The 72,089-nt window shown below is 36.3% G+C and overlaps 1 protein-coding gene across 2 annotated transcripts; it reads left to right on the forward strand.

Annotated features, from left to right (window-relative positions):
- The first annotated feature begins 99 nt into the window (after window positions 1–99).
- On the forward strand, window positions 100–57,619 carry LOC306652551 (uncharacterized protein). 2 transcript variants are annotated; one of them, XM_079125384.1, is made up of 6 exons: window positions 100–314; window positions 12,453–12,567; window positions 12,726–12,899; window positions 44,049–44,155; window positions 45,273–45,410; window positions 57,453–57,619. In XM_079125384.1, exons 2-6 carry the CDS (start codon window positions 12,493–12,495, stop codon window positions 57,454–57,456), a joined length of 498 nt encoding a protein of 165 aa, XP_078981510.1. In that variant the 5' UTR covers window positions 100–314; window positions 12,453–12,492; the 3' UTR covers window positions 57,457–57,619. The 2 variants fall into 2 exon arrangements, 1 of the variants encoding a protein (XP_078981510.1); XR_013761450.1 differs by lacking the exons at window positions 100–314; window positions 12,453–12,567; window positions 57,453–57,619 and adding exons at window positions 1,385–1,420; window positions 43,151–43,287; window positions 46,532–46,596.
- Window positions 57,620–72,089: the final 14,470 nt, after the last annotated feature.

A 72,089-nucleotide genomic window follows, 5' to 3' on the forward strand; every position in this document is an offset into this window, starting at 1 on the left:
AAATTGCAAAGAAAGTGCAGAGATTTCCCAAGTAGCCTCATCCTCGTTTTTCTTTTGATATGATTTATGTGCACTGTCTCAGATGTAACCCATCCTAGGAAAGGTGTCATGAAGAACAAACACCAGTGTGCTATCACTAAGTGCAGTTGCATTTCCTTTGGATTCTCAGTTCTGCCTCTTCCTGTTCCAGGACCCCATCTAGGATCCCAAATGCTATTCAGTTCCTGTCCCTATAGACTTCTCTTTGTGGGTGAACAGTTTCTGAGACCTTCCTTGTTCTGATGACCTTAACAAGGTTGAGAAGGGCCTTTCAGGTACTTTTTACATTGTTCTCTATTGGGGTTTGCTTTATATCTTCATATTTATCCTGGGGCTGTGGGTCTGGGGGAGGCAGGTCACAGAGGTGGACAGCATTTCTGTGTTCTCAGGCCCCAAAAGGGGAATATCCTGTTAGTACTGACTGTGTTCACCTGGCTGAGGCAGGGCCTTTCAGGTTTCTCATTGGGAAGTTTCTGTCTCTGTGTGTCCACATTGTCTGTGATCGTCTGAAGGAAGTCACCCTGCAAGGCCTGCACATAAGGAACAGGGAGTTAGCTCCACCCCCTTGATGACTGAGTGTGTGCCCCAATTATCTGAAATTCTTCTGCACAAGTGTTTTCAGTCAACCCATTTATTTATCTATTCAGTTACTTATTTGTATCACTGTGGACATTGGGTAGTTACCTTATGCTGTTATTTATTTTCCAATTCTGTAGATCCTCATTCCTTAATTCATTCATGCTTTAACCTTTGGGGTCTTTCTACTAGGATCTTTTTTCCATTATCTCCTATTGTCCTTTAGCATATTTTCTTGCTTTGTCCCCAAATTCTTTCTGATACTTAAATGTTACCCTGACTTTATACTTACTCTCTTGGTTCTAGTATCTGCCACTTCTTCAAAGAGCCCTGACTCCCTGGATTAGAGAATGATATCAAAATCTTAATTTCTGACTGGGTATGGTGGCACACACCTGTAATCCCAATGGCTTGGGAGGTTGAGGCAGAAGGCTTATAATTTCAAAGTGAGGCTGTAAGCAATTAGACCCTATCTCTAAAAAAAGTAGCAAAAAGAGCTGGGGTGTGGCTTAGTGGTTAAGCATCCCTGGGTTTAATCCCTGGTACCAAAGTAAATTAATTAATTAATCATTTTTTTAATATACAAATTTCTATTAAAAAACTTTCATCTGGCTATTAAGTGTGCCCATTGCATTTTTTAGAATGATGTTTTATATATATATGTATATATATATTTATACATATATATTTTAGCTGTCTTATTTATTTATTTATTTTCAGCTGCAGACAAACACGATTCCCTTATTTTCATTTATTTATTTTCCTGTGGTGGTGAGGATCAAACTCAGTGTATCACAGGATCCAGGTGAGTTTCTGCCACTGATCTACACCCCCAGCTCCTGCCCATTGCATCTGGTTTTTTTTTTTTTTTTTTTTTTTTTTTGGTTTCATCTCCTGGTTTTATTAACTAGCATGATGCCACCAAGATGAGGGAGGTAGTCTCATTCCTCTGATATTTTAGCTTAAAAGGTATGATTGCCATAACCTAGCTTAAGCACCAACTACATATTTAAATGTATTCCTTCCCAAAAATCTCTGTTCTTTGGGTACCTGAAGTATAACATCAACAGGATTACAATTACCTATAGATTTTGAGATCAGGACCTGCTTTTCCTTCCAAGCCACGTCCAATCACTGTCAATACACATATGGTAAAACCAGTTTGCTTTTACAAGAGCATTTCCCTTTCATAACCAGTCACAGCACTGTCAATATCCTGGTTTAGTATTAGTTATGTAAAACAATGCCACTTAAGGAAACTGGGTAAAGAGTGTACAAAATGTATTATTTTACCAACTTCCTGGGAGGCTGTAATTATTTTAAAATAGTGTTTTACTTCATTTTGTGGTGATGGCATTTGACCCCAGAGCATCCCTCACACTGCCAGTGCTCCACCACTAAGCAACATCCCCAGCCCTTTTTGAGACTTGTCATTAAGCTGCCCAGGCGGGTTTCCCAAACATGTGATCCTCCTGCCTTAACCTCCCAGAGTAGCTCATATTAGAGGTGTGTACCACCACACCTGGCTCAAAATGTTTTAAAAATCTAAATGAAAATGTTCCTCATAGAAAAGAACAAGAGGAGGAAAACACAGAATTAAAAAAGAAAATAGGAATGGACTTAGAAGAGAGTGTGGGAGTCACCTGACCAATGGAGAACATCTATCAAGGGGATTGTGTCACCCGGTGAAAAAGGATGAAGGGTTTGATATAATAGCAGCCCTGTGACCTTTAAGATTAAGGTAATATACATACTCTAGCATTTAAAGCTAATTTATAGCACCTCTGTGCCCCTTAACATTAATGAAATATTAATGCTATTAGTGCTATTGCATGTTAAACTAATATAATAGCTGTCCCATGGCCTTTAATATTGAAGTAATCTCCACACTGTAACATCTTATACATATATATTTGCTGTCTTTCATATAAATATGAAAGATATAAGTATAAAAGACATAAATATAAAAGACAAAAATATAAATTGTGGCCTTTTATATAAATATGATATCTGTTGTGTGTCATCTAAACCTAATATAATAGCTGCCTGTGGCATTTCACACTGATATAATATGCATACTATAACAGCTAATGCTCATGTAATATTTGTCCAGTGGACTTTAGTACTAATATAATCTCCATAGTAGAGCACTTACACTTGATAAAATAGCCGCCCCATGGCCTTTCGGAGTAATATAATATCTATAATACATAATCTTAAACTAATGTAATAGCATCTTAAACTATTCTAACAACTGGTATATGGAGTTTAATAATAATGTACTGTCCATGCTAGAGCATCTAAATTCAGTATAATACCTGACTTTTGGTTTAGTGCTAATATAATGTCCATAGTGTAGCATCTAAAATTAATAAAATAACTTCCATGTGGCCTATGATAAGCATATGATATCCATACCATAGCATCTAAAACTAGTATAATAACTTCCCTGAGGCCTTTAACTTTAATATAATATCAATACTGTGTTCCCAGAAACTAATATAATAGTTGTCTTGTAGCCTTCAATGGTAATATAATATCAATACTACAGCATCAAAAACTGCTGTTATAGCTGCTATGTGGCCTTTCATACTAATATAGTATGCATATTGTGACCTCTAAAACTAGTATGATAGCTTCCATATGACCTTCAATACTAATTGAGATGCACTGTGGTACCGAAATATTATAATGGATGCTCTGTGATCTTTAATACTAATGATATCCATTCTCTAAAATCTAAAGCTAATAGAATAGGTATTATATTCTTTGGTCTTTAATACTAAAGATGTCCATCCTGTGCCATTTAAAACTAATGTAATAGTTGTCCTGTGGCTTTAAAAGTATTATAATATTCATTCCATAGTATCAAAGATTAATATAAGAGCTGTGTTGTGGCATTTATATGAACTAAATATCCATACTATAGGATCCAATACTAATATAATAGCTGCTTTACTATCTTTTATAGTAGTATTATATACGTAATGTACCATTTCAGTCTAAGGTCCTATGGACCTTAAAACTAATGTACTATACAAGCTGTCTCATCTCATCTCATCTAATAGATGCCCCTGTGTCCTTTACTACTAATGTAATGTCCATCGATAGCACCGACCTCCAATGTATTTGCCTCTAATACTAATATGATGTCCATACTGAAGTGTCTAATGTGAATATAATAACTACCCTGCAACCCTTAAGACTTATGTGCTATCCATTACATAGCCTCTATAACTAAACTGATGTAATAGCTGACCAGTGACCCTTGATATTGCTGTAATAGCCAGACTACAGACTCTCATACTAATATATTAGCTGCCTGTGACCTTTAAATAGGCTATGTATCCTACAGCTTCTCAAGTTAGCATAATAGATGCCATGTGTTCTTTAATATTAACTAAATATCCATATGATAGCATGTCTACCTAATATAATAGGTGCCCTGTGGACTTAAACATTAATATAATATATGATCTAAAACTAGTATAAGGGATGACTTGTGGCCTTTAATGATAATATGATAAACGTATTACATTCTTTAAAATTAATACTGTACCTGTCCTGCGGCCTTTGATATTTATGTAATATCCATAATATAGCTTCTAAAATTAATATAATAGCTGTCCTGTGACTATTAGTATTCATATAATACCCATGCTGTAAAATCCAAAACAAATGTAATAACTGACCTGTATCCTTTTGTAGAAAAATAATATCCATACTCTAACATCTCAAGCAAATAGAATAGCTGCCCTGTGGCTATTCATAGTAATGTAATATCTGTATAACAGCATCTTAAACTAATACAGTGGATACCTTGGGCCTTTGATATTAATGTACTATCCATGCTATAGAATCAAAACCTAACATAAAATGTGATATGTAGTCTTTATTTAATGTAATATCTCTTCTTCAACAGTTTAAACTAATGTAATATATGTCCTGTAACCTTATATACTAATATGATATCCATATTATTGCATCCAAGGCTAACATAATAGCTGATGTTTGAACTTTAATATTAATTTAACATGTTTACTATACAGTGTAAAAGTAACATAATAGCTGTCCTGTGGCTTTTATTATTAATTAAAAGCCATACCTCGGCATCTGAAACTAATAGCTTCCCTGTGGCCTTTAATGCTAATGTAATGTTCATATTATAGCATGCAAAACTAATGTAATAACTTCTCTGTGCCTTTTAATATTAATATAATCTTCATAAAATAGCTTCTGAAACTAATATTATTGCTGCTGGACTCCAATGTTATTCAAATATCTATTCTCTGGCCTCTAAAGCTAATATAGTAACTTCCCTGTGGCCCTTATTCTTGATATGATATCCATATTACATCATGGAAAACTGATAGCTGCTCTGTGGCCTTTAACATTAATACATGCAGATTGTCACATCTAACACTAATAAAATAGCTGTGTTGTGACCTTCAATACTATTATAATGCCCATACTATAACATCTTAAATAAACCTAACAACTGCCCTGCAGCTTCTCATATGGATATAACATACATATTGTAGCCTCTTACATTAATATTTATCCTGTGGCCTTTAATAGTAGTATGATAACCAGACATTAGTACGTCAAACTGATGAAATAGCTGACTTTGACCTTCAACATCAATGTAATACCCATACTTTGCTATCTAAAATAAATATAATAGCTGCCATGTATCTTTTTATACTAATATTGTACACAGAGAATAAGATTGAAAATTAATATAATGGCTGACTTCGGCCCTTTGTGTTAAAGTAGTATTGATGCAATAACATAGCTCATATAGTTGTTGAACTTTGGCCTTTAGTATTAATATAACATGTATACTACAGCATCTTATACTAATATATTAGCTGTCCTTTGGCCTTTAATATTAATATAAAATCCATATATAGCCATTTGATCTAATATTTGCTCTGTGGCCTTAAGTAATATGTAATATACTTCTTAAACTAATGTGATAACTGTCATATGGACTTCAGTATTAATGTAACATTCATACTATAGCATCATGGTTGCACGGTGATTTTTAATATTAACATAACCATCTATAATAAAGAATGGTTTTCCTTTGTTCATTTTTGGTTTTTGTTACCAGGAATTGAACCCCCGAAGCACATTTTTTGCTCTTTTTTTCTTTTATTCTTTTTTTTTTGAGACAGGGTCTTGCTAAGTTACTTAGGACTTAGCTAAGTTGCTGAGGCTGTTTGAAGTTGTGATCCTCCTGCCTTAGCCTCCTGAGCCACTGTGGTTATAGACCTGTGCCAGTGCATCCAGCTCTGCTGTATGCTTTTAAAACTAACAAAGCCACACTCTGACCTATAATACTAGTATAATATACAAACTGTACCATCTGATAGGACATGATAGCTGCCCTAGAGTCTTTAATAGTAATATTATATTTATACCCTTATATCTACCATTAATATAATAGGTACCCAGGGCCTTATACTAGCTTGATATCAGTACTATATCATCGAATATTAGTATAAATACTAACATAATATCCACATTGTAGCATTTTAAACAACCATAATAGGTGAATGTAGGACTTTAATACTAATGAAATATGTGTACTATGGCACCTTAAAATACTGTAAGAGATGTCCTGTGGCATTTAATATTAGTATGTATACATATTGTGACCTAAAAAGCTGAAGAAATAGCTGCCTTGTGGCCTTTTAATACTACATAATATCTATACAGTCACATCTAAAACTCAAAATAGCAGTCCTGTGGCCTTTATGACTAGTGCAATATCCATAAGGTAGCCTATAATATAATAGCTATCATGTGGCATTTAATATTAATATATCCACAATGTGACCTCTAAAACTAATATTATAGTTGTTCTGGGCCTTTAATATTAATAACATATCAAAACTTGCCCCCAAACATGAAATAGTAGCTGCCCTATGATCTTTAAATACTGTACTATATAGTACATCCATTCTATAGCAATTAGAGTTAATATAATAGCTTGCCTATGACCATATTAATATGATAGCCAATCTAAAATAATGTAATTGCTCCCTCGTGACCTGTAATACTTACATGATATGCAAACTATGGCATCTACAACTAATAAAATAGCAGTCTACTGGCTCTTAATACTTAGGTAATGTATATACTCTTAAGTAATATAGTAACGGCATTGTTGTCTTTAATACTAATATATTATTCATTGTATATAGCTGCCCTGCAACTTTATTATTAAACAACTATCCATACTGTAGCATCTAAGACAGACGTAAGAGCTAACTGTGGCTGATAATAATGAGGTAATATCCACAACATAGCATGTAAAGCAAATAACTGCCCTGTGGTTTTACTATTATTAAGAAATCCATAGCATAGCATGTAAAATTAATATACTAGATTTCCTGTAGCCTTTAATATTAATATAATATACGTGTCATAGCATCCAAAACTAATATAATAGCTACCCGGCAGCCTTTCACACTAAAATGATAATCCATGTTTCATGTGTACTGTGCTTAATTATTAATGCCATATTCATACTATAAGATAAGAAACTAATAAAATATATGACCTGTGGCTTTTAATGCTAATAAGATACCCATAGTAACCACCTAATGCTAATGTAATAGCTGCCATGTACCATAATAAAATATCCATAGTTTAGCAAGTAAAATTAATATAACTTATTCTGGTTATAATACTATCTTGGTACTACCATGTAGCATGTAAAATTAATATCATTGCTTCCCTGTGTCCTTTTATGTTATTATGCTATCCATACTATAACATCCAAATCTAATGTAAAGGCTGCCTTGTGCATTTGTAGAAAATAATCCATTTTACATGCCTGTGGCCTCATTGGGAACATGATGTCCATATTATAGTATCAAAACTTGATAAAAATTGCTGCCTGGTGACCTTGCATATTAAGATGTTTTCCATTTCGTAGCATGTAAAAATGATAAAATAGATGACCTGTGGACTTCAGTACTCATTTGAAATCCACCTTGTAGCATTGAAAACTGATAAGGAAACTGCCTTGTGGCCCTCAATACTGACATGGTATCCATATTATAGCTTTAAAAACTGATAATGGGGCATACCCTGTGGTCTTTTGTATTAATGTTATATCCATAACACAGCATCACATAATAATATATATAAATTGTGGCCTTTAATTTTAATATGATAAAGTTAAAAAATATCATTTATTATTAATATGATTGCTCCCTGTATCTTTTAATAATATAATATCCGCATATATCATTAACACTGATAAAATAACTGCACTGTGGCATTAATACTAATGTATTATCTGTATTTTAAACCTATATGATATTTCAGCTCTTCTGTGGGTCTTAATATTAATAAATTCTCCATATGATAATATAAAAGTGATATAACATGGTGTGGTGAATCCTTGTGGTGCCCATTACTGCTGGCCATCAGATTCCACTGCTGGCAGTTGTTTTTATGGGGTTGCTTGGCAACGGCTATTCCACCATTGACAGTAACTGCACAGTTAGGGGAGTTGGCAGTGATTCCTTCTGTTCAGGAGGATTAAGTCAGAGACTGAGGAAGCCCCCAGGGGAAGGGGTATACAAGGCTTCCTGATGAAGTCAGCCCAGAAGAAATTGGCTAACTTATACTTGGAGGGCATGATTCACAGATTGCACAAGGCTGTGAAGATTGGTGATTTAGTTGCAGTAAAAAGTTGTTTTTTTTTTTTATCTAAGGGAGGTAATGTTGATGAACCTGATAAAAGACAGGTATGGGGGTGTCTATGAGGTCAGGGACTGAAGGGCAAGGGGCCAGTTGGGGGAAGAGGGACTGATGGGGCTGCACCACTTAGGCTCTGCTCTTGGGGCAGAGCAGAAGGGAGACCAGCTCTCCTTTCACCAGGAGATGACTTTTAGACTCCCATGGAGGCCTCTGTACTGGAGACCTACAAACCTTGGAGGTCTAGCACCCAGGCCCACTTAATGAGCAGTAAAACAAAAGCAAAATTTCAACTGGTTTCCTTGTAGACTGTTTAACAGTTAAGTACACACAGCAATTTAATGTTAATGTACATACTTTAAAATGTATATTATATACATTGTAGAAAACTGCATAATGAGAAAAATATTGCTCATAATCTAGCAACATGTGGGCTAAAAAAGAGTTCTTCAGATATAATTCACTATGTGTTGTCTACTGAGAGAACTTACAAGAATTCTTTGAATGGAGACCATGGCTCCACTGTTTTTTCTTCTTTTGTTTATAACATTGCTGTGAAAGTTACAAAAGAAGAAGAAAAAAACTTACTTCTCACAGGCTTGACTCACTAGTTAATCAAATTCTGAAGGATAACTTGGTGTCCTCTTCACCAGCCAGCTGTATTCAGAGCAAGACTTGTGGAAGAGCCCTGAGTTTTCTGCAAAGACTTCATTGTTACTTTTCAAGAGAGGAGACAATAAAGTTCACTGGCAGATTGCCCACTTTCCAAAACACCAAATTTGATGCTTTTCCAATTTTGTCACCATTTTGACAGACTACACTTAAAAATAATCTGCCAAAAGCTTTGTGCACAACATTGCTGGTTCCTGTGTTCCAATACAGTTTCCTGTAGTTGTACCTTACTGTTTTTCTGTTTTTGTAAGCAGGGAGAACAGAGCATTGGTACACAGCATCCAGGAAGTGCAGGCTTTCAGTCACCAGGGCCAAGGGAGCAGCATACATAAGGTTCCCAGTCTGCAAAGGCTGCCTGCTGCTCTCCTAATGTCCCTTGCCTTGCCTTGTTCCCAAGGGATAAGGATATCTACATGGACCTGGGCCCTGGTGGTGGTTTTGTGGAAGGGAATACTTCTTGTCTCCAAAATGTGAGCTCTTTTTATGGTTATCAATATTGCAAAAATTTTAAAAATCATAAAATACCAAAGTTATAACATTTTGAAGTCCCACATGCATGGAGTATTTTAAGGTCTTAATAACACTGAAAATGTTTGTAATGAACAAAGACTTGCCATGTGGGTATCAAAAAACATTATAAAGTTTCACAAATTACTTGTTTGCCAACAGCCAAAAGACTAGTGCCTAGAACAGGATAAAATACAAAGTATGCAAATATATGGAAAAATATTTAGTATACTAGAATGGTGGGTAGGGATGTATACATTTTTAAATGTTTCACAGAACTTACCATCAAAACATCTATTTGAGGCATGTTTTGCAGCTTAACTTTAAGCAGCAGAGTCTAAGTACAACTCCTCTTGCTGAGAAATGTATTTCATTTAATGTTAGAATTAAATTTCTTCTCTTACTAGGGGCACAAATATTTTTTCCTATATCCATAAATCACTTGAGCATCTGCAAAAGTGTACTTTGTCTTTTTTAAGTCAGTTTGACTTAGCAAGCTAAAGGGCATGCATCCAATCACCAGCAACAAATAAAAGTTTTTAAAGAGGTAGAAATAAAGGAAGTCTTCTTTTCACTTCATTCTTTCTTAGGACAGTCCTTGCCAACACAAAATGTATAAAGAGGAATTTGTGTTTTCTTGTACATTTCTATGCAGAAGTGAAAGAAAACTTTTCATCTGTGTTTTTAGATATTACACATAAATTTTTATATATAGGGCTTGTTACATATATGTAATTGTATGTTAATTCTGCTTTAGTGGTATGCTGACAAAAAAGAGAGCAATTGTAAAAGATTATTACTACTGCCAATGTATTGCTTTACTTCATAAGTTTTGCTTAAAAAATGAACTCAAGCATACTTAAATGTTCTTTTATTATACTCATTTATACCCATATACTGAATACCTAGTATATCATTTAATGTCTCTTAAAACTCTTCCCTATAAGCTTTATGTTTACTTGATCAGAAATTTAAAACTGGAGATAGGACTTGATTTCAAGTAAACCCTTTCCTCATGTAGAAACACTTCAGGAGGTAGGAAACTATAAACTGCCTGTTTTAAAAGTTAGGGCAGTATTAAATATTGAACATTGGAAACCTGATTTACATGTATCCTATAAATCTAACTATTGAATAAAGTGAACCATGGTAGTTCATTTGGGTCCTACATTTCCTATCACTCTAAGTTACTTGAAAAAAAAGAAAGAGAAGCAAGGGTTATTATATTTAAATTTTGTCTTTTATTGTTGTTTTATTATCTCTCTTTACTTATAATAATTTTAAGAATTAATATTAAATTAAATGCCACGCATATGACTAGAACCACTATAGACCTCTTGTTTGCTTTACATTTCACTCAAGGTATGGCACTGTGGATTATGTGGTGGTTCTTTATTTCACGTAAGAATAAAAAATTGAATATTTCCAATTATACTTTTAATGCAGCCTAAATTTTAGTGGCATCCCAAAGTCAGTGATATTAAAATCATAGAGAAAAGAGCATTTAAGACTGACTGAAATACATAGTCCTTAAAAGATATCTCTAAAATCACTATGATGGTACTATTTTATTAATTGAAATACTCTGTTGATTCATAGTAATAGTAATGATTACAATACCCAACAAGGCAACAACTATTGAACTAGTTCTAGAAACTATTCAGATTTTTGCATAGATTCCCATTTAAGCATCACCGTAGTATCCTGGGAGGTAACTACTAACTTTAATCCTTATTTTATTGGTGATAAAATTGAGGGATAGGAGGGATAACTAGTGAGTCATAGAGGTTTAAGTAGAATTCCAGCCAATGTTGAACTAGATTAAAGGGCCATGCTCTTTATAGGCAAGTGGGATGCTCTGAGCTTAGAATGTGGTTCAGTGGTAAAGCTCTTACCTATGAGACTCCAGGCTCAGGGGTCCATCTCCAGCACCCCAAAAACAGAATAAACAAAAATAAAAAATCAGTGGGACCAGGCACAGTAGCTCATGCCTATAATTCTAGTGATTTGGGAGACAGAGGGAGAAGCATTACAAGTTCAATGCCAGCCTGGGCAACTTAGAGAGACCCTGCCTCAAAATTAAAAGTAATAATAATAAAAAGTTCTAAGGATATGGCTTTTGGGTCGAGTGCCCCAGGGTTCGAACCCTAAAAATACCAAAAAAAGAAAGACAAAAGAAAAAAGAGAATAGGCTGACAATTCATTAATTCAGTATGTAATAACAGCTGGTAAATATTGTGCTTTCCTCAGAAGATTGTAGAGGAATTGCCTGTTATTTAATGTTTATAATTTCATTAATAATTGTAGATTTTTGAGAGGGTATTTTTGAGGTCCTAAAAAAGTCACTTACTTTCATAGTGTAGGACCCCCCAAAAGGAAGACCCTTACTCGAGTCTCAGGATGGCGCGCTCCAGGAAGCATGAGAGACCTGCTTGATGCAAAAGCATGAGGCACTTTAATAACGGAGCTCCGGGCCAACACGTATCTCATGCAGGAGATACAGGAGTTGACCACAAGGCTCAGAAATCAGGGGTTTATATAGGAAAAGTTAGGGAGTTTGGCGCGGGTACACATTATTGGCTGATTCAAACATAAGTGGGCACATGACTACATTGATTACATCAGCAAGTAGTACGTGCAAATTGACATTCCAGCAATGTGGTAGGGCAGTTTATTTTGGTTAGCAGGGGTCAAGTTAACCTTAAAGAAAAGGGAAGAAGGGGGAAAGTGGGTGACACCAGATGGTCCACGGCCTTGTGGAGATTGTTTATCCTCCATGGCCAGTTAGTTTTTGATGATTTGGCAGTCTTATTTTAGGCTTGTTTAGGTATGTTCAGGCCTCAAGCCTGTCCCTCTTTGTTTCTTTTCCTAAGTTCATTTGCTAGACTACAGATTCTGTGCTTTAATTATGGGCACTTAAATTTTAACTCCTTCAATAGGACTGTTCTACATTATGCCTGTGCCTTTGGCAAAGCAGAAATGGTGGTTTTTGTAATAAAGAAGAATTGTAAGATCGACCTCAGTGATCTTGATGGCAACACACCATTGATGAAGGTAGAGGCAGCCACGGGTTTCTGTAGGATAAAATTTGACTGAAATGCTTAGGAGAAAAATTCATTAATTTAATTTAAATGTGGCTAATTAGTAAAACGTGAAATGTTTTTCTTTGATTCTCAAAATTTATAGTTTATTTCATGGTATAAAACCAACAGGCACTACAGTTCATGGAAGAGTGGTGTGCAAATATCCTATTAGAACATGGTGCCAATCCACATGCTCACAACATCAGGAATGAAACAACTCTCCACCTGGCTGTTGCTTTTAAGTCACCATCTTTAGTGGAAAAACTGATTTCACTAATTGTGAATTTAGAAGCCAAAACCAAGGTATACACCAGACACCATTATTTCCAAAATACTTAAACTGTGTTTATTTTGACTGTGACATTGTTCAACAAACGTGGATTTTTACGCAGGCTTTTTTTGTTTGTTTGTTTGTTTTTTAAAAATTAGAATGCAAACAGTTGTTGAAAGGTCTCTTCCTTTTTTTCATTTTTTTAAACTCATGAATATGTTTACCTCTAAAAGTTGTCCATATTTAAAATTAAGGAGACTCATTCAGAAATTCTGAAATTCAAGCTTCTCTTAAGAACTAATGTGCCCCTCTGAGCCCCATTACTGTGTGGTGAGGGTGTGTAGTGTGTGCCTCCTGCATAGCATGGAGGAGTGTTCTGTTTGCTGCTGTCAAAATGTAGCATTCATTCAGATGACCTACTTTTCCTCAAATAAGTATACAATTCCTGTTTTAGAGTATATTCTTATACATATTTCATGGTTCTCTTGATAGGTTCTATTGATTTATAAGAATCTGGCCTATACAATAAATTATAAATCTCTTTGAAATGAATTCAAGTTTAGCATTTACTTTATTTTAAATTATTATGATAGTTTTATAGTTATACATGGGACTTGGTTTCATCCTGACAAACAGATGTGAATGGGAATTAATTTCAGTTCTGACCCCCTTGGCCTCCCTCTTTGCCTCTCATGATCCCTCCCCTGCCTCAATCTCCTTCCTCTCCCCTGCTGGATAACTTTTTGCTCCAATGAGTTTGCATTTGATTGGTCATTCATGTTATCTTTCCCTCCCCCCCTTGCTTTATTTTACTCTAACTTCTATTTTTGAGAGAAAATGTTTGACTTTTGAGTTTCTGAGTTTGGCTAATTTTACATGGCAGGATATTCTCTATTTCCACCCGTTTACCAACAAATAAAATAATTTTATTCATTTTATATGTAGAATGTGTATATCATTTATATAATATGTAGTATATATTAATTTATATATTTTTATATATAATACATATTATATAACAAATATGCAGTACAATATATAGTACATATCATATATACATATGCATATACATGTACACATATGTGTGCATATACATCTACATCTGTCTATATATATATATATATAACATACATGGATATACCTGGATCAATTACATAATATAGCTATTATGAATTTGTTACTGTAAATATTGTTGTGGCACTGTTGCCATAGTATGGTAATTTTAGATCTTTCAGGAGAATAGGAAGAGTGAAATAGTTGGATTATATTGTGGTCATATGCCTAGTTTTGGTTGTTCTTAGCTATCATGACAGTAGAATATATTTTCACATATCATTCATTCATAGCCTATCTCTTCCTATATTTGTGGTTTTACATGATGTGGAGTTAGACTGGTTGTGATTTCATATATGAACATAGGAAAATTGGGTGTGATTCACTCTATAGTGATTCCTACCCCTATTCTCCCTCCTATCCCTCACTCCACACAGTCCAATCCAGTGAACCTCCTCTCCTCCCTCGCTCTGCCTCTCATGAGTCAGCATCCAATATTACAGCATATAGCCTTAGGATTTTTGGGATTGGCTTATTTCACTTAGCAAAATAAGTCTCCAGTTCTATGCATTTACTGGCAAATGCCATAATTTGTTTCTTTCTTTTGACTGAAAAATAGTCCATTGTATATATTTGCCACATTTTCTTTATCAATGCATCTATTGAAAGGCATCTAGGTTGGTTTCATAGCTTAGGTATTAAGAATTGAACTGCTGTAAAATTGATGTGGCCATATCACTGTAGTAGGCCAATTTTATGTCTTCTGGGTATATGCTAAGAGTGGGATAAATGTGTCAAATGGTGGATCCATTCCTAGTTTTCTGAGGAATTTCCATACTGCTAATGGGCTACACCAATTTTCAGACCCACCAGTAATGTATGAGTGTAACTTTTCCCCCACATCCTTATAACATTTATTATTACTGTAGGCTTTATAATTTCTATTCTGACTACAGTGAGAAGAAATCTCAGTGTAGTATTAATTTCATTTCTCTAATTGCTAGTGATATTGGATATTTTTTCATATATTTACTGATCACATTTCTTCTGTGACATGTCTGTTCAGTTATGAGGCCCATTTACCAATTGGGTTATTTGGGGTTGTTTGGTATTAAGTGTTTTGAGTTCTTTGTATATCCTGGAGATTAATGCTCTATCTGAGAGTAGGTGTCAAAGATTTCCTCCCATTCTGTGGGCTGTCTCTTCATGTTCTTGATTGTTTCTTTTGCTGTAAAGCAGATTTTCAGTTTGTTACCATCCCGTTTATTGATTCATGATTTTATTTCCTACACTTTAGGAGTCTTGTTGAGGAAATTGGTTCCTAATCTGACATGATGGAGAGTTTGTTCTACATTTTCCTCTAGTAGATGCAATGTTTCTGGTCTAATGCCAGTTTGAGTTTTATTTTGTTCAGAGTGAGATATAGGAGTTAAATTTCACTCTACTTCATATGGATTTCCTGTTTTCCAGCACCATTTGTTGAAAATGCTATCTTTTCTTCAGTGTGTATTTATGGTGTCTTTTTCTTGTATGAGATAACTGTATATATGTGGGTTTGTCTATACATCTTCTCTTCTGTACCATTTGTCTTCCTATCTGTTTTGGTGCCAATATGATGTCTTTTTTGTTACTGTTGCTCTGGAGTGTAATTTAAGTTCTGGTATTGGAATGCCTCCTGCTTCACATTTCTCATGGAGGAATGGTTTGGTTATTCCCAGCTTCTTCATTTTCCAAATGAAATTTCATGACTGATGTATTTATTTTTATGAAGAACACAAGTAGAACCTTAAAAGGTATTGAATTAAATCTGTACAGCATTTTTGGTAGTCTGTTATTTTTAAAATACCCATTAAAGGGTTTCAAGATGGCGGCCTAGAGAGTGGCTGCATTTCATGTTGCGCCAGGACTCAGGATTCAAAAGAGGAGATATTGAGACACTTGGGACCAACTCAAAGGAGCCAGGTGACTCTCACCTGTTGGGAAGGCGTCCCGGATGGGACAGTGGTCCCAGAATGCAGGAAACTTTGTGAAGTAGAGCTGCCGGTGAGACACCCCTCCCCCGGCTGGAGCAGTGAACTCGGACAACTGGGAGCCCCGTAAAGGAGGCCGCTCGGCACAGCGCTGGGACTCGGAGCAACCACTGGGGCTCCAGCAGCTGCCCAGGGGAGGAGTGTCGAGGAGAGCTGTGTGGACTCAGGACACTGGGGCCTGCCCTGAGGAGGAGGAGGAGGAACGTGGCCGCTTGGATTCGGAGTGACTGCACCAGAGCTACAGGCAGTTGGCAGAGAAGCCGCGCACGAGCTGTTTGGACTCAGAACGACTGCTTCTGAACACCGGGGCCAGCCCGAAGGATGAGGAGGAGGAAGAGGAGCGTGGCCGCTTGGGTTCAGAGTGACTACACCAGAGCTAAAGGCAGTTGCCAGAGAAGGGGCTGCGTGGCGAGCTATTTGGACTCAGACCACTTCTGAACACCGGGGCCTGCCCGGAGGACTAGGAGGAGGAGGAGGAGGAGCACGGCCACTTGGATTCGGAGTGACTACACCAGAGCTACAGGCGGTTGCCAGAGGAGGGGCTGCGTGGCGAGCTGTTTGGACTCAGAACACTTCTGAACCCCGGGGCCTGCCTGGAGGAGTAGGAGGAGGAGGAGGAGGAGCGCGGCGGGTCGTTTGGACTCACAGTGACTGCATTAGCACTCCACGCGGCTGCTCAGAGGAGAAGGCGAGTGGTGAGTTGTTTGGACTTAAAGTGACAGCTCCTGAACACAGGGGGGTTACCTGGAGGAGAAGCGTGGTGGGTCGCTGGGTCTTGAGTGGCTGCACCAGAGCTCCGGGCGGTTGCCCAGAGGACAACAGTGGGTCACATGGATTCAGAGCCACTCAGAGCAACCGCTCCTGAACACTCGGGGGGTTATCTGGAGAAGGAGGAGGAACGAGGAGGGTCACTTCGACTCGGAGTGATTGATTGCCCAGGGCTACGGGTGGTTGGTGGGAGGTGGAGGCACGCAGTGAGTTTCTTGGACTCCTAGTGACCGCACCAGAATACTGGGCAGCTGTCTGGAGGAAGAGGCATGTGGCGGGTCTCTGTGATTCAGAGTGATTGTACGGGGCCCCAGGTGGCTGCTCAGAGGAGGGGCCGCATAGCCAGGCGATTAGGTGCAGAGCAGAGCCCCAGGATCTAGGAGGCTTCTTGGTGGAAGAGCCGCACAGAGACAGGCTTAGGGCGGAGCGAAGGTTCCAGACCTGCGGGCAGATTCTCTGAGGAGGGGCAGCCTAAGGAGATTCATCTGCGAATGGTGAGGCTCCCAGGCCCAGGAGGTAGGGCCGGGCCCCAGGGAAATTTGCAGAGGAAGGCAGCCCAGACCAGGTGGTAGCTGTAAATTGAGGGGAACCTCTAGGAGGGAACTGACCAGGGAGACCTGCCCATGGGGTGAGTCCTCCCTGCCGGGTGAGGTTTCCCCACAAGGACGGTAAAACCAGAGACTCAGGCCCAAACAGGCCTTGCCTCAGCCCGCAGCCTAGGTCCCCTTTGGATGACCATTGGTCAACAAGTGGAGGCACCTCTGCCCACTAGCAGGGATTATACCCCACCTGAAGGCCACCACTCCTAGAGAGGCAGCTTCCTTGTGGAGCACCGCATTATCAATTTCCTCCAAGACTTCAGGCTACTGAAGGCTAAGGGGGGATATATATAGAAATCTTCAGGGACATTGTAAGTCAATAGAGGAAATCTGCAATATCTCAGCGGTCCACTGATACCTGAACAATATGAGAAAACAAGGAAAGAAAATGCTGCAAACAAATCTAGATGTTACATCAATAAAACCCAATGACAGCATGGCAGAAGAAATGACAGAAAAGGAGTTCAGAATGTACATAATTAAAATGACCAGAGAAGCAAACGATGAGATGAAAGAGCAAATGCATGCACTGAAAGATGAGATGAAAGAGCAAATGCAAGCATTGAATGATTGCACCAATCGACAGTTAAAAGAGCAAATACAGGAAGCAAAAGATCATTTCAATAAAGAGTTAGAGATATTGAAAAAAAAACCAAACAGAAATCCTTGACATGAAGGAAACAATAAACCAAATTAAGAACTCCATAGAAAGCATATCCAATAGGATAGAACACCTGGAAGACAGAACCTCAGACATTGAAGACAAAATATTTAACCTTGAAAACAAAGTTGAACAAACAGAGAAGATGCTAAGAAATCATGAACAGAATCTACAAGAACTATGGGATATCATGAAAAGGCCAAATTTAAGAATTATTGGGATTGAGGAAGGCCTAGAGAAACAATCCAAAGGAATGAACAACCTATTCAATGAAATAATATCAGAAAATTTCCCAAATCTGAAGAATGAAATGGAAAATCAAGTTCAAGAGGCTTATAGGACTCCAAATACACAAAATTACAACAGACCCACACCAAGGCACATTATAATGAAAATACCTAACATACAAAATAAAGACAGAATTTCAAAGGCTGTGAAAGAAAAGAACCAAATTACATTCAGGGGGAAATCAATACGGATATCAGCAGATTTTTCAATCCAGACCCTAAAAGCTAGAAGGGCCTGAAACAACATTTTTCAAGCCCTGAAAGAAAATGGATGCCAACCAAGAATCTCATACCCAGCAAAACTTACCTTCAAATTTGATGATGAAATAAAATCCTTCCATGATAAACAAAAGCTAAAAGAATTTACAAAAACAAAGCCAGCATTACAGAACATTCTCAGCAAAATATTCCATGAGTTGAAAAATAAAGAAGGAAATCAGCAAAGGGAGGAATTATCCTAAAGGAATTGTCAAATAAAGGAGGAAACAAGTTGTGTCAAACAAATAAATAAATAAAATTTAAAAAATGAACCAAATGACCAGGAAACCAAATCATATCTCTATAATAACCCTGAATGTTAATGGCCTGAATTCATCAATCAAAAGACATAGACTGGCAGATTGGATTAAAAAGAAAGATCCAACAATATGTTGCCTGCAAGAGACTCACCTCATAGAAAAAGATACCCATAGACTAAAGGTGAAAGGATGGGCAAAAACATACGATGCACATGGACTCAGCAATAAAGCTGGAGTATCCATTCTCATTTCCGATAATGTGGACTTCAAGCCAAAGTTAGTCAGAAGGGATAAAGAAGGTCATTTCATACTGCTTAAGGGAAGCATAAATCAGCAAGGTATAACAATCATAAACATCTATGCCCTAAACAGTGGCTCATCCATGTATGTCAAACAAATCCTTCTCAATTTCAGAAACCAAATAGACCATAACACAATAATACTAGGTGATTTTAACACGCCTCTCTCACCACTGGACAGATCTTCCAGACAAAAATTGAACAAAGAAACCATGGATCTCAATAACACAATCAATAATTTAGACTTAACAGACATTTATAGAATATACCATCCAACCAAGAGCGAATACACTTTCTTCTCAGTAGCACATGGATCCTTCTCTAAAATAGACCATATATTATGCCACAAAGCTAATGTTAGCAAATACAAGAAGATAGAGACACTACCTTGTATTCTATCAGATCATAATGGATTGAAGTTAGAAATAAACGAAAGAGTAAAAAACAGAAACTACTCCAATACCTGGAGATTAAACAATATGCTATTATATGATGAATGGATAACAGAAGATATTAGGAAGGAATTTAAAAAATTCTTAGAGGTAAATGAGAACAAAGAAACATCATATCAAAATCTCTGGGACACTATGAAAGCAGTACTTAGAGGGAAATTTATTTCATGGAGCGCATTTAATAAAAGAAGTAAAACTCAACAAGTAAACGACCTAACACTACAGCTCAAAGCCCTAGAAAAAGAAGAACAGACCAGCACCAAAAGTAGTAGAAGACAGGAAATAGTTAAACTCAGAGCTGAAATCAATGAAATTGAAACAAAAGAAACAATACAAAAAATTGACAAAATAAATACTTGGTTCTTTGAAAAAATAAACAAAATTGATAAACCTTTAGCCACACTAACAAAGAGAAGACGAGAGAAAACCCAAACCACTAAAATTCGGAATGAACAAGGAAATATCACAACAGACAGGATTGAAATACAAAACATAATTAGAAGTTATTTTGAAAATCTATACTCCAACAAAATAGAAAATTTTGAAGACATCAACAGGTTTCTAGAGACATATGAATTGCCTAAACTGAACGAGGAGGACATACACAACTTAAATAAATCAATTTCAACATTGGGGTAGTGGGATCATTCCTTAACATTGTGAAGGCCATCTATGCTAAGCCCATGGCCAATATCATTCTAAATGGTGAAAAACTGAAAGCATTCCCCCTGAAAACTGGAACAAGGCAGGGATGCCCTCTTTCACCACTTCTATTCAACATCGTTCTTGAGACTCTAGCCAGAGCAATTAGACAAACCAAAGAAATTAAAGGGATACAAATTGGAAAAGAAGAACTCAAACTATCCCTGTTCGCTGATGACATGATTATATATTTAGAGGAACCTGGAAATTCCACCAGAAAACTCTTAGAACTCATAAGTGAATTCAGTAAAATAGCAGGTTACAAGATCAATGCCCATAAATCCAACACATTTTTATACATAAGTGATGAATCTTCAGAAAGAGAAATTAGGAAAACTACCCCATTCACAATAACCTCGAAAAAAATAAAATACTTGGGAATCAATCTCACAAAAGAGGTGAAAGACCTCTACAATGAGAACTATACAACACTAAAGAAAGAAATTAAAGAACACCTTAGAAGATGGAAAGATCTTCCATGTTCTTGGATAGGAAGAATTAATATTGTCAACATGGCCATACTACCTAAAGTGCTATACAAATTCAATGCAATTCCAATTAAAATCCCAATGATGTACCTTACAGAAATAGAGCAAGCAATTATGAAATTCATCTGGAAGAATAAGAAACCCAGAATAGCTAAAGCAATCCTCAGTAGAAAGAGTGAAGCAGGGGATATTGCAATACCAGATCTTCAACTCTACTACAAAGCAATAGTAACAAAAACGGCATGGTATTGGTACCAAAATAGAAAGGTAGATCAATGGTATAGAATAGAGGACACGGACACAAACCCAAATAAATACAATTTTCTCATACTAGACAAAGGTGCCAAAAATATGCAATGGAGAAAAGATAGCCTCTTCAACAAATGGTGCTGGGTGAATTGGAAATCCATATGCAACAGAATGAAACTAAACCCATATCTCTCACCATGCACGAAACTAAACTCAAAATGGATTAAGGACCTCGGAATCAGACCAGAGACCCTGCAGATTATAGAAGAAAAAGTAGGTCCAAATCTTCACCTTGTTTGTCTAGGATCAGACTTCCTTAACAGGAGTCCCATAGCACAAGAAATAAAAGCTAGAATCAACCACTGGGATAGATTCAAACTAAAAAGCTTTCTCTCAGCAAAGGAAACTATCAGCAATGCGAAGAAAGAGCCTACAGAGTGGGAGAATATCTTTGCCAATCATACCTCAGATAGAGCACTAATCTCCAGAATCTATAACGAACTCAAAAAACTCTACTCCAAGAATTCAAATAATCCAGTCGACAAATGGGCTAAGGAAATGAATAGACACTTCACAGAAGAAGATCTACAAGCAATCAACAAACATATGGAAAAATGTTCAACATCTCTAGTAATAAGAGAAATGTAAATCAAAACCACCCTAAGATTCCATCTCACCCCAATTAGAATGGCGATTATCAAGAATACGAGCAACAACAGGTGTTGGCGAGGATGTGGGGAGAAAGATACACTCATACATTGCTGGTGGGGCTGCAAATTAGTGCAGCCACTCTGGAAAGCAGTGTGGAGATTCCTTAGAAAACTTAGAATGGACCCTCCATTTGACCCAGCTATCCCACTCCTTGGCCTATACCCAAAGGACTTAAAATCAGCATACTACAGAGATACAGCCACATCAATGTTCATAGCTGCTCAATTCACAATAGCCAGACTGTGGAACCAACCTAGATGCCCTTCAATTGATGAGTGGATAAAGAAACTGTGGTATATATATACAATGGAATATTACTCAGCCATAAAGAATGATAAAATTATGGCATTTGTAGGGCAAATGGATGAAATTGGAGAATATCATGCTAAGTGAGATAAGCCAATCTCAAAAAGCCAAAGGACGAATGATATTGCTAATAAGTGGAGGATGACACATAATGGGGGGGGAGGGAAGGGTTAGTGTTAGGGTTAGTGTTAGGGTTAGGAAGGGGGGCAAGTATGGAGGAAGGAAGTACTGTATAGAGGGTAAAGAGGGGTGGAAGTGGTGGGGGGAAGGGAAAAAATAACAGAATGAATCAAACAACATTACTCTATGTAAATTTATGATTACACAAATGGTATGCCTTTACACCATGTACAAACAGAGAAACAACATGTATCCTATTTGTTTACAATAAAAAAGTAAAATAAAAAAATTTAAAAAATAAATAAATAAATAAATAAATAAAATAAAATAAAATACCCATTCAAAAACATGCAAGCTCTTTCCATCTTTCCAGGTCTTCTCTAACGTCTTTCTTTAAAGTTCTGTAGTTTTCATTGTAGAGTTTGTCCACCTATTTTGTAAGATTGATTCACAAATATTTTATTTTTAAGGCTCCCATTCAAGAGAGTTTTCCTAATTTCTCTTTGATTCATCACCAGTATATAGGAATGCAATTGTTTTATGGATGTTAATTTTATATCCTGCTACATTGTTGAATTCATTTATTAGTTCTAGAAAATTTCTAGTGGAATTTCTATGTGTATTAAATATAGAATCACATTGTCAGCAAATAGGGATAATTTGAATTTTTTTCATTCATATCCCTTTAATTTCTTTCTTCTGTCTAATTGCTCTGACTAAAGTTTCCAGAACTATGTTGAATCAAAAAAGTGAAAGAGGGAATTCCTTTCTTGTTCCAATTTTTAGAGGGGACACTTTCAATTATTCTCCATTTAGAATGATGTTGGCCTTGGGTTTAGCATATACAGCCTTTACAATGTTGAGGTATATTCCTAGGATCCCTAGTTTTTCTACAAGAGTGAATGCTCTATTTTGTCAAATGATTTTTTGGCATCTATTGACATAATCATGTGATTTGTGCCTTTAAATCTGCTGATGTGGTGAATTATATGTACTGATTTCCATATGTTGAAACAACCTTGCTCTCTGGGAAGAACCTCATTAAGCACCATGCACTACCTTTTAAATATGTTCAAATCTTCAACATGTTCGTTTAGGATCAGACTTCCTTAACAGGACTCCCATAGCACAAGAAATAAAAGCAAGAATCAATAACTGGCATAGATTCAAACTAAATAGCTTTCTCTCAACAAAGGAAACCATCTGCAATGTGAAGAGAAAAACTACAGAGTGGGAGAAAATCTTTGCCATGCATACTTCAGATAGAGCACTAATTTCCAGAATATATAAAGAACACAAAAATCTCTACAGCAAGAATACAAATAAAACAATCAACAAATGGCTAAGGAAATGAACAGACACTTTGCAGAAGATCTACAAGCAATCAACAGATATATGGAAAAATGTTCCACATCTTTAGTAATAAGAGAAATGCAAATCAAAACTACCCTAAGATTCCATATCACCCCAATTAGAATGGCGATTATCAAGAATATTAGCAACAATAGGTGTTGGCGAGGATGTGGGGAAATAGGTACACTCATAACCTGCTGGTGGGGCTGCAAATTAGTGCAGTCGCTCTGGAAGGCAGTGGAAAGATTCCTTAGGAAACTTGGAATGAAACCACCATTTGACCCAGCTATCCCACTCCTTGGCTTATACCCAAAGGAATTAAAATCAGCATACTACAGAGATACAGCCACATCAATGTTCATAGCTGCTCAATTCACAATAGCCAGATTGTGGAACCAAACTAGATGTCCTTCAGTAGTTGAATGAATAAAGGAACTGTGGTATAAATATACAATGGAATATTATTCAGCCATAAAAATAATAAAATTATGGCATTTGCAGGCATATGGATGAAATTGGAGAATATGCTAAGGGAGATAAGCCAATCTCAAAAAACTAAAGGACGAATGATCTCACTGATAAACAGATGATGACACATAATGGGGGGTGGGAAGGAGCAAGAATGGAGGAAGGAGGGACTAGGTAGAGGGATAAGAGGGGTGGGGGGGGGAAGAAAAAAATAACAATGAATCAAAAACTTCTACCCTAAATAAATGTATGACTACAAAAATGGTATGCCTCTACTTCATGTACAAACAGAAACAAGATGTATCCCATTTGTTTATAATAAAAATGAATTAAAAAAGAAACAAAATAGACACTGTATAATGAAAATAAAGTCTTCATATGCAACTTGCCAGTATTACATTGAGAATTTTTTCATCTATACTCATCAGGAATATTGATCTGAAAATTTCTTTCCCTGGTGAGCCTTTTTGTTTTGGTTTTGTTATCAGGATGATACTAACTTCATAGAATTACTTTGGAAAGATTACCACTTTCCTTACTTCATGAATAAATTGAGGAGTATTGCTGTTTTCTTTGAAGGTCTGGTAGAACTGAGTTAAAAATCCTTCTGGTCCTGGGCTTTTCCTTCTTGGTAGGCTTTTGATGGCATCTTCAAATTCATTGCTTGAATTTTATCTGTTTAAATTTCTTATATCTTTCTGTTTGAATTTGGGTAGTTCATATGTCTGTAGAAATTTTTGATGTCTTCAACGTTTTATATTAGAGAATAAATTTTCAGAATAGTTTCTGAATATCATCTGTATTTCAGTAGTGTCTATGGTGGTATTTTCTTTTTCATTGTGAATTTTGGGAATTTGCATTTTCTCTTTTCTTGATTAGTTTGTCTAAAGGTTTATCAATTTCATTTACTTTTTGAAAGAACCAACTTTTTGTTGTGTTGCTAGTTGGAGTATTTTTTTGCTTCAATTTTGTTTATTTTAGCTCTGATTTTAATTATTTCCTGTCTTCTTTCTGATGCCTTGTGATGAAATGTTAGGTTACTATTTAGGGACTTTCTATTCTTTAAATGAATGAACTGAATGCAATGGACTCTCAGCACTGCCTTCGTATTGTCCCAGAGCTTTTGATATGTTGTATTTCTCTTCTCATTTACTTGTGTTAGTTTTTAAATTTCATCTTTGATTTTTTCTGCTATTTTGGTCATTCAAGACTATTGTTTAGTTTTCAGGTGTTAGAGAAGATTCTGTTTTGTATTTTAGTTTTGATTTCTAATTTCATTCTATTAGGGATCTCATAGAATGAAAAGCCTTATCTCAATTTTGCATATTTGTTAAGAGTTGCTTTGCAGCATAATATATAGTGTATTTTATAGAAGGATCCATGTGCTGCTGTGAAAAAGGTACAATCAGTGTTTGATGAATGACATGTCCTATATATGTCTGTTAAGTCTAAATTATTTATTGCATTTTTTAGTTCTACAATTTCTTTGCTAAGTTTTCCTTTGGAGAATCACTCCAGTCATGAAAAAGTTTTCTTAAAGTTACCCAGTATTATTATGTTGCGGTCTATTTGATTGTAGAAATTGAGAAGGCTTTGTTTGATGTACATAGAGCCTTCATTGTTTAAATAAATAAATAAATATTTATGATTGTTATGACTTGTTGATATGTAATTCCATGAGGCAGTATGAAATATCCTTCTCTGTCCCTTCTGATTAACTTTGGATTGAAGTCCACCTTATCTGATATGAGGATAAAATCTCCTGCTTCTTTATGAGATACATGTGAATTATGTTTTTACCCATTCGTTTACCTTCAGTCTGTGTATGTCTTTGCTGATGAAGTAAGTGTCCTGGAGACAGTGTATTGTTGGGCTTTCTTTTTTAATCCACTCTACCAATCTATGTATTTTTACTGATGTGTTTAAGTCATTAACATTAATGTTTTTGAGATGATTTTCATTTACTGACATTTTGATTTATTTCTGATTTTTAATTTAAATTAGTTTATCCTTTGACAATTATTCTAGTGTAGTTCTTTCCTTTGCTGGTCTTCACTTTTATTTCTTATTTCTTCATGAATATTTTATTGAGTGTGTTTTGTAGAGTAGTCTTTCTCCTTTGAATTATTTCAACTTGTACTTATCATGGAAGGTTTTATTTCATCATCAGTTATGAAGCTCAATTTTGCTGGGTATAGATTTTTTGGCTGGCATCCAAATTCTTTCAGAGCTTGATATATAATGTTCCAAGATTCCTAGCTCTGAGGGTCTGGGCCCAGAAATCAGCTGAGATACAGATTGGAATTCCTCTAAATGTGACTTGTTGATTTTCCCAGGCAGTCTTTAAAATTATATCCTTCATCCATATGTTGGGCATTTTCATAATAATATATGTCTGTGTGGGTGTATTCTAATTTTTTTCTTTTTATATTTGAAGTTCTATAAGGCTCTTTAATCTGGTTTTCCATTTTATTCTTTAGGTTTGGGAAATTTTCTGGTATTACTTTTAAAAATTTTTTAAATTTGTTCTAATTAGTTGTATATGACAGTTGAATTCTACTTTCATACATTTTGATAGACCATACATAAATGGAGTGTAATCTCTTATTTTTCTGATTATACATATTGTAGGATCACATCAGTCAATTCAGTCATTTATGTACATGAGGTAATAATGTCTGATTTACTCTATCACTCTGATATTATTTCATTGAAAACACTGTGTATTTCTTTGGTTTCTCTCTTCAAGCCTTCATCTATCTCAATAAATCTTCAATTTGATCTTTTCAGGTTATCTCATATTTTTGGAAGTTCTGTTTATGGACTCCTACCATTTTTCTTCATGGTCAACTTTTTTTCAAAGATTATATATTTTGCCTTCTATCTAAAATTCTGGCTTCTAAGTGGTTGCATCTGTTGGTCATGCTTTGAGTTGAATACTTAATCTGGTTCATTGATACCTTCTTTTCAAGTATTTCTGCTTGATTTTTGATTGGAATCTATCTCTTTATTAAATTGATCTTTCATTTCCTGCATTTTTTCTCTAATATCACTCCTTCAACATCATTTTCCTCATAGAATAATTTATATACAGTCTAAACTCCTTTGTCATTTCTTCCCCTATGGTGGTGATGGATTTTGTTATTAAAGTGTCTTGGTTTGTTTGGGGTGATTTTTCCCTTGCTTTATCATGCTGTTTTTGTGTCTACTCATGTAAAAGTATGGATGTGAAACAGTAATTTTTCTACTCTGTAGACTATAGTGTCCCTGAAGGTTTCCTGTACTTATCATTTACCGGTAACAACAACCAATGCAAACTATACACAGCATTAAACCCAATAATTCCTGCTGTGACACCTACAATGTTGCCACAATAAGTAAAAATTATACAGTGAATTCTTGTGAACAATAAAAACACTAACTTTACAAAATGACATAATTTTTAATGTGAATGGGTAGAGAACAGAAGTGATGTAGGATGTGATGATTTTGAAGGAGGGGGAAAGAAGATAAAAACAAAAAATCAAAGAAAGACTGAAAAAACAATAGAGATTGAGTATTAGCAAAAGAAAAGAGAGAAAGAGGTTCAAGAGAAACAGATGAAAGAAAACATATAAAGTAAGTTTTAAAAATTAAAAATAAATACAAAAATGAAAGAATAAAAATCAAATCTGAAATATAGTAATCAAACTTTCTAGTCTCCAAAAAACTGATCCATGAAAAATAAGTAGTATCATATGAGCTGGAAATGAGAAATGAAAAATCAAAATATGAACATGTATAAATATCTATGAACAATTAAAGTCACAATTAAGCAGAGAAAAGACATAAGGGGAAAAAAAGACCTTGATGAAAAGTTAAGGAACTGTTTCCATTGCAGTTCAAAATATTCTCAGCTTCCCTACTCAGAAGTTAGGTGGTATTGTCTGGATTGTGATACTTGCTGTACCCTCAGAGTGGAGTTGCAATTGTGAGAGATAATCCCGTAGGTGGAACTGCTGGGTGCAGGGTTTGGGCATAGGTAGGGTCTATGCTGTCTCACTGGATGCCATTTGGCCTGGAGATTCTCAATAAGTGCACCTCCAGAGCTCAGCAATTGCCAGTCCATTCTGGAACTCTGCCACCCAGGATCTCCCCTGGTGCCCACTTGTGTGGTGTAGGAGCCAATTCTTAGTCCAGTATGTCACCTGCTGACCGCATGTTCCATGGTGTCAAGTTCACTGTCCAAACTCGGTCTCTCCCACACCCACCCTTTTTAATCCTGATCAGCCATGTGTCTCCCAGTCAGCTTTGTAAGCAGCTGGATTAGAGGAGCAGGGGAATTGCCAAGAGGGGTTCCATGACCAGTTGTCCTCTGCATAAACCTCAAGTGTTTGATTTTCTCTTTGCAACTTGGTTACACTCTTTGTCATGCATTTTGCTTTTGTCTGGCCTTTATTTTGGGCCAGACTCAGGTTTGCTACCACTTGGCTCCAAAAGGTATCAGTCCCCAATGTGTGGCTTCAAAATGGTTCCTTCCTCTGTCCTCCATATGCCACACAAAGAAATGTGGTTGATTTTCCACACAAGGCTGCTGTGAAGTGAACCTTTCTGTTTAGTCAGGTAGTGGCTTTGATCTGCAAACTCTGTATACAGGCATGCCTCACTCCTCCTAAAAGTGTGGGTTTCCTTGATTCCCTTATCCCTCCACTGTGCTCAGAGAGGGGCCATTCTGGCTGGTGTGCCCAGCTGCAGTGGCAGCTATGGCACTGGAGGTTTCTTCCTCATTTTATCTGCTTTGATTGTCCAGTATTAAGTTCCAGTAAATCCCCACCCTTTTTTGTTCTCCAACCTCATTGAGAAGCTACTTGTCTTCTTTCATGGTTTCACACCATGGAGTAGCCAGGAAAGTAACCTGCTCTATCCCACCACCTTGAAACCCCCCAGGGATCCCTAGCTTTTTGAGGACTCTCCACACTGCTCTCCAGAGTGGTATTTCTGCAGTTCACCCACAATGCAAAGGTGCTCCTTTCTCCCCACAACCTCACTGAGTTTTACTGATTTCTGTGTTCTTGATCATTACCATTGTGACCAGAGTAGATTGAATTTTATGTAGAATTCCCTTGATTGCTAGAGATGTTGAACATTTTTCCTATTTTTGTTGTCCAATTGTGTTTCTTCTTTTGAAAAAGTTCTGCACAGTTGCTTGCCCTTCTATTGATTGGGTATTTTTATTGATGGGTTTTAGTTCTTGTGTATTCTGGATATTAGTTCCCCGTTGAAGGAATTAATAAGGAATTAATGTAATTAAAGAATAAAATAAATTACCTAGATTTTCTCTTATTCTGTAGGCTCTCTTTTCACAGTTTTAATCATTTCCTTTGCTGTGCAGAAACTTTTCACTTTGGTATCATCTCAAATATTGATCCTTGGTTTTATTTTTTGCACTTTATAAGGCTTCATAAGGAAACTGATACCAACACATTTATGTTGGAGTGTTGACACTATGTTTTCTTCTAGCAGCTGAAATTATCAGGTCTAATTTTTTAATCTTTGATACATTTCAATTTGAGGGATGTACAGAGTGAAAGGCGAGGGCCTAATTTTGTTTTTCTACAAACACCTCTCCCTTTGTCCCAGCACCCATTTATAAAGGGTATCATTTCCTTAAGATACATTTTTGGCGACTTTGTCAAATATCATATGGCTAGAGGTTTGTGAATGTTTTTGCTGCTATGGTTCTGTTGTATAATTTTAGATTTGGTAATTTCATGTCTCCTGCTTCAATTATCTTGCTTACTATTGTGTAGCTATTCTGAATTTCTTATCCTTCCAAGAACATATGAGTTGATTTTTCCTAACTCTGTCCAGAAGGTAATTTGTATTTTTAATTGGGATTCTATTGGATTTGTATATTACTTTTGGTGGTCTGGCCTTTCTGGTGGTTTATTTTCTATTTTTTCAGCCTGTTCAAGAGCATTTGATGTCTTTCCACCTTCTCAGTTCTTAAATTCTCATTTTCTTCAGTGTTCCATTATTTATGTTGTAGAGCTCTTTTGCCTCCTTGGATAAATTAATTCCCAAGTACTTAATTTTTTGAGGTTATTGTGAGTGAGGTGTTCTTCTTGATTCCTTCCTCAGCTGAATCACTGTTGGAGTATAGAAAACTACTGATTTATGGGTGTTGATTTTGTATCCTTCTATTTGCTAAATTCCTTTATAAGCTCTAAAATCTTCTGGTGAAGTCTTCTTTTTTATCTCTAGATATAGGATCATGTTTTCAGCAACAGAGAGTTTGACTTCTCCTATTTGCATTCTTTTTCTTTTCTTGCCTGGCCACTCTGGTAAATGTTTTGAGGTCTGTATTAAATATGAATGGTGAGTGTACAGCCTTGTCTTGTTCCTGAATTTAGTGGGCATGCTTTCAGGTTTTCTTCATTTAGTTCATTGGCTTTGGGTTTGTCATTAATGGCCTTTAAAATGTTGAGGTAAGTAACTTTGATTCCTAGCTTCTCCAGTGTTTTTAAAATGAATGGGTGGTGGATTTTATCCAAGGTTTTTCCTGCATTTATTGAGATGATCGCATGACTTTTTCCCATAATTCTGTTTAAGGGATGAATCACATTCATTGATTTGTGTATGTTGAACTAACCTTGCATACATGGGATGAAACCCACTTGTTTTTGGTGCATCATCCTTTTGAATATTGTTCGCTAATATTTTAGGGATGTTTGCATCTATATTTATCAGGGCTATTGCTCTGTAGTTTTCTTTCCTTGTTATGTCTTTGTGTGTTTTGGTATCAGGGTTATACCAGCTTCATAAAATATATTTGGGAAAGCTTCCTCCTTTTCAATTTCATGAAATAATTTGAGAAAGAATGCTGTTAGTTCTTCTGTAAAGGTTTGATAGAATTCAACTGAGAATCCATTAGGTTGTGCACTTTCATATTGTGGAAGATTTTAAATTGCTATTTCAATTGATTACTTGGTATTGGTCCGTTTAGAGTTTACATATTTTTCTATTTCAATTTGGTCAGGTCATATGTGCCTAGAAATTTGCCAGTGTTTTATAGATATTGCTGTTAATTCAAGTATAACTTTTCAACATAGATTCAGATAAACTTCCGGCTTTCAGAAGGATCTAGGTTGTCATCTCCTTTGCATCACTGACATTGATTTTTTTCTCTCCTACTTTTAGTTTGTCTAAGGGTTTGTCAACTTTATTTGTTTTTTTCAAAAAACAATCTCTTCATTACATTGATCCTATGTATTGTTCAATTATTCTCAATTTCATTGATTTTTGCTTTGATCTTAATTATTTCCTGTCTTCTACTGGTTTTGGGGTTTACTCTGTTTCTTTTCCAAGGCCTTGAGGTGGAATATAGGCATATTTATTTGGAATCTGTCAAATTTCTAAATGTAGGCAAACAGTGCCTTAAGTTTTCCTCTTAGAACTACTTTTATACAATGCCAGATACATTGATATGCTCAGTCTTTGGTCTCATTAGTTTCCAAGAATTTCTTAATTTCTATTCTCATTTCTTTTTTGATCAGTTCTTCAGTTAGGAGAGCATTATTCAACCTCCTTGTATTTATGTGGTTTACATTTTTTTCTTTTCTGATAGAATACATGTGGTTACATCAGATTTTGATTTGCTAATATTTGATTTTTGGCCATGAATATGGTCTGTTTTGGAAACAGTTCCAGTGTTGCTGAGAAAAGGTTAATTTCAGCTGTTTGAGATTGGAATATTAGATTGGTTATCAGTTAGGTCCACTTTATTATAGTGTTGATTAGGCTTAAAGTATGTTTGATATTTTGAAGACCTATCTATTGGTGACAGGGGTGTGTTGAAATCAGTATTTTGGGGGTGGAATTTTAAGTCATTTAACATAATATGGAGTATTATGTTATTATGTTGTATTTCTTTTGTGTCATTGTGTTCACATTTGTGGCATAAATATTTACTATTCTTGTAACTTCTTGTTGGATTATTTATGTTACTGGGATAAAGTGGCCTTCTTTGTCTCTTTTGGTTAATTTTTGCTTGAAATTTACTGTATCAGATTTGAGAGATAGCTACTCTTGCCTATTTTCTTTGACCATATGCCTGGAAAAAATATTTATTTTGCCATCCTTTTGCCTTCATTCTGGTATTCTTTTTGCCTATAAGCTGAGTCTCTTATTAGCATCATAGAGTTGTATTCTGGTTTTGATACATTCTACTAATCTGTGGCTTGTAATTGAGAAATTAAGACTATTAATATTTATTGTTAGTATGGATATGTGTTTGTTGTTTCCTGTTATAATTTTTGTCATAGTTTATCCTGGTTTGATTCTGATCTAGTGGATTATTCTTCTGTTTAACTTCCTCTGTTCCTGGTCATTGGGAATTGTTTTTTTTTAGTTCCTCTCTGTGTAGTATATCTTTGAGTATCCTTTGTAATGCTGGCTTGGTGCCCATGAATTCTTTATGTTTATTCCCTTTTTTACTGTAAAAATATTTCACTTGTATTTAATCTACAGAAATTCTTGTCATATAATGTTTCTATTTCCCCCTCAAATATTAAACTGTGTTTTGCTGTATATAGTAAACTTGGCTGACAGTTGTTTACTTTTAGGGCTTGGAATATCTCATGCCAGTAGTTCTTGATAGTTATGATCTTAACTGATAAATCAGAAGTGAGCCTTTTTGATTTGTCTATAATTTGTGACCTGATGTTTCTCTCTTGTGGCTTTTAATTTTCTTTCCTTTTTCTATATGTTAGACATTTTTTTTTATTGTAAACAAATGGGATACATGTTGTTTCTCTCTTTGTACATGATGTAAAGGCATACCATTTGTGTAATCATAAATTTACATAGAGTAATGTTGTTTGATTCATTCTGTTATTTTTCCCTTCCCCCCACCTCTCCCACCCCTCTTTGCCCTCTATACAGTCCTTCCTTCCTCCATACTTGCCCCCCTCCCTAACCCTAACTCTAACCCTAACACTAACCCTTCCCTCCCCCCCCATTATGTGTCATCCTCCACTTATTAGCGATATCATTCGTACTTTGGCTTTTTGACATTGGCTTATCTCACTCAGCATGATATTCTCCAATTTCATCCATTTGCCTGCAAATGCCATAATTTTATCATTCTTTATGGCTGAGTAATATTCCATTGTATATATATACCACAGTTTCTTTATCCACTCATCAATTGAAGGACATCTAGGTTGGTTCCACAGTCTGGCTATTGTGAATTGAGCAGCTATGAACATTGATGTGGCTGTGTCTCTGTAGTATGCTGATTTCAAGTCCTTTGGGTATAGGCCAAGCAGTGGGATAGCTGGGTCAAATGGCGGGTCCATTCCAAGTTTTCTAAGGAATCTCCACACTGCTTTTCAGAGTGGCTGCACTAATTTGCAGCCCCACCAGCAATGTATGAGTGTACCTTTCTCCCCACATCCTCGCCAGCACCTGTTGTTGCTCGTATTCTTGATAATTGCCATTCTAATTGGGGTGAGATGGAATCTTAGGGTGGTTTTGATTTGCATTTCTCTTATTACTAGAGATGTTGAACATTTTTCCATATGTTTGTTGATTGCTTGTAGATCTTCTTCTGTGAAGTGTCTATTCATTTCCTTAGCCCATTTGTCGACTGGATTATTTGAATTCTTGGAGTAAAGTTTTTTGAGTTCTTTATAGATTCTGGAGATTAGTGCTCTATCTGAGGTATGATTGGCAAAGATATTCTCCCATTCTGTAGGCTCTTTCTTCGCATTGCTGATAGTTTCCTTTGCTGAGAGAAAGCTTTTTAGTTTGAATCTATCCCAGTGGTTGATTCTAGCTTTTATTTCTTGTGCTATGGGAGTCCTGTTAAGGAAGTCTGATCCTAGAACAACAAGGTGAAGATTTGGACCTACTTTTTCTTCTATAATCTGCAGGGTCTCTGGTCTGATTCCGAGGTCCTTAATCCATTTTGAGTTTAGTTTCGTGCATGGTGAGAGATATGGGTTTAGTTTCATTCTGTTGCATATGGATTTCCAATTCACCCAGCACCTTTTGTTGAAGAGGCTATCTTTTCTCCATTGCATATTTTTGGCACCTTTGTCTAGTATGAGAAAATTGTATTTATTTGGGTTTGTGTCCGTGTCCTCTATTCTATACCATTGATCTACCTTTCTATTTTGGTACCAATACCATGCCATTTTTGTTACTATTGCTTTGTAGTAGAGTTGAAGATCTGGTATTGCAATACCCCCTGTTTCACTCTTCCTGCTAAGGATTGCTTTAGCTATTCTGGGTTTCTTATTCTTCCAGATGAATTTCATAATTGCTTGCTCTATTTCTGTAAGGTACATCATTGGGATTTTAATTGGAATTGCATTGAATTTGTATAGCACTTTTGGTAGTATGGCCATTTTGACAATATTAATTCTTCCTATCCAAGAACATGGAAGATCTTTCCATCTTCTAAGGTGTTCTTTAATTTCTTTCTTTAGTGTTGTATAGTTCTCATTGTAGAGGTCTTTCACCTCTTTTGTGAGATTGATTCCCAAGTATTTTATTTTTTTCGAGGTTATTGTGAATGGGGTAGTTTCCCTAATTTCTCTTTCTGAAGATTCATCACTTATGTATAAAAATGCGTTGGATTTATGGGCATTGATCTTGTAACCTGCTACTTTACTGAATTCAATTATGAGTTCTAAGAGTTTTCTGGTGGAATTTCCAGGTTCCTCTAAATATATAATCATGTCATCAGCGAACAGGGATAGTTTGAGTTCTTCTTTCCCAATTCGTATCACTTTAATCTCTTTGGTTTGTCTAATTGCTCTGGCCAGAGTCTCAAGAACGATGTTGACTAGAAGTGCTGAAAGAGGGCATCCCTGCCTTGTTCCAGTTTTTAGGGGGAATGCTTTCAGTTTCTCACCATTTAGAATGATATTAGCCATGGGCTTAGCATAAATGTTAAGGAATGTTCCCACTATCCCTATTTTTTCTAGTGTTTTGAGCATGAAGGGGTGCTGTATTTTATCAAATGCTTTTTCTGCATCTATTGAAATAATCATGTGATTCTTGACTTTAAGTCTATTAATATGATGAATTACGTTTATTGATTTCCTGATGTTGAACCAACCTTGCATACCTGGGATGAAGACCACTTGATCATGATGCACTATCTTTTTAATATGTTTTTGTATGCGATTTGCTATAATTTTGTTGAGAATTTTTGCATCGATGTTCATTAAGGATATTGGTCTGAAATTTTCTTTCCTTGATGAGTCTCTGTCTGGTTTAGGTATCAGGGTGATATTGGCTTCATAGAATGAGTTTGGGAGGGTTCCCTCCTCTTCTATTTTATGGAATACTTTGAGAAGTATTGGAATGAGCTCTTCTTTAAAGGTTTTGTAGAACTCGGCTGAGAACCTATCTGGTCCTGGACTTTTCTTTGTTGGTAGGCTTTTGATGACTTCTTCTATTTCAGTACATGAAATTGGTCTATTTAAATTGTGTATGTCCTCGTTCAGTTTAGGCAATTCATATGTCTCTAGAAACCTGTTGATGTCTTCAAAATTTTCTATTTTGTTGGAGTTAAATTTTGAAAATAGCTTTTAATTATGTTTTGTATTTCAATCCTGTCTGTTGTGATATTTCCTTGTTCATTCCAAATTTTAGTGATTTGGGTTTTCTCTCGTCTTCTCTTTGTTAGTGTGGCTAAAGGTTTATCAATTTTGTTTATTTTTTCGAAGAACCAACTATTTATTTTGTCAATTTTTTGTACTGTTTCTTTTGTTTCAATTTCATTGATTTCAGCTCTGAGTTTAACTATTTCCTGTCTTCTACTACTTTTGGTGCTGGTCTGTTCTTCTTTTTCTAGGGCTTTGAGCTGTAGTGTTAGGTCGTTTATTTGCTGACTTTTACTTCTTTTATTAAATGCGCTCCATGAAATAAATTTCCCTCTAAGTACTGCTTTCATAGTGTCCCAGAGATTTTGATATGATGTTTCTTTGTTCTCATTTACCTCTAAGAATTTTTTAAATTCCTTCCTAATATCTTCTGTTATCCATTCATCATATAATAGCATATTGTTTAATCTCCAGACGTTGGAATAGTTTCTGTGTTTTACTCTTTCATTTATTTCTAACTTCAATCCATTATGATCTGATAGAATACATGGTAGTGTCTCTATCTTCTTGTATTTGCTAACATTAGCTTTGTGGCATAATATATGGTCTATTTTAGAGAAGGATCCATGTGCTGCTGAGAAGAAAGTGTATTCGCTCTTGGTTGGATGGTATATTCTATAAATGTCTGTTAAGTCTAAATTATTGATTGTGTTATTGAGATCTATGGTTTCTTTGTTCAATTTTTGTCTGGAAGATCTGTCCAGTGGTGAGAGAGGCATGTTAAAATCACCCAGTATTATTGTGTTATGGTCTATTTGGTTTCTGAAATTGAGAAGGATTTGTTTGACATACATGGATGAACCACTGTTTGGGGCATAGATGTTTATGATTGTTATATCTTGCTGATTTATGTTTCCCTTAAGCAGTATGAAATGACCTTCTTATCCCTTCTGACTAACTTTGGCTTGAAGTCCACATTGTCAGAAATGAGGATGGATACTCCAGCTTTTTTGCTGAGTCCATGTGCATGGTATGTTTTTCCCCATCCTTTCACCTTTAGTCTATGGGTGTCTTTTTCTATGAGGTGAGTCTCTTGCAGGCAACATATTGTTGGATCTTTCTTTTTAATCCAATCTGCCAGTCTATGTCTTTTGATTGATGAATTCAGGCCATTAACATTCAGGGTTATTATAGAGATATGATTTGGTTTCCCGGTCATTTGGTTCATTTTTTAAATTTTATTTATTTATTTGTTCGACACAACTTGTTTCCTCCTTTATTTGACAATTCCTTTAGGATAATCCTCCCTTTGCTGATTTGCTTCTTTGTTTTTCATCTCTTCCTTGTGAAATATTTTGCTGAGAATGTTCTGTAATGCTGGCTTTGTTTTTGTAAATTCTTTTAGCTTTTGTTTATCATGGAAGGATTTTATTTCATTGTCAAATTTGAAGGTAAGTTTTGTTGGGTATAAGATTCTTGTTTGGCATCCATTTTCTTTCAGGGCTTGAAAAATGTTGTTCCAGGCCCTTCTAGCTTTTAGGGTCTGGATTGAAAAATCTGCTGATATCCGTATTGGTTTCCCCCTGAATGTAATTTGGTTCTTTCCTCTCACAGCCTTTAAAATTCTGTCTTTATTTTGTATGTTCGGTATTTTCATTATAATGTGCCTTGGTGTGGGTCTGTTGTAATTTTGTGTATTTGGAGTCCTATAAGCCTCTTGAACTTGATTTTCCATTTCATTCTTCAGATTTGGGAAATTTTCTGATATTATTTCATTGAATAGTTTGTTCATTCCTTTGGATTGTTTCTCTAGGCCTTCCTCAATCCCAATAATTCTTAAATTTGGCCTTTTCATGATATCCCATAGTTCTTGTAGATTCTGTTCATGATTTCTTAGCATCTTCTCTGTTTGTTCAACTTTGTTTTCAAGGTTAAATATTTTGTCTTCAATGTCTGAGTTTCTGTCTTCCAGGTGTTCTATCCTATTGGATATGCTTTCTATGGAGTTCTTAATTTGGTTTATTGTTTCCTTCATGTCAAGGATTTCTGTTTGTTTTTTTTTCAATATCTCTAACTCTTTATTGAAATGATCTTTTGCTTCCTGTATTTGCTCTTTTAACTGTCGATTGGTGCGGTCAATCAATGCTTGCATTTGCTCTTTCATCTCATCATTCAGTGCATGCATTTGCTCTTTCATCTCATCATTTGCTTCTCTGGTCATTTTAATTATGTACATTCTGAACTCCTTTTCTGTCATTTCTTCTGCCATGCTGTCATTGGGTTTTATTGATGTAACATCTAGATTTGTTTGCAGCATTTTCTTTCCTTGTTTTCTCATATTGTTCAGGTATCAGTGGACCGCTGAGTTATTGCAGATTTCCTCTATTGACTTACAATGTCCCTGAAGATTTCTATATATATTCCCCCTTAGCCTTCAGTAGGCTGAAGTCTTGGAGGAAGTTGATAATGCGGTGCTCTACAAGGAAGTTGCCTCTCTAGGAGTGGTGGCCTTCAGGTGGGGTATAATCCCTGCTAGTGGGCAGAGGTGCCTCCACTTGTTGACCAATGGTCATCCAAAGGGGACCTAGGCTGTGGGCTGAGGCAAGGCCTGTTTGGGCCTGAGTCTCTGGTTTTACCGTCCTTGTGGGGAAACCTCACCCAGCAGGGAAGACTCACCCAGTGGGGAGGTCTCGCTGGTCAGTTCCCTCCTAGAGGTTCCCCTCAATTTACAGCTACCGCCTGGGCTGGGCTGCCTTCCTCTGCAAAGTTCCCAGGAGCCCGGCCCTACCTCCTGGTCCTGGGAGCCTCACCCTTTGCAGATGATTCTCCTTAGTTTGCCCTTCCTCAGAGAATCTGCCCGCAGGCCTTGAACCTTCGCTCCGCCCTAAGCCTGTCTCTGTGCGGGTCTTCCAACAAGAAGCCTCCTAGATCCTGGGACCCTGCTCTGCACCTAATCTCCTGGCTATGCGGCCCCTCCTCTGAGCAGCCACCTGGGGCCCCGTACAATCTCTCTGAGTCCCAGAGACCTGCCACACGCCTCTTCCTCCAGACAGTCGCCCAGTATTCCGGTGCGGTCACTAGGAGTCCAAGAAACTCACTGCGTGCCTCCACCTCCACCAACCACCCATAGCCCTGGGCAATCAATCACTCCGAGTCGAAGTGACCCTCCCCGTTCCTCCTCCTTCTCCAGATAACCCCCGGGGTGTTCAGGAGCAGTCGCTCTGAGTGGCTCTGAGTCCACATGACCCACAGCACAGGTCCTCTGGGCAACCGCCCGGAGCTCTGGTGCGGCCACTCAAGACCAAGCGTCCCACCATGCTTCTCCTCCAGGCAGCCCCCCTGTGTTCAGGAGCTGTCACTTTAAGTCCAAACAACTCACCACTCACCTTCTCCTCTGAGCAGCCGCCTGGAGCCCTAATGCAGTCACTGCGAGTCCAAAGGACCCGCTGTGCTCCTCCTCCTCCTCCTCCTCCTCCTCTGGGCAGGCCCCGGGGTTCAGAAGTGGTCTGAGTCCAAACAGCTCGTCATGCAGCCCCTCCTCTGGCAACCGCCTGTACCTCTGGTGTAGTCACCCTGAATCCAAGCGGCCGCACTCCTCTTCGTCCTCCTACTCCTCAGGGCAGGCCCCGGTGTTCAGAAGCGTCGTTCTGAGTCCAAACAGCTCACTGCGCAGCTTCTCCTCTGGCAACCGCCTGTAGCTCTGGTGCAGTCACTCCGAATCCAAGTGGCCACGCTCCTCCTCCTCCTCCTCAGGGCAGGCCCCGGTGTCCTGAGTCCACACAGCTCTCCTCGCCACTCTTCCCCTGGGCAGCCGCCGGAGCCCCAGTGGTTGCTCCGAGTCCCAGCGCTGTGCCGAGCAGCCTCCTTTACGGCGCTCCCAGCTGTCCAAGTTCACTGCTCCAGCGGGGGGAGGGGCGTCTCGCCGGCAGTTCTACTTCACAAAGTTTCCTGCGTTCCCGGGACCACCGTCCCATCCGGGATGCCTCCCCAGGGGGTGAGAGTCACCTGGCTGCTTTGAGTTGGTCCCAAGCGTCTCAATATCTCCTCTTTTGAATCCTGAGTCCTGGAGCAACATGAAATGCAGCCACCCTCTAGGCCGCCATCTTGAAACCAACCTATGTTAGACATTTTGATTATGATATTTCTCAACAAGCTTCTCTTTTTACTGTATGCACCCTCTTTGGGATACAGTTAATCTTTTTTGTGGATATCTATCTCATTTCTCCTTTCTCATTTCTCATTTCTGCAACTACCTCTTTGAAAATGTTCTTTAGGCCTTTAGTTGGTATCTTCTTGTTCTCTTTTATCTCAGAGATTCTCAGGTTTGGTCTTTTAAAGTTGTCCCTGAGTTCTTGTGTGTCATGGTCATATTCTACAATTTTTCCCTGTTGTACCTTCTCTGTTCTCAAGAACATACAGTCTATCTTCAATGCCTAAAGTCCTGTCTTCATGGACTGAGTTTCTATTTTCTTTACAATGTAATCTGTATTGATGTTTTCAAGTGAATTTTTAACTTGATTGATCATACATTTCATTTCTAAGAATTGTGTTTGTTTTTTCTTCAATACTTTTATTTCTTTATTAAAGTGATTTTTCATCTCCTGTAATTTATCTTTAATTCCTCCCATATATTTTCTTTTAGTTTTTTGATCATTTTGATAATAAGATTTATTAGTACTCTCTTTCCCTGGGCTTTAGTTCACCTCATCAGTGGGATCTTTGTTGGGGGATTGTGAATTTGGGAGAATTATGTTTGTCTGTTTTCTTATGTTTTCAGAGGTCTTGGTCTTGTGTACCAATTTTCATGGATTCTGTTAGGTCAGAATTTGGGCAACTGTAGGAGAAAGAGCAGAGCATCTGAGATGAAGGGCAGCACGCCAAACGGTGATCCATCAAATGGACAAGAAAACTCCATTGACCCTTAATTCCACCTGTTGACCCTTAACTTCACTGACCCTTAACTCCACTTGTTGAACCTTAACTTCACTGACCTTTAACTCCACCTGCTGACCCTTAACTACCTTAACTCCACCTGTCACTCAGCAGGACTCCTGCCCATTCCAGCCTATAGGGACCCTGGGCAGCCAGGTCCAAGTGCGATTTTTGATTTTCTCCAGCTCTGTACTCTTACCCTTGAGGCTGGGAATTTCACCCAAGGGCCAAATTCTAATAAAGCTTGCTTTGGCCTCTTTCTGCCTGATTTTATTTGACTGCTAACCACGCCCCTGAGCTTATAGATTCCTCCTGTTCTTTTTCTACATGTCCTTTTATGTGTAATTATTTATTTTTTTCTGGGGCATCTCTGTTTTTAATATGAGTAGATGCCAAGGAGTTGGCCCCGGGTTTCCTCTTTTTTTCCTCCTTGGATTACTGTTAATGGTTTGGGCATTTTGTCTTCTCCCTTTTATGAGTTGAAGTAATGTCAGGGAATGTTTAGTTCAGCAGCAGATTCTCTCCACTCTCCAGTGAGCAGCTGACACTTGCTCAGGCAGTCCAGGCTGTTGGTGAATTCAAACAAGGCCTTCTCTGCCTGCAGTCGAGTGGTTGCATTTGTTGTTTAATACAGCTCTTTGCACAGATTCTCCAGCTGTGCCAAACTCTGCACATGATCTGCCATTTTGTTCCATTCATGCTCCTCTCTGACCCCCCTCCCCCCCAGCACTTACCTCAGCCAGTGCCGCTGTCGCCTTTGCCGCTGCCACTGCAACAGTGCCTGCGCAGTGGGGGCTCTTCACGTTATGCTGGTGGCATAATGCCACTTGGTGCACAGGCCCCAGTGGACCAGCAGCAGTTGGAGAATGTGCAGCACAGCTGGAAAGGTGTAAAGGCATGGGCAATGTTAGCCGCCCGGAGATACCAGTTGGGAGTTAGATATTGTTTTTGACTTCAAGTTTCTCTGTACCAAGACACTCCAAGGTGCAGGTTGTAATTCAGCCTCCTCTGCTCACACTCATAAATCCACAAGTCTGTGCCAAATTCACTCCAGCAGTAACTGGTGGTGGGCTATGGTGACTGTCTTTTTTCTGGTTTTCATACTCAAATTTCTGAGTCTATAAGGTTTTTTGAGTGTTCAGTATTTAATTTTGGTGAAATTGCTTCTTCACCCACCTAGGCTGAGAAGTTGCACACCCACTCCTTTGGTCTTATAACACAGCACAGCTTGGAATGCAGCTTTCTCTACTCTGCTGTCTTCCAAGTCTCAGAAATTAGCACTTTAAAAACATTTTCCTCATGTGTACTATAAAAATCATATTCCCATTGGAATATTTTAAACCTAGTTAGGTTACACATTTTTAGAAATGGAAATATTGTGTCCATTGCAAGCAACACCTCTTTCTCCTCAGCTTTGTCCATTAAAAATGAAAATAATTTAGTGTCTTTCATTATGCAAACAATAGTTCATCAATATTGATCAGTATTAAGCTCATTGATATGCAAAATTTCTGAGTGATGTTTTGCCTAAATTTATAAATTACACTAAGTAGCAACTAAAATGGCATCAGAATAAAAAAATTCTGAAAAGTAGATGTGTATTAGAGTCCTAGAATTGCATTAAGACTGAGAACATATTTCATAGACTTATTTTTATTTGATCTTAATAGTTACATATAGGAGTTGAATACATAAGGTATAGATAGTCATTGTTGTACATAGTAGTGTTGTCAGTTTTATCCCAACAAAATTACACATGTATGGAATTTGATTTTAGTTCATGATTCAATCCCTTTCCTGCCCCCTTTTCCTCTGTCCCTCCTCCCCTCCATTGTTCTCTTTACCCTGCTCTGATGGACATCCTTTCCCTTGTCCATTTATTTAGTTTTTATTGGTTCTTTTCACTTATACATAACAGTGAAATTTCATGTGGTATATTTATGCATGCACATACCATCATTTTTGAAGAGTTCATTCTCCATTGCTTTTTCTTTCTCATCCTTACAGTTGGCCCCTCAATATTCTTCTACACCATGATCTTTCCTATATCATCTCATAATTATATCCTTTCCTCCTCCTTTCCTTATTTTACTCTAACTTCTACTTATCGGAGAATACATTTGACCTTTGAAATTCTCAGTTTGACTTTTTTCACTTAACATGATGCTCTCCATTTCCACCAATTCACTAGAAGTTGACATAGTTTAATTCTTCTATGTGGAAAGTAGAATGACATTGTGTATATATACAATAAGTTCTTAATCCTTTCATCCATTGATAGGCATCTGGATTGATTTTATAATGCAATTCTTGTGAATTGGACTACTATAAACATTGAAGGAGCTCTATCACTGTAGTATGCTGATTTTTGTTATTTTACAAAAATAAATAGGAGTGGGATATTGTGTTTCCATCTCTGGTTTTCTGAGGAATCTTCAAACTGCTTTCCAGAGTGATTGTATTAGTATACAGTGCTTCCAATAAAGCATGTTTCCTTTGTCCCTACAGTCTTGTCAGCATTTATCATTGTTTGTATTCTTGATCATTACCATTCCAACTGGAGTGATAGTAAATCTTATTGTAGCATATCTCTGATTGTTAGAGATGTTAAACAGTTTTTGTATGGTTGTTGTCCATTCATGATTCATTTTTTGAAAAATTTCTCCTCAGTGTTTTTACCCATTTTTTAGGTTATTTTTGGGGTGCATGAAGTTTTCTGAGTTACATATGCTGGATATTTATCCCCTATCAGTGTAGTAGCTAGAAAAGACTTGCACCAATTCTCGGGGGAGAATATATTTTTGTATTCAACTTTCTAACATATAAGGTAAATATCTTCCATCTAATAATAACAGAAAACACAGGAACAAATTAGGGAAAAGCAAGAGTCTACTTAGTGTTATCTTTTCAACTCAGAGCCTAATTTCTTTTGAACCATTTGGAGCACGAGTGCCTGATTCTGATACCTGGGATTCTGACACCACAAGTGGAAGAGAATCAAGAGGACTTGAGTAACATGGAGGAAACTTTCATGTTATTGGAAATTATATACCAAATTATATTGCAAATTTATTTCTTCACATTTAAATGTATGCTATGAAAAATCAATGTCAAATAACTGTTAAGCAGCAGCAAAGATGTGTACATAATACAGAATACATAATGCACAGTTTTGTAAAATTTCTCTAACTGTGAACCAAGGTACCTTTCTGATAAGGCTTGGTGTTCTGGAAACGTAGATATTCTTTGGAATGTAGATTGATAAATCCTCATATAGAGTTGAAAATTTGGCTTGTTAATTAAATACAGTTCTTAAATCCTTTACTAATATGTTTTAGGGTATTGGACTATTGAGAAAAAAGATGCAGTCTGTGTTCTTAAGAAATGACTAGATTTTATGTGGCAACTCTAGGCAGAGGAGCCTTGCAAAGAGAAGGATCAGCACATATGGAAGTGCAGTGGGATGAGAAGGAAGAAATTACCCTTAATTTATATTATTTATCATATTCTTATCTTCAGACAGCATTTTGTAAGAGTTTTAGTTCAGTTGTGGAATTTTGCAAATTTACTGTTTTTGTTGTTTTCCAGAATGGCCATACACCACTTTTACTTGCCATAAAGTATAAAAAAGAGCTGATGGTAGAGACTTTAATTCAGAGGAAAGCAAGTATACATGCTGTTTACCTGGAGGGGAGGTACACTACTTTATTCTTTTACAAAACCTTAGTGGTATAGTAACAATCACTCAAGAAAAAATGATTAGATCAATAGGAAGGACAATATTAATGTAATTATTTAGAATAGAGTGATAAATAAAAACAGAAGCCACAGTTAGGGTAGAAAATCAGTTATTCAAGCTGAGCAATATAAAGTGTGAATATGATTCAAAAGTATTGGCAGATGTTTGTTACTTGGTTTGTGGTCACGTGATATATTGTTAGCTGAAGAGTTTTCCTATTAGGTTTGTAAAATATGGACATTTCCTTTACATTTTGATTCAGTATTGAAACTTTAAAACTTTCTATTGTATTTTTAACTTCGACTTCTGAAATATTGCTCTTTTTGAAATGGTGTATTGAGCACAAATAAGCATTTAAAATTATTTTAACGGTTGACTGTTCTAAATTGCTTTCCTTTTAGAATATTGATGTTGCATTATTCCTAAGTGATTATTAATTTCTATTGCCAGAAGCTGTCAACTTTTAACATATTTTGATGCTTTGGTTTTTAATTGGAAGGGGCAGGAAGAAGAAAATAGTTTTAATGGGATAAATGTTTCCTTTAATAAAGATAAGATATAGACAGTTGGTAAACTGAAAAAAGATAAGCCTTAGATTTGTGCACAATTAGATTTCTTTCCTAGCTTTTGTAGTACATCACCTTGAAGACAATACTTATGACTAAATATATTTCCTGATCACTATTATTATTAGTAGTAGTATTATTAGCAGCCCGGAAATAGCCTCTTTTGTTTGATCTTTAGGTTACTGTGAGTTACAATAAGTTACATCACACTAGGAAAGAAATGGAGCTTTCTTCATTGAAATCTTTGCCATTTCCTGATAAATGACTTTATCATAGTTATTGTTCATTGAAAGATTTTAAGTTTGTAACTTCTCCCTCATTGGGAAAAGAGGTTCCTTTTTTTCCTTTTAGATTTTGAGGTGATTAGCAAAAGTGAACATTTACTTTCCCAAGATGTTTATGTCTCTGTATCTGTACATTAAGATGTCAAATTGGAAAAATATTATAAATTAGCAGTTGAAATAACTCTTAAAATTCTTAAGGTTGAAGTTAGCTCTCTTATTGTAGAATAGCCCTCATGTTTGCTATGGAACATGAATCAGAACACATAGCTCAGCTGCTTCTCCAGAGTGGTATTGATGTCTTTGCTACAGATAAGTTTGGACAGATGGCATTAGCTTATGCTGCTGCTAGTGGTCATAGTGGGTGTTTACATTAAAATACTAATCAACCTTGATTAGAGGCTCAAAGTAATAACAGCAATTGCATTTTACACATGAGGTGAGATTTCATGGTACAGCTATGTATGAAACAATAGTGTGTTAGAGTACTTCATCAGCCAGCAGTTGAGAAGTGAGTTTTCTACAAGGTTCCTTTCTTCCCTCATCTTCTTATACATGCTAGTGAATAGCTGTACCACCGAAATGCATCACTAGTCAGTATCTTAGGCTTTTAGAGATTTTATTGTCATGGTACCCAGCCTTATCTCTGTCATTCCAAGTATAATTCCTGACCATGAGGTATAAACCGTGTCACACTTTGATTAATTAGGATTTTGGGTCTTGAAATGCCCAGTTGAGCAGAAAATATTTTTACTGTCCCCTGAAAATAAGCTTTTCTGCCATCCTTTATTTTCTTGAGGCCCTAAAGATTTTCTTAAAGTCTAAGGAGAGGGGAGAGGACTTTTAAAATGCTTTTTTTCTGTCAGTTCTGTTGCTGCTGTGTTGCTCTGCAGTCTGGTGATGATTATCTTTCACTACAAAATGCCCTTATTGATTCCAGTCCCTGAGTTTTCATGGTAATACACACTTAGACTTAAAAGTTGCAACATTAAGTTAGAGTTCAAACCTTATTTTTAGAAGAAACCCTTAATCTTAAGAGAAATTAATTGTGCAAGAAGAAAGAGGTATTGTTGACAGGGACATGATATTTTCTGAGTTCAAGCCATTATCATTTAATATACTTACTTTATTGCCCTCATGATCATTAGATCTTACTTTCTTTTTTCTTAATATAAGCTTATGGGTGCAGTGGCATGTGTGTGTTCACCCCAGCTATTTGGGAGACTGAGGCATGAGAATTGCTTGAGCTCAGGAATTCCAGAGCAGCCCAGGCATCATTGTGAAATCCCATCTCAAAAACAAAAGAAAATAGAACAATTTACAAATAATTGTCAAGTTAACAAAATGTTTGGGCTTACAAATTTGAACTGCATATTATAAAGTCTGATATTATATCTAATGTTGTCTAAAACATTTTTATGTATTGAATATTTTGTTTTTCACATCAATATTGAAATTCTAACATGATTACTTTTTGATACACAGTCTTAGGGAATTAATTCTTCAATATATGAAAGCAGAACCTAAAAATTCTGAAAATGTCAACCCAGGTAAGATTTCTGAAAGTGAACTTTTCTTGGTGTTCATGGCTTATATCAAAAAATAAGAGTATATCTCGGTACAGTGTCAGCAATCCTATAATCTTGGCAGCTCAGGAGGCTGAGGCAGGAGGATTGCAAGTTTAAAGCCTCAGCAACTTATTGAGGTCCTAAGCAATTCAGCAAGACACTACCTCAAAAATTAAAAAAAGGACTGGAATATCTTTCAGTGGTTCAGCTCCCTTGGGTTCAATTCCTGGTGTGAAAAAATAAATAAATAGGAATAAGAATGTTCTGATGGCAAAGGAGCAGTTAAAAAAATATATACATCTATATATGTTACATTCATATTGTTCTTAATTACTTTCTTAATAGTCTAGAATTCATGATTATTTAAGCAACTAATTGTATGAAATTTATAATCTGAAATGATACTGTCTAAAGAAATTTTATGTTAATTTAATTTTGGCTCCTGAAATCTTATATTTTTTGTTTAAGTAAGAAAAGTATTTCCAAATTATTATGTTGTTTTTCCTCTGTCTGTATCTGCTGTGTGTCATAACAACATAAGGATATTCTCTGATAATTGTTCCTACTGCAATTAGTCCAGAAAGATTATGCTATTTGTTTGACACTTTCTTTATTTTCCTAAATCTGCTAATACTGTTTTCTGTCCATCTTGCAACTTTTAGTTAAAATTACAGTCATGGGACCAACTGTTTACTTTTAGGTATCAAATTTTTGACTAATCCTATGCTTCTTCCTTGCATTTGAAAAGACAAAGTATGGGACATAGGAATTCTTAATTCATTAATTGCCTATCAGAGATATAATTAGTATCTATTATAGAAAAATCTCCAGAGGAATACTCTGTAACAGAGAATCACAGTCGTACACATTTAATGTTTTATATTTTCTCTTGTTGATTAAATAAATATTTTACTCTCTTCTTTAATAGTTGATGACAATTCTACAGATGACCCTTTAAGCAGGTATGATTTTATATATTTTAAAAGATATTATGCTAACTGATTAGAGAATGAAGATAAAAGGAATAAAGATTTTTTTGAGTGTTCCAGACTGGGATAGACAATTGTTCCTAACACTTGTTTATTAAAGTCATCATGGTGACTTTGAAATTACCTGTGCTATTATAACCTGTTGTTTATTTATTAAGCAGCTATAATTCATAGAAGTTGACTCTTTGTCCCGTGTTCCCATAATTAATAAGTGCCAGATCTGCAGTTAGACTGTAAACTTGCCGGGCTGACAACTCCATTGTATTCTTCCACTGAGTGGGTCGATGCCAGTGCAGAACTAAGATCAAGATGCAGGTCTATATCATCAGTTCAGAAAGGAAAAATCAGTTGTATGTTAATTCTGATACATAATTTATCTGAGCAGCCTGGTTAGAGAGTTTTAGGGAAAACCTCACAGAGCTGTGGTCACATGTTTTCTTCATCAACAAGATCAGGCTAGTCCTGTAGAGGACTAATTTTACTTGAAGTCAAGAATACCTTTGTGTAGACCATGTTATATTAGATATATTAACCCTCTGTACAGATATCTGTACTTCTGATTTCCCAGTTTGGTTTCCTTCAATACACTATCCCCATGTAGTTCTGTTTTTATAAATCTATTTTATGAATCAAGTGTTACATTTCCCTTCAGGTTACTATTAATATTTAGATTTATGAAGAAATTTTTCTTCTATACTATTTTTTCTTTTTCTATGATTAAAATCTTTTCTTGAACTTTTATTTTTACTTTCTGTTTTCTCAATTGAATATTCTTTTTCTATTGACTGAATCAAAAACTCAGCAAATTTCAGAATTTTAAGAAATTTTAGCATCTAGTCAATGTACCCACTCATCCTTCAGTGTGTGATTGGCAGGCTGACCAAATGGTGGTCATGATGGTGAACCTGAACTTATGGATATTAATGGGACTTTTCTGGGTATAGATTTGAACTGAAGCTCCTCAATTCTAAACTCAGTGCTTTTTCTGATTATCACTGTGAAGTCAATGTGTTTACAGCAGACATAACAGATTAAGAGTGACTGTGGAAAGCAACTGAAGTGGGTAAGAATGGGATTACTAAGTGAGCCCAGCTGTAGAGTATTCAAGTGAAACTAATGAAGGGGAGGGGCATGACTGAGAAGGAACATCACTGCATTGGATAGAAATAAGAGTTATATAAAATAGACCAAATCCTTGGGATTTATGACCAGTTTGATTAACAGAAGACAGATATTCAGGACATAGAGTATGGGACGCTCTCTAGAAAGGCATATTAAAGTAGAATGTGAAGGAAGTTCTGATAGTCCTATTATACTCTTGTTGGTTATTGGAATAAGTGACAAAATTCAAGGTTCTGTTGAAAGATATTAAAGTAATTTGAGCCACTGGGAAATGTTTCCTGAGTTTACAGAGAGGTGAGAGTGGCTTAGAGACTAAAACACTGGGGACTAGAATCTGTTGAATACATGGATCTATGACCTCTTGCAGGTGTCCATTCTCCTCCACTTCTTTTGCCAACTCACTGATGTCCTTCCTGAGTATATGTGTGGTAGATCATTATAGATCATGGATATAACTGATGGGCAAGTCATCGAAGAGCTTCAGTTCAGTAGTTGGTAATGTATTTATGCTAAGGCATGTGATTGAGACCCCATTTAGCTTATTTTCCAGAATCAGAAACAAAAACAAAGAGCTCTGACTCTTGGTCCTTTGAGTGTAACCTTGAGTCAGGAATCTGCATCTTCACAGGATGTAGAGTTAAAAGATGGGGAGTTCCTCTGAGTTCTGAAAATGAGAGACTGGGAAGTTGTATCCCAGAGGAAGAATGATATTTCAATAATATTTAGGGAAACACAGGCACAATTACCAGCATTCTGCTTTTGTAGCAATCTTTCCTCTTGAGTAGCTGATTGTCTGTAAATGTAAGTACTTGCTAGTTCATGTGGATCTGAATAAAGTGAGACCTACACAGGTAAAAATGTATTTTATGATTTATAATATTTCAGTGTGCCTGACAATAGTATTTTCAATAACGACATATACTTAAACTTTCACTGTTTAAATTTTTTTTTTTTAATTTCATGAAACTCAGTATACTGTTTGTGGGTAAAGGGAAGAAATAGGTTTATTTATTTATTTATCTATTTTGATGGGTCCTGGGGATTGAACTCAGGTGCACTCAACCACTGAGCCACATCCCCAGTCTTATTTTATATTTTATTTAGAGACAAGGTCTCCCTGAGTTGCTTAGGACCTTGCTTGTACTGAGTTATTTTTTGGTTTTGTTTTGGTTTTTCCTTTCTTTTTTTGTTCTGGGGACTAAGCCCAGAAATTCTTAACCACTGAGACTTATTCCAGACCCTTTTGTTTTATGTTGTGTTTTAACACAGGGTATTGTCAAGTTGTAGAGGTCCTCACTAATTTCCTGAAGCTAGCTTTGAGCTTAAAATGCTTCTGCCTCAACCTACCAATTTGCTGGGATTACAGGCATGCATCACCACACCCTGCAAAATGGGGTATTTTCTGTAGGTGATATCCATTCTGAAGAACCAGTACCACAATTTTCAACCTAGCTTACTTGGTCATTGATCCATGAATAACCAAGAGAGAGGGCAGTCTGCATCTTGCTACCTTGTCTTGGGTTATTAAATGTCTGTTCCACTTTAGGTAAAAAGAAAATTTTATGATAGCTATTAATTGGATTTCAAATTCAGCCTTCAAGACAGACAGTTTCTGAGAATAAACTGTTCTCAAGTTCTGCTGATATAGTGGCTCTCAGTCTGAAATGGAATTAATAGTGTGTTCATTGAAGGGCTTGGTTGTGACTCAGTGTAGAACACGTCTCTGACTTGTGAGACACTGATTTAGATTCTCAGCACCACACATAAATTAATTAATTAAAGGTCCACCAACAAAATGGGTATGTTCATTGACTATTTCATAATTTGAAAAACTTGAGGCAGAGTTTTATAAAACAGCTTATATTTTAATCAAATCAGTCAAGAAATAGCATTTCATATAGGTGAATCCAAATTTTACCAGAGTTTATTGAGAAAAACCTACCTACCCAACTTTATTATATATTTTTGCTCTAAAGTTATCCCACTGAAACGTACCCTGTTGGTGCCTGTCTTACATTGGTTGAGCTCTACTATCAATCTCATTTAAAGGTAAAGTGATATTTTTTGCAACTAATTTTCTTGTTCTTAATATTGAATTTTGAGGTGTTAATACTTGAAACTTAGCAATGGTTTCCTTGATATATTTTTTTGCAAATTCGATCAGGAAAAATAAAACATGTTAAAAGAATTACATTGATATTTTTTAAAATGTATAAATGCCAGTGTTACATTGAGTATTTTAGTGTAGGGGGGCTGGAGAAAACTGGGCTGGAAAATACATATGACAATAAAACTGTATTAGGAATGAATTTCTCATTTCAGAAGAAATAGAAAATTTGGTCAAGGATTTTTTGTTATGTGAACATTAGTGTGAAATTTAAATAATACATGATTTTTAACATTCATGCTCAAGTTATTTTTTGTAGAATCATAGAATTTCCCTCATGCCTTTAATTTGACATAAGTAAAGCACATTGCTTGCAGGTTTTTTTTTTTTTTTTTTTTTAATTGGACCCTTTATATTTTACTACCATATGTTTCTAGGAGAACTTTTTCACTATTTCTATTCTTGGCCCCAGTTTTGCACTAAAATAATGTTAGAAATTATGGAAATATAGAAATTTAGAGTATGTATATTAATTTATAAATTAGGGGCTACAGTTGTAGCTCAACGCTACAGCACTTACCTAGTTTGTGTGAGGCACCAGGTTCAAGCTTCACCATCACATAAAACTATGTAAATAAATAAAGGTCTGAAAATATGATAAAATTATAAAATATTTGCCCTTAAAAGGGATTTCACCACGCCTTCTGGCTCTTTCTACTAAGAGTATATTTAAAACTCTTCATTTAATTGAAGATAGATGTCTTGTGCAAAATAATAATCAGTTCTAGAAGCAGAAACTCAATTACCGTATGATGATGTTACTTTCATAAATTTTTGTATCTTAGTGTATCCAAGCCCTTATGTCACATTCTGAGATTCCAGATTTTAAAAGTTATTTGCTTAGTTATGTAACTATTCACTTCATAGCTTTTGATTTTTAATGAGTTTATGAAAGTTAATACATATGTTTGCATATTTTCTGGAGCAGCTACAATAAGTTTTCAAATGTAAGAACTTCTTAATTTTTGAACACTAATTTGTGGAAAAAAATTGCTATATAATGAAGTGTTATAAATAACATGCATGAAATGATTATCAGTTAACTCTACTGAATTCTAAAAACTATGCTTTAAGTTTGTATTCACTTTTGATGTCCAGGATATATAAATTCAGATGAGTTATCTTGAATTGGTGCCATGAAAAGAAGCAAACAAGTTAGAGAAGTGTCATAAATATGAAAGTAGGAACCAGAATATCCTCCAAACTTCCTCTAATTTTGAAGCATATATTTGAACTTAAGATGAAGATTTGCATATTTTTTTAAATGATTTACTCCAAGACTCAGTATACCCTTGCAGAAAACCTCTCTCCAATGTCTGTTCTTTGAGCAATCTCTGTCACCATTCTTTGTTATTTAGTAAATCTTTTCTTTGAGTAACTGTGTGTGGTTTCCATTCACTGCCCCCACGAGATTGTGGCATTCTTCTTCTCTTTCTTGGAAGGATCAACATTTATACTTACATTTATTGTTAGTTATTTGACACACAGGATGGACAGAGTGTACACTCTTTGTGATTCAAACCGATTTTATTTATAAGGTACTCTTAAATCTTAAAGCTCAGGTCTCATGCTTTCAGCTCATGAGATAATTTGTGCCAATAGAAGTCACAAAAGCTCATTCAAAATATCACATTTAAATTTCTTTTTAAAAACACTCTAAACTACAGATGGTTGTAATTTATCCTAGGTAATTTGCATTGATAAAATAGTTTTATGAATGTCAGTATTTGTGCAATTATCTTGGAAGTAAGGGGAGTAATATTTCAGATCTTTCTTTTATCTCTAATCATTCTCAACCCCATGAGAAGACATAGCTTAGTAAGTTGAAGAATTGAAGCTTGATTTTATATTGGAATGGCTCAGAAATGTGTTCTCTTTCTCTTGTATCCTGCAGTAAAGGAAACTACTATGATAATTTTTCATATCTGGTGCATTTACACCTAAATATTTTTTCCTTTTAGAATATCCCTGGAGAAGAAGGAGAATCACATCAAGCCTCTAATGAATCGAGAAAAGAGGGTAAACTGTTTAAAGAATACCTAGTGTTGAGCTGCTCATTGATTTGAAATTATGGACCTTTTTCCTATACTCTCAACTTTGTTTTTATTATTATAGAAGCAAACACTGACACTAGGGAACCAGAAATCAGAACATTACATGACAACTGTAATGCTGGTTGTAAAAAGAAAAAGGTGGTTGAAACCACTCTTGTAGAACATTGCAGCGTAAAGAACAATCCACGTTTTCTCTTCACATTCGTTGGCCCAAAGGTAAAACAAAAAAAAAAAAAAAAAAAAAAAAAAAAAAAAGATTTTCCCAATTGTTTTTACATATCATCTCTCATATGCACATAATGATGCCAAACAACCTAGATATAAGTTTAAGGCCTTGGGGTTCTAATAAGGTTAGCAACAGTTGTGGTTTATGTATAGAATCAACATTTGTAGAATATGGTGGGAATAGTCAATTCTGTGGTAAGTCATCATATAACAAAAGAATCAGAATGCAAGCCAAAAGCATGACTTGATTAATATAAGTAGACAGAATTCATTTATGAAGGGAAAGTTATACTTGGTCTGTGGTATGTTATGGTGAGTTCCTCCTCTTTCTTTTTTTTTCCCCCCTCCCTAACCCTAACTCTAATCCTAACACTAACCCTTCCCTCCCCCCATTATGTGTCATCATCCACTTATTAGCGATATCATTCGTCCTTTGGCTTTTTGAGATTGGCTTATCTCACTTAGCATGATATTCTCCAATTTCATCCATTTGCCTGCAAATGCCATAATATTATCATTCTTGATGGCTGAGTAATATTCCATTGTATATATATATATATATATATATATACCACAGTTTCTTTATCCATTCATCAGTTGAAGGACATCTAGGTTGGTTCCACAGTCTGGCTATTGTGAATTGAGCAGCTATGAACATTGATGTGGCTGTATCTCTGTAGTATGCTGATTTTAAGTTCTTTGGGTATAGGCCAAGGAGTGGGATAGCTGGGTCAAATGGTGGTTCCATTCCAAGTTTTCTAAGGAATCTCCACACTGCTTTCCAGACTGCCTGCACTAATTTGTAGCCCTACCAGCAATGTATGAGTGTGCCTTTCTCCCCACATCCTCTCCAACACCTGTTGTTGCTTGTAACTTCCTCCTCTTTCTAATTCCTCAGGGCTTTGTAATGAAGGGCCATGGAATATTGTCAACTCTTTTCCTGCAGCTATTGAAATTAACTTATGATTTTATCCTTGATTCATTATCTGGTGTATTACTTTTATTACTTTTCATATATTAAACCATTTTTGCATCACTTCAATAAAACCAGCTGGCTCATGGTGTATGGTGTGTGTGTGAGTGACCCCAGAGACTTAACCTAAGTGTACTCTCTAATTGTCCACAACTTCAGCTCCTTTTGTTGTTCACTTTGAGCCCAGGTCTCTAAATTGACCAGGTTGACTGAAACTACAAATCATCTGACACAACCTCCTGAATTTCTGGGAATGCAAAAATATACCACTTTGTCCAGCAGTGTTTGTTGTTTTTAATGTGATGTTGAATATATTTTGCAAGCATTTTATAAAGATTTTTAGACTACAACACTCAAAAATATTGGCCTGTAGTCTTCTTTCCTTGTGTCCTTATTTTCCTTTTCAATCAGGGTAATACTGACTTTGTAGAATTACTTTGGAAGTGTCTTTCCTTCTCTCTTACATATAATGGTAGGGCAATGGTATCAGTTCTTCTTTGAATATCTGATAAAATTCAGTCCTGTGTTCACCTCTGATCCTGGAGGCTTTTTATACTGCTTCAATATAATTACCTGTTAGGTTGGAATTTTGCAATTCTTTGATTTTTTTTTAGTTGTTTAGATTCATATCTACTATTTCATACATGTATTATAGGCTTTCCAGTTTTTACCATATCAGTCTTTATAATGTTTTTCTAGATGTTTCTGTTTATTGAACAATAAGTTTTTCCAGATAATTCCTAGTAGTGTTCTGTATTTCAGTGATGTCTGTTTTAATATTTCTCTTTTGGTTTCTAGGTTTATTTATTTGTTTCTTCTTTCCTTTCATTACCTTGGTTAGGGGTTTATCTATTTTGATTCCCTTTTTAAAAATAAACTCTGTTCCTTTATTACTTTGTAGTTTCCTTTATTTTCTGTTTTATACTTTGAACTCTGATAAGTAGATTTCTTTTATTCTACTTGTTCAAATTGATTTATTATTGTTTTTCTAATACCTTGGGTTGCAACATTAGGTTTTTTATTTGAAATCTCTCAGATTTTTAAATGTAGACAGTCATTTTTATGAAGTTCCTTCTTACAACTGCTTTTGCTAGATCAGAGGAGAGAGATGGGAAGGGAAAAGAAAGGGACTACTATGTAAATTTAAGTATATGTCATATGTATAAATATGCTTCAATAAAAGAAAAACACTGGAAAAAAAGAACTGCTTTGATTGTGTCCCATCGATTCTGGGATGCTGTATTTCTATCCTCATTTTGTTCTGAGGTTTTAAAAATTTACTCCAACTTCATCAGTGATCCATTGAACAAGCAAATGTATTGTTCATTTTTCAAGTGTTCATACAGATTTTGCAGATTTTTATTGTGGTTTAATTCTTTTTCTTAGTTTATTATTATACATAAGATCAGGGTTAATTTTGACACAATTAGAAAGCATGGAATAAAACTTTCTCCAATAAGTACCCAATACTTTCCCACTCCCTTCCATCCTCCCTCCTGACATTACCTTCCTCTAGTCCACAGATCATTCTTCTGTTTGTTTATAGTTGTCTTAATTTGTGCTTTATGGATATACATAAGGTCAAAGTCACAGTGGTTTTCTCACATGTGTACACAGGAAAGTTTGTTCAGATTCATTCCACCATTGCTCTCTTTGCTTTCCCTTCTCTCTCCAGCCTTAATTCATTTCCTCTACTCATCTGTTCTCTGTTTTATTTTTCATAAAATTCTCCATTTTTACCCTTTATTTTTGTCTAGCTTCTTCAAATGACAGAAAACATTTTTGAAATAATGGAAACCTTTTACTTTCTAAGTCTCTTTTCTATTTTACTTAGTATGATATATTTTCCTGTTTCATTCATTTACCAGCAAATGCCATGATTTCATTCTCATTTATGACTTAATAAAACTTCATTATAGGGGCTGGGATGGTAGCTTAGTTATAGAGCACTTGCCTGGCACATGTTAGGAACTGGGTTTGATCCTCAGCACCACATTAAAAAAACAAAGATACTGTATGCATCTACAAATAAAAATATTTTTAAAAATCATATCCACATATATACATATATTCCTTTATATACATATATGTGTATATATATATACACATATTTATATATATAGTTATTTAATCTGCTGATTTGTACCTAGATTGATTACATTGTCTGTCTATGTTGTATTGTGCTGCTATATACATTTTATTTCTACAAATATATATATATATATGTTTATTTTAGATCTTTTGACTATGTATCAGTAACTCAGATAGCTGGATCATACAGTTGTCCTATTACTATTGTTTTGAAGTTTCTCTATAATGCTTTCCAGGGTGATGGTGCTAATTTGCAGTTCCATAAACAGCACATGAGTGAACCTTTACTTTGCATCCCTGTTAACATTTATTAATAGTTGACATTCAAACTGGATTAAAGTTTCAATGTACTCTTGATTTGTATTTACCTTACTGCTAGATATGTTGAACATTTTTTTCATAAACTTATTGCCATTTGCATTTCTTTTTTAAAGAAGTATCTCTCTAGTTCTTTTCTCCATTTATTTCTTGGGTCAATTGTTATTTGGAGATAATTGTTGTAAGAATTTTACACATTCTGCATGTGAATCTCATATTTGAGAATAAGGTGGCAAAAATCTTGCCCCATTCTGTAGGCTTATTTCCTATGTTATTGTTTCCATTGGTGTGTAGAAGCTTTTTAATTTGATGCCATCCCAACTCCTGATTCTTGGTTTTATTTATGCACCTCATTATTGATATTAATTTTGCCAGGGCATCTCTCTGAGTCTTCCTCAGAAGTGCATTGGTCATTTATCTTGTGATGCATATCAAAAAGAAAAACATGGCATAACAGGACCTATAGAAGGTAAGAACCACATATTATAAAATAACTTTGGCTAATATTTATTTAAAACATGGGTACTAGTAGATTCTAATAGTTGAAGAATTAAACATAATAAATATATAGAAAGGAAAAAGAGTGAAATGGTAATGTGACATATCTTAAGTTTCAGTAACAGATTAAATTGAGAATGTCAATAAAGGAGTTAAATTCCATTTCAGGATCTACTTAGTGTGGAGGTCCTCTCTGCCATGTCCCACATGGAAAAGGAAAGGGTTAACTGCTGGAGGAAGATGTTGGCTGTTTTACAGTCTATTTCCCAAAAACTTATGTACTCAAGCAACACAAGAGCCAATAATCTTTTTAAATGAGAGGGGGCATGACAGGTCTGGCCATACCATCTCTGGCCTCTAACAGCAATTACTCATCCAACTCTTTTATTTTTAATACACAGGTAAAGGGGTTAAAAACCTGGAGGAGCTTCTTCTGTGATTGACAGGATAGAGTGGAGTTAGGGAAGCCATTCTCTTAGGGGAGATATTCCAGAAGGACACAGGAAACCACTGGAACGCAGCACCATATGCCTCCTGATAATCTGGGACAGACTTTTGTGCCTGTTAGTTCCTGGAAATCAGGCCTCTGCATTCCATGGCTCAGCCTAGTCTGATTCTGTTAAATAAGGATGGCCTCTCATAGCTTATATCAGAGGAAAGTTGGTAAATATAAAAGGGGAGAGGAGAAGAGAGAACAAAGAATAAGAAATATCACAAAAGAAGTGGGCGCACATTTTGAAGGGAGGTAAGCTCAGGTTAAATATTAGAAAGTGGAAGAGCACAGCATTAGATTAAACTAAGTTTCCAGTAACAACATTGGTCTGAGAGACAGAGGAAAATCTTCCAATAGTTCTTTTCTTTATCAACATTGGAAAGTGATTAATGAATGCATGCCACATCATGCAAGGCTACATTTTGTTTGCCATAAATAAATATAACACATGATCCACCATAGATGTATATAATTTATTGCTATGTGAAAGGTTATGACTTTCTAGAAAAGTAAATATGGTGCAGAATAATATAATCTAGAAATAAAAAAGGTAGGACTATTATGAAAGGATCAGCAAAGTATAACCTGATAAAATGTTCACTGAAAGATTATGAATACCAATAAACCTAGAATTTGGGGAACAAAATATGAGGATTTTAAATAGGCAAGTTATATTAGAGGAACTGGTAAAAGAGTAACTATACTCAAGAATTAGTGAATTAACTAAAGCTCAAACTTTAGTGATTCTAATATAGCGGACCATATTCAACATACACATTGTACTCAACAGGTTTTGTACCTAAATTTATAAAACATTGAAAGATGTTTCCAATTTTTCTGATCCATGGGCCACATTCTGATTTGCAAGAGAGGGAACTGCCTTGAAGAAGTCTAAATGAAGAGCTGTAGCATGTTAGTTCAGTCATAACCTGATCCAGTAAAAGTGCAATTTTTTTTTTCTGAGCATATCTCTGTGGAAAGGAAAAGGACAAAAACAAGGAAGATACAAAAATTATATTCCTGGCCAAGTAAAATAACTCACCTGAAATCACAGTGAACCCAGAGACTGGTATAGGAGGATTGCAGGTTCTAGGACAGCCTCAGCAAAGAGTGAACCCATAAGCAATTTAGCAAGAATTTATCTCAGAAATAAATAAACAAGTTGGTCAGTTAGTTAATTAGTAAGTAAATAATGCTGTGGATGAGGCTCAGTCATATAGGTATCCTGGGTTATATATCTGGTACCAAATATATGTATCTTAAGATACAACTACTTAATAAGGAAGAAATTGTAGTAAGAATAATCCAAAGAATGTAAAATAAAATCAATCAAGACCAAAACTCTAGAAATTGCTTTTGAATAGCTAACAGAAGGGGAAATGAACTAGATAACTCTGGAAAGAAATGCAAAGGAAACAGAGGAAGCATTTCAGCTGGTCCTGAATCTTAAACTTTGTTCATTTAATTAAGCTTAATTCCATACAGGTCACTGAAAATTGTTTATCCTCTATTTCTGGGAATACTCTCTCCATATAGGCCTGCAAGACATCACACTGCACTGTTGCATTCTCATTATTCTTCTGTGTTCACACAAAGAACCTTCATGTCTACCGCCCACAGCATTGATATTGGTCTACCTACACTGCATATGCAGCCATCAGCCTCTATCCCTTTTCCTACCTGTACTGTACTCTACCATTACTCCTCACCCATCCCTTTATGGTCATACAATACGGGTCCATTTGGTGCTTTTCTCTCTGTCATACTACAGCCTTCCCTGTTCTTACCATTTTCTGCCTCTGGCTTAAAATCTCACTCCTTAAACCCCTCTTCATACCAAACTCCAGAAAAGGCACCTTTTTTCTCAACTACCTCTTACCAAAACTTATTCAGTAATTGGTTCAAATACTTAGAACTGTTGACCCTGAGGTGACAGAAAAAACATCCCAAAAATCTGGGAGCAAGTGGATTAGATTTGTACAGAAAATTTTTACAGGTCAATTTTTTATGTCCAAGTAGAATAGTTGCTGGGTTACAAAGTTATGCCCAAGGGGTGAAAACACTATTCAGGAAGGAAAGCCATAGTCCTGAAAGACTGAACAAATAGTTTGCATTCTAATAGTAGAGAATTAATTTGTCAGAATAGTGAAAACACCATTTTAGATATGAAGATATTCATTGACAAATGAGTAAGAAGTATCAGTCATTAGGAAAACAATATTGATGAACAGAGCATGTTGAAAAGTGATTACGAGGAGAGAATAGCAAACTGAATTTGGATATTTTGTGGGTATTTTAAAAAATTATTTCTGGGAACTTTTTAATTTTTCTGGAGGGATAATTCCTTGAATAGTTCTTATGCATTAAACCTGTTGACCACAGCTTTATGCTGAAAAAATAAAAATAAATAAATAAATAAATAAATAAATAAAGTTGGACTTGCGTGTCCAACTTTCAACTGTGCCAATTCAGTTGATGAAAAGAGGAGGAAAAAGTTGAGAGAGGCTTGGCATATACAAAAGAGTTTTTTCTCCCCTCCCCCCATCTGAGTGTTGGAGGACTCAAACCATGGCCGTTTTGCATGCAAGGCAAGTGCTCTCCAAGAGGAGCTATCTCCTCAGTGTCTGCATCCTCTACTGTTCTGTCAAATTCTCTGTAGAAAACCCAGCCCCAAACAAAGCCAACAAGTTACTAAGGAATTCTTCATCTTCCTTTTCATAGCAATCCTGTGAGGAACATTTTGTGCACTTCAAGACTTGCAACCTAGCAGTGTGTCATGAGGGGAAATATTTATCCCTGTCTGTTGAAGGACAAAAAGGGTTGTAGCTGATCACTGAGCAGAAAATGCTGTCAATGAGCATGGAGGCTGGAAGGGCAGGAGGAGAGGCAGGCCTATGTGGGAATCAGAATATTTTCAGATTGTTAGTATGAAGGCAGATTTCTGGGATCATGCATACCTGGATCTCTAGCCATTCCACTCACAATCTGCTGATACCTTCCTATCTCTTTTTCCTCCTGGCATTTTCCTTGGACAATTTCTAACCAGGAGATATCTGGGAAAAATGTACAACCCAGTGGAGGTGCTGGATCTTGCCTACTGTCTCATTAATGGGTGAGCTAGAGAAAGGTGATGTTTCTCCTGGGCAAAACATTTTTTCCTAAATGAGGGAATACCTCAGGAACACAGCCAGACCCTGTCTGTAAATCTAAACATACAAAGGGAAATGGTGAAGGCTCATGGGCTCTGGGTTCCCAGGATGGATATTTGCTGGCAGGAAAAAAAATTCCTCATCCAATGTCCACCTGCAGCTAGTTACATTTGCAGGTCATTCTCTCAAGATTCAATGGAGTGAGACAGGTGGCTGAAAGTCAATCCAGGATGTGTCAATTCTTTGACTGCAATCCATGCCACTCTAACATGGCCTCACTTTTGGTTTCCAGGGTGCCCGTGCTGTGAGAGCAAAAGAAGGGGAGTGACTCTATTCTCAGTGGAAGGAGTGGGCTTCCAGCATGGCAGGTGTGAAGGGCATGGAGTTTCCAGGCTCTGGTAGAAGCAGAAGCATGCACTTTCTCTCCCCAGAGAATTTCTCCAGTCCTTGGGCCACCTGGATGTTGAGGAGTGGCTTCTGTGACCTCGTGCCTATGCATCAGCACCTGAGGTCACAGAGGGGCAGCATGACAGTGCAGTGTCCTCATGGTTCACATGGCAACCAGAGGTGCTTCAGGTCCTGGCTGCTTCAGACCAAAATTGAAAACAAGGGCCAGCTCTGTGGTGATAGTGAGAGGACAGAGGAAGTGAGTGAGGGCCAGGGATCTGATCTTCCAAGAAGTGGGATGCTAACCTCTTGGCCCAGTTGAAGTGGAGCTATAGGGTGTGCGGGTTGCAGCCCATGCAGGCTGTGGATGGCTATGGGTCCAGGCAGGACAGGGGACTCCACTGAAGCCTGACAGATTGCACTACCCCCAGGCCTTGTAGGTGGTGCTGTGTTTGTTAAGCCACACTGGGCATCATGACAGCCTGGTCACCTCGTTCCTACTGTGTGCAGTGAGCCCCCACAAGGTCTAGGGGGCCAGGCAGGAATGGAGGTCTGCATGAGGGCTCATGGGTCAACCAGCTTAGCACCCACCCATCAGCATTGCCCTCAGAAACCAGTCTTACAGATCTAGGCACACCCAGGATTTGTCCAAGTCAAGCAACTGGCCTAGGGTCCTAGCAGTCACACAGCATGATGGCTGCTGACAGCTCAGTGCAGGGGAGTGTGTAGCATCACACCCTGGCTTAGGTTCTCCTTCAATTGGGCAACATCACACCCAGTCTGCTCAGTTGACCCCTCCTTTTCAAGATAGACCTAAGAGGACACAGCTAGAACCTAGGAAAATGGTCTTCTAAGTGGAGGTGGGTGGTTGTGATGGCTCATGAGGAGACCAGGGAGTCTTCATTCAGCATGTTGGAAGAAGAACAGGAGGGAGCTTCCAGGCAAGGAGAGATGTTCTGTACTCACACCACCTGCCAGGGCAAACCACCTTGCTGCTGCCTTACAACGGGCTGCACTCAGAATGTGTCCTGCCATGATTTTTCAGAGGTCCTTCAACTCACCTTCAGATGCAGAAATATCTAGCCAATCTCTGTTAACCCAAGGGTTCACTCACTTGACCAGAATAGTGCCTCTGTGCCACAAGGCCCTCTAGAAATGGCCAAGAGTCCTATTTCCAGCCCCTGTAAGATGCAGAGCACAAGCCAGTAGATGAAACAAGAGCCTACTCTTGGCATGATGAACACATTTTCACAGGGCAGAATGCCATGGGTGAACATGCTGAAAGAGGAAAGGCACAAAGCTTCAAGGCTGAATACTCTAAAAGGAAGAGTAAGGACCTTTGTGGGACAGGAAATGCAAAAGAGTTTTGGGTGCTGGAAACCAACATCAGTGAAGGGACACTAAAACAATGGACATTGTTTAAGGTCTATGTCCAAATTCCAGGACATTTCTTCAGCTTTAACAAACGGTGCACATACAGAAGGTAGTCAATGCCAGATCGCTCTGTGAGCAACCATCATGACTGACCCTAATTCCACTTGCAAGGACACCAAAGCCCTTGCCAATTCCTTGCACTTTCCTGTTGCTTGCAAGGGACAGCAGATGATATATATGCTGATTTTTAGTTTTCACAGCACAAGACCTCTGAGGAGAGGCTTTCCTTACACCATACCCTCGACTCCATTAACCTTCAATAGAAACCACTTCATGTTGGGATATGCAGCACTGAAGCATGACTCTCGAATTCAAGAGTGCACCTCAATTACAGACATTTAGTCAAAAGATTGCTGCTCAAAAGCAAAAGATAATACCCAAAATGGGCAAAACCTGAATATCAAAAGAGGACACCTTAAAGAACACCCAAAAGTGTGATAGGCCTTAGTGAGCAGGAAGAGTGTATCCTCAAGCATTTTCAACTTTCAGTATCTTTTTCATTTCTCGGACTGCCTATATCCACCACCAACACGCCACGTGCTTAGTGTCTCTGCTTTTCTTTTTACAGTGTGACTTCTTTCAAATAGGGCTTTTAGTGTCATTCTTGACCCTGTAAAGCACAATCCACTCATTCCCAGATGCTCATGAGAACCATGGTGCTCATGAGAACAACATATCCTTCACCCAATTCTGCACTGAATCTCCTCAGAACCTCCATCCAAATTAACAACAGTCTACAAAAGGGCTTCATTCCTCTTGACACTGGACCTCCAATGATACTGGGAGACTAGGTTGCAAATCCCCCACTTGCTCCTGAATGCTTCCAGAAGGAGCTAACATGTATGCATCCCCAAATCATACAATTTGACTCCAAGCCATTTGCAACCCGATGCCAAGGTAAGCTGAGTGAGAAAAGCCAGGGCAAAGAGTGGCTGTCTTTGTTCCTCACTTCTTGCTTTTCCAGATGACATTGAAGTTCACATGGACAAGGCTGAGCTTTGCAAATTCAAATTGAAATAGAAAAAATGTGTAAAATCTAAACAGACCAATACTAAGTAATAGCAGTTTAAAATCTTCCACAATATGAAAGTGCACAACCTAATGGATTCTCAGTTGAGTTCTCCCAAATGCTTACAGAAAAAAACTAACATCATTCTGTCTCAAATTATTCCATGAATTTGAAAGGGAGGATGCTTCCCCCAATATACTTTATGAAGCTGTTATAACCCTGATACCAAAACACACAAAGACATATCAAGGAAAGAAAACTACAGAGCAATAGCCCTGACAAATATAGATGCAAACATCCTTAAAATATTAGCGAACCATATTCAAAAGTAGGATGCGCCAAGAACAAGTGGGTTTCATCCCATGTACGCAAGGTTAGTTCAAAATACACAAAGCAATAAATGGGATGGGATTCATCCCTTGAACAGAATTATGGGAAAAAGTCATGTGATCATCTCAATAAATGCAGGAAAAACCTTGGATAAAATCTACTACCCATTCATTTTAAAAACACTGGAGAAGCTAGGAATCAAAGTTACTTACCTCAACATTTTAAAGGCCATTAATGACAAACCCAAAGCCAATGAACTAAATGAAGAAAACCTGAAAGCATGCCCACTAAATTCAGGAACAAGACAAGGCTGTACACTCACCATTCATATTTAATACAGACCTCAAAACATTTACCAGAGTGGCCAGGCAAGAAAAGAAAAAGAATGCAAATAGGAGAAGTCAAACTCTCTGTTGCTGAAAACATGATCCTATATCTAGAGATAAAAAAGAAGACTTCACCAGATTTTAGAGCTTATAAAGGAATTTAGCAAATAGAAGGATACAAAATCAACACCCATAAATCAGTAGTTTTCTATACTCCAACAGTGATTCAGCTGAGGAAGGAATCAAGAAGAACACCTCACTCACAATAACCTCAAAAAATTAAGTACTTGGGAATTAATTTATCCAAGGAGGCAAAAGAGCTCTACAACATAAATAATAGAACACTGGAGAAAATAAAAATTTAAGAACTGAGAAGGTGGAAAGACATCAAATGCTCTTGAACAGGCTGAAAAAATAGAAAATAAACCACCAGAAAGGCCAGACCACCAAAAGCAATATACAAATCCAATAGAATCCCAATTAAAAATACAAATTACCTTCTGGACAGAGTTAGGAAAAATCAACTCATATTTTCTTGGAAGGATAAGAAATCCAGAATAGCTACACAATAGTAAGCAAGATAATTGAAGCAGGAGACATGAAATTACCAAATCTAAAATTATACAACAGAACCATAGCAGCAAAAACATTCACAAACCTCTAGCCATATGATATTTGACAAAGTCGCCAAAAATGTATCTTAAGGAAATGATACCCTTATAATAAATGGGTGCTGGGACGAAGGGAGAGGTGTTTGTAGAAAAAAAAATTAGGCCCTGGTCTTTCACTCTGCACATCCCTCAAATTGAAATGTATCAAAGATTAAAAAATTAGACCTGATAATTTCAGCTGCTAGAAGAAAACATAGTGTCAACACTCCAATATAAATGTGCTGGTATCAGCTTCCTTATGAAGCCTTATAAAGTGCAAAAAATAAAACCAAGCATCAATATTTGAGATGATACCAAAGTGAAAAGTTTCTGCACAGCAAAGGAAATGATTAAAACTGTGAAAAGAGAGCCTACAGAATGAGAGAAAATCTAGGTAATTTATTTTATTCTTTAATTACATTAATTCCTTATTAATTCCTTCAACGGGGAACTTATATTCAGAATACACAAGAACTAAAACCCATCAATAAAAATACCCAATCAATAGAAGGGCAAGCAACTGTGCAGAACTTTTTCAAAAGAAGAAACACAATTGGACAACAAAAATAGGAAAATTTTCAACATCTCTATCAATCAAGGAAATTCTACATAAAATTCAATCTACTCTGGTCAGAATGGTAATGATCAAGAACACAGAAATCAGTAAAACTCAGTGAGGTTGTGGGGAGAAAGGAGCACCTTTGCATTGTGGGTGAACTGCAGACATACCACTCTGGAGAGCAGTGTAGAGAGTCCTCAAAAAGCTAGGGATGCCTGGGGGGTTACAAGGTGGTGGGATAGAGCAGGTTACTTTCCTGGCTGCTCCATGGTGTGAAACCAAGAAAGAAGACAAGTAGCTTCTCAATGAGGTTGGAGAACAAAAAAGGGTGGGGATTTACTGGAACTTAATACTGGACTATCAAAGCAGATAAAATGAGGAAGAAACCTCCAGTGTCAGAGCTGCTGTTTAGCTGAAGACACCAGTCAGAGTGGACCCTCTGAGCACAGTGGAGGGATAAGGGAATCAAGGAAACCCACACTTTTAGGAGGAGTGAGGCATGACTGTATACAGAGTTTGTATATCAAAGCCACTAACTGACTAAACAAAAAAGATCACTTCACAGCAGCCTTGTATGGAAAATCAACCACATTTCTTTGTGTGGCATATGGAGGACAGAGGAAGAAACCATTTTGAAATCACACATTGGGGACTGATACCTTTTGGAGCCAATTCCTAGCAAACCTGAGTCTGGCCCAAAATACAGGCCAGGCAAAAGCAAAATGCATGACAAAGAGTGTACCCAAGTTGCAAAGAGAAAATTAAACGTGTGAGGCTTACACAGAGAATAACTGGTCATGGAATCCCACCTGCACTCTCCTTCTCCATCTAATCCAGCTGCTTACAAGGCTGACTGGGAGACACACATCTGGCCAGAAATTAATAGGGTGGGTGCAGGAGAGACTGAGTTTGGACACTGAACTTGACACCATAAAATATATGGTCAGCAGGTGACACACTGGACTAAAAATTGGCTCCTACACCACACAAGTGGACCCCAAGGGAGATACTGAGCAGCAAACTTCCAGAATGGACTGGAAATTGCTGAGCTCTGGAGATGTACTCATTGAGAATCTCCAGGCTAACTGGCATCCAATAAAATTGCCTAGACCTACTTATGCCCAAACCCTACACCCAGCAGTTCCACCTACAGCATTATCTCTCACAATTGCAACTCCACTCAGAGGGTACAGCAAGCATCACAATCCAGACAACCCCACCAAACTACTGAGTAGGGAAACAGAATATTTTTTAACTCCAGTGGAAATAATTCTTCAACTTTTAATCAAGGTCTTTTTTCCCCTTATATTTTTTCTCTGCTTAATTACAACCTTAATGGTTCATAGATATTTATACCTATTCATATTTTGATTTTTCTTTTCTCATTTCCAGCTCATTTGAAACTACTTATTTTTCATGGATCAGTTTTTTGGAGACTAGAGAGTTTGATTAACGTATTTCAGTTTTGATTTTTATTCTTTCATTTTTGTACTTATTTTTAACTTTTAAAACTTTTACTTTATATATGTTTTCTCTCTGTTTATATCTGTTACTCTTGAACCTCTTTCTCCTTTTTCTTTCACTAATAGTCAATCTCTATGGTTGTTTCAGTCCTCCTTTAACTTTTTGCTTCTATCTTCTCTCCCCCTCTCTCAAAATCATCACATCCTACATCACTTCTGTTCTCTCCCTGTTCAACATTCAAAATTATAAGTCATTTTGCAAAGATAGTATTTTCATTGTTCACAAGAACTCATTGTATCATTTTTATTTATTGTGACAACATTGTAGATGTCACAGAAGAAAGTACTGGGTTTAGTGCTATATGTAGTTTGCATTGGTTGCTGTTACCCTTAAATAATAAGTACTGGAAACTTTCAGGGACTATAGTCTACAGAGTAGAAAAACTACTGTTTCACATCCATACTTTTACATGAGTAGACACAAAAATGACATGATAAAACAAGGGAACAAATCACAGCAAACAAACCAAGACACTGTAATAACAGAATCCACTACCACCATGGGGATGAAATGACAAAGAAGGAGTTTGAATGTATATAAAATAATCTGTGATAAAAAAGATGTTGAAGGAGTGATATTAGGGAAAAAATGCAGGAAATGAAAGATCACTTCCATAAAGAGATTCTAAACAAAAATCAAGCAGAAATACTTGAAAAGAAGGTATTAATCAACCAAACTAAGTATCCAGCTCAAAGTATGATCAACAGACTAGACCACTTAGAAGTCAGAATTTTAGATAATGAAGGCAAAATATATAATCTTTGAAATAAAGTTGACCTTGGAGAAAAGATGTTAGGAGTCCATAAACAGAACTTCCAAAAAATATGAGATAATGTGAAAACATCAAATTGAAGATATATTGAGATAGATGAAGGCTTGAAGAGAGAAACCAAAGGAATACACAGTATTATCAATGAAATAATATCAGTGATATCGTAAAACTGACATTATTACCTTATGTATAAAAATGACTGAATTGACTGATGTGATCCTACAATATGTATAATCAGAAAAATGATTACACTCCATTTATGTATGGTCTATCAAAATGTATAAAAGCATTCTGTATATACAACTAATTGGAACAAATTTTAAAAATTTAAAAGAAATAACACAAAATTTCCCAAACATAAAGAATAAAATGTAAACTCAGAAGCAAGAGGCTTATAAAACTCCAAATATAGAAACAAAAAAATTAGAACACATCCACACAGAAGTATATTATTATGAAAATGCCCAACATATGGATTAAGGATAGAATTTGAAATACTATCATAGAAAATCAAAAAGTCACTTTTAGAGGGAAACCAAACTATATCTCAGCTGATTTCTCAGCCCAGACCCTCAGAGCTAGGAATCTTGGAACATTATATATCAAGCTCTGAAAGAATATGGATGCCAGCCAAAAAATCAATACCCAGCTAAATTAAGCTTCGTAACTGATGATGAAATAAAAACCTTCCATGATAAGTACAAGTTAAAAGAATTCAAAGGAGAAAGACTACTCTAACAAAATATACTCAATACAATATTTCATGCAGAAATAAGAAACTAAAAGTGAAGACCAGAAAACGAAGAAACTACACTAGAATAATTGTCAAAGGAGAAACTAATTCAAATTAAAAATCAGAAATAAATCAAAATGACAGTGAATAAAAATCATCTCAATAACAACATTAATGCTGATGACCTAAACACATCAATAAAAATACATAGATTGGTAGAGTGGATTAAAAAAGAAAACCCAACAACACACTCTCTCCAGGACACTTAGCTCATCAGCAAAGACATACACAAACTAAAGGTAAAAGAATGGGAAAAAAACATATCTCATGTAGATCTCACAAAGAAGCATGAGATTTTATCCTCATATCAGATAAAGTATACTTCAATCCAAAGTTAATCAGAAGGGACAAAGAAGAACATTTCATACTGCTTCATGGAATTACATATCAACAAGTCATAACAATCATAAATATTTATGCCCCAAACAATGGAGGCTCTACATGCATCAAACAAAGCCTTCTCTCAATTTCTGCAATCAAATAGACCACAACACAATAATACTGGGTAACTTTAAGACACCTTTTTCATGACTGGAGTGATTCTCCAAAGGAAAATTTAGCAAAGAAATTGTAGAACTAAAAAATGCAATAAATAATTTAGACTTAACAGACATATATAGGACATTTCATCCATCAAACACTGAATGTACCTTTTTCACAGCAGCACATGGATCTTTCTCTAAAATACACTATATGTTATGCTACAAAGCAACTCTTAACAAATATGCGAAATTGAGATAAAGCTTTTCATTCTATGAGATCCCTAATAGAACGAAATTAGAACTCAAACCTAAAATACAAAACAGAATCTTCTCTAACATCTGCAAACTAAACAATACTCTATAGAATTACTGAAGTAGCAGAAGAAATCAAGGATGAATTTTAAAAAACTAACACAGGTAAATGAGAATAAAAATACAAAATATCAAAATTTGTGGGACAATATGAAGGCAGTAATAAGAGGAAAGTCAATTACATTCAGCTCATTCATTTAAAGAATAGAATGTCCCTAATAAGTAACCTAACATTTCATCACAAGACACCAGAAAAAGAAGACAGGGAATAATTAAAATCAGAGCTGAAGTAAAATTGAAAAAAAAGTACTCAAACTAGCAACACAACAAAAAGTTGATTCTTTCAAAAAGTAAATGAAATTGATAAACCTTTAGACAAACTAATCAAGAAAAAGAGAAAATGCAAATTTCTGAAATTCACAATGAAAAAGGAAATATCACCATAGACACTACTGAAATACAGATGGAATTCAGAAACTATTCTGAAAATTTATTCTCTAATAATATATAAATTGTTGAAGACATCAAAAATTTCTAGACATATGAACTACCCAAATTCAATCAGAAAGACATAAGAAATTTAAACAGATAAAATTCATGCAATAAATATGAAGATGCCATCAAAAGCTTACTGAGAAAGAAAAACCCAGGACCAGATGGATTTTTAACTCAGTTCTACCAGACCTTCAAAGAAAACAGGAATACTCCTCAATTTATTCCATGAAGTAAGGAAGGGGGTAGTCTTTCCAAAGTAATTGTATGAAGTTAGTATCATCCTGAAAACAAAAACAAAAACAAAATGGCACATCAGGGAAAGAAACTTTAAGATCAATATTCCTGATGAATATAGATGAAAAAATTATCAATATAATACTGGCAAGTTGCATATGAAGACATATTTAAAATGTAGTGCATGGTGCTCAAGTATGGCTCTTCCCAGGGAGCAAGGTTGTTTCAACATATGGAAATCAGTACATAAAATTCATCGAATCAGGGGATTTAAAGGCACAATCACATGATTATGCCAATAGATGCCAAAAAGACATTTGACAAATAGAGCATTAATTCATGTAGAAAAACTAGGGATCCTAGGAATATACCTCAACATTGTAAAGGCTGTATATGCTAAACCCAAGGCCAACATTATTCTAAATGGAGAATAATTGAAAGTGTTCCCTGTAAAAATCAGAACAAGATTGTAATGTCCTCTTTCACTTTTTTGATTTAACATAGTTCTGGAAAATTTAGTCAGGGCAATTAAACAGAACAAAGGAATTAAAGGGATATGAATGAAAAAAATTCAAACTATCCCTATTTGCTAACAATGTGATTCTATATTTAAAACAAAGAAATTCCACTAGAAATTTTCTAGAACTAATAAATGAATGCAATAATGTAGCAGGATATAAAATTAACACCCATTAATCAATTGCATTCCTATATACTGGTGATGAATCAAAGAGAAATTTCAAAGAGAAAGGAAAACTCTCTTGAATGGCAGACTTAAAAATAAGAGCGTAAAAAATAAAACAAAATATTTCTGAATCAATGTAACAAAATAGGTGGACAACCTCTACAATGAAAACTACAGAACTCTAAAGAAGGAAGTTTGGGAAGACCTGGGATGATGGAAAAATCTTGCATGTTTTTGGATGGGTATTTTTTAAAAATAACCAGACTACCAAAAAGTGCTGTACAGATTTAATCCAATTCCTATTAATGTTCTAGTTGTGTTCTTCAGAGAAATTGATACATCAGTAATGAAATTTCATTTGGAAATGGTGTGTTGCCATCAAGATCACTGAGATAGATATTACAATTGTTCTTTATTACAAAATCCACCATTTCTGCTTTGCCAAAGGCACAGGCATAATGTAGAACAGTCCTATGAAAGTAAGAGACTTTTTTAGGACCTCAAAAATACCCTCTCAAAAATCTACATTTATTAATGAAATTATAAACATTAAATAACGGGCAATTCCTCTACAATCTTCTGAGGAAAGCATGATATTTACCAGCTGTTATTACATAATGAATTAATGAATTGTCAGCCTATTCTCTTTTCTTTTGTCTTTCTTTTTTTGGTATTTCTAGGGTTCGAACCCTAGGGCACTCGACCCAAAAGCCATATCCTTAGAACTTTTTATTATTTTTACTTTTAATTTTGAGGCAGGGTCTCTCTAAGTTGCCCAGGCTGGCACTGAACTTGTAATGCTTCTCCCTCTGTCTCCCAAATCACTAGAATTATAGGCATGAGCTACTATGCCTGGACCCACTGATTTTTTATTTTTGTTTATTCTGTTTTTGGGGTGCTGGGGATGGACCCCTGAGCCTGGAGTCTCATAGGTAAGAGCTTTACCACTGAACCATGTGCTAAGCCCAGAGCATCCCACTTGCCTATAAAGAGCATGGCCCTTTAATCTAGTTCAACATTGGCTGGAATTCTGCTTTAACCTCTATGACTCACTAGTTATCCCTCCTATCCCTCAATTTTATCACCAATAAAATAAGGATTAAAGTTAGTAGTTACCTCCCAGGATACTATGGTGATGCTTAAATGGGAATCTATGCAAAAATTTGAATAGTTTCTAGAACAATAGTTCAATAGTTGTTGCCTTGTTGGGTATTGTAATCATTACTATTACTATGAATCAACAGAGTATTTCAATTAATAAAATAGTATCATCATAGTGATTTTAGAGATATCTTTTAAGGACTATGTATTTCAGTCAGTCTTAAATGCTCTTTTCTCTATGATTTTAATATCACTGACTTTGGGATGCCACTAAAATTTAGGCTGCATTAAAAGTATAATTGG

This window comes from Sciurus vulgaris (assembly GCF_902686455.1).
Source record: "Sciurus vulgaris genome assembly, contig: HiC_scaffold_272_arrow_ctg1, whole genome shotgun sequence".
Classification (NCBI taxonomy): domain Eukaryota; kingdom Metazoa; phylum Chordata; class Mammalia; order Rodentia; family Sciuridae; genus Sciurus; species Sciurus vulgaris.

Coding starts and splice junctions, on each gene's coding strand:
- LOC306652551 (XM_079125384.1), top strand. CDS start 12,493: ATGGTGGTTTTTGTAATAAAGAAGAATTGTAAGATCGACCTCAGTGAT. Junction 12,900..44,048: donor ATTTAGAAGCCAAAACCAAG/GTATACACCAGA, acceptor GTTGTTTTCCAG/AATGGCCATACACCACTTTT. Junction 44,156..45,272: donor GCTGTTTACCTGGAGGGGAG/GTACACTACTTT, acceptor CTCTTATTGTAG/AATAGCCCTCATGTTTGCTA.